At 39.7% G+C, this 72,089-nt stretch overlaps 1 protein-coding gene across 1 annotated transcript; it reads left to right on the plus strand.

The window, feature by feature from the left end:
• Positions 1–30,570: 30,570 nt before the first annotated feature.
• PAQR9 (progestin and adipoQ receptor family member 9) lies at positions 30,571–39,686 on the plus strand. The gene is made up of 2 exons (XM_043595216.1): positions 30,571–30,781; positions 31,097–39,686. Exon 2 carries the CDS (start codon positions 31,251–31,253, stop codon positions 32,382–32,384), a length of 1,134 nt encoding a protein of 377 aa, XP_043451151.1. The 5' UTR covers positions 30,571–30,781; positions 31,097–31,250; the 3' UTR covers positions 32,385–39,686.
• Positions 39,687–72,089: the final 32,403 nt, after the last annotated feature.

Here is a 72,089-nt window from a genome sequence, read left to right on the forward strand (position 1 = left end):
TCGAACTCACGGACCGCGAGATCGTGACCTGGCTGAAGTCGGACGCTTAACCGACTGCGCCACCCAGGCGCCCCTTGTCCCAATTCTATATAATTTGAATGTCTTTTCTTTTTAAATTTATTTATTTATTTATTTATTTATTTATTTATTTATTTTTGAGAGAGAGAGAGCATGCGCGCACAAATGAGAGAGGGGCAGAGAGAGGGGGAGACATAGAATCCAAAGCAGGCTCCAGGTGAGCTGACAGCAGAGAACCTGACACAGGGCTCAAACCGGTTTGTGAAAACCGTGAATCATGACCTGAGCCCAAGCCCAATGCTCAACCAACTGACCACCCAGGCACCGCTTAAATGTGTATTTTAAAAGAATATCAAATGGGGCGCCTGGGTGGCGTAGTCGGTTAAGCGTCCGACTTCAGCCAGGTCACGATCTCGCGGTCCGTGAGTTCGAGCCCCGCGTCAGGCTCTGGGCTGATGGCTCCGAGCCTGGAGCCTGTTTCCGATTCTGTGTCTCCCTCTCTCTCTGCCCCTCGCCCGTTCATGCTCTGTCTCTCTCTGTCCCAAAAATAAATAAACGTTGAAAAAAAAATTTAAAAAAAAAAAATAAAATAAAAGAATATCAAAGAATAAGAGAAAGGATAAGAGAACTTTGATTTTTCAATGTAAATGATTTTTTAAAAACCTCCATTCACTAAATAATAAATGACTAAGTATGAAGACAGGGACAAAATAGAGGGGAAAAAAATCAAAATCCTTAAAACCTAAAAAGTGATAAATCCAGATACTGTAATTGACTATCAAATGAATAAATACACAAATCGTTCTCTTCAGCTCTCAAGTGAAAAGTGGATAACTCTGGCTCTTTAGGGAGACAAAGAGAGAGTTGCAGCACGAGAGAAGAGCTATGGTATGAAGTGTACACAAAAGATGCCCTATGGGTTGTGAAGACAGGAAATTCTGTACTTCAACAGAAGTTATCAGATGTTATATTTAGTATTATTGAATAGGCAATATATGTATATCATTAAAAAATGTAAAGGTACAGAATATGTAGAGTGAAAGGAAAAGTCTCCCTTCCCACAATACACAGTTGCCCTCCTTGGAGGCCACCATTACTACTGGCTTTTATATATCCTTCAAAAACAAATGTATACATTTACAAGCATACAACCGAGCAAATATATTGAGTTTTTACCTGCATAGAAATGGCAGTGTGGTACATACACTGTTCTCACTTTGCTTCATTTTTTTTTAATTTTACATTTTTTGAGGCATAATTGATGTATCAGTTTCAGGCATACAACATTACAACATAAGGATTTGATTTTGTATATATTGCAAAATGGCCACCAAAATAAGTTTGGTTAACATCCACCACATACATAGTTACAGGGTTTTTTCCTGTGATAAGAACTGTGAGAGAAGAAAGAAAGAAAGAAAGAAAGAAAGAAAGAAAGAAAGAAAGAAATTAAAAAAAAAAAAAAGAGGAGCACCTGGGTGGCTTATTTGGTTAAGCGTCCAACTCCTGATTTTGGCTCAGGTCATAATCTCACAGTGAGTGAGTTTGAGCCCTCAATCAGGCTCTGCACTGGCAGTGCAGAGCCTGCTTGGGATTCTCTCTCTCTCCATCTCTCTGTCCCTGCCCTGCTCGTGATCTCTCTCTCTCTCTCAAAATAAATAACAAACAAACAAACAAACAAGAACTGGGGCACCTGGGTTAAGCATCTGACTTGGGCTCAGGTCGTCATCTCGCAGTTTGTGGGATCAAACTCCAGATCGCCTTCTGTGGTGACAGCTCAGAGCCTGGATCCTGCTTCGGATTCTGTGTTTCCCTCTCTCTCTTCCCCTTCCCTGCTCACACTCTGTCTCTCTCTCTCAAAAATAAATAAACGTTAAGAAAGTTAAAGGAAAAAGAACTGTCAAGATCCTAGCTACTTTCAATTTTGCAATACAGTATTATTAACCATAGTCACTGTTCATTACATCATGATTTTGTTTCCTTTTTTTTTTTAAATTATCTCAGGGATACATCTCTGTACATATAGATCTGCCTTATTTCTGTCTTATTTTTAGTGGCTGCCTGCTATTGAAGTTACATTATTACTTTATAATTTTGTTTAAATTATACCCATCATTTATTTAATCACTCTCTGTTAATAGACATTTAGGTTCTTTCCTAAATGAACACTAACTACTGCAAAGAATTTTTTAAAATTAACACTACTGCAAGGAATACCCTTTTATGTATGCCATTTTTCATAGTGTATATCTGTTGAATAAATACTAGGATTGAGTCAGAGGATGTGCATAATTAAAGTTTTGGTAGTCACTGTCGTGTGTCTTCTACGAAGGCAGGCTAGCCAAATTCCCACCACCATCCTGTTTTCCCCTACCTTGCCCACAGAATTTGTATTTATTTATTTTTTCCTTTCGGCCAATCTGTTAGGTGAAAGACAGTATCTCCTTGTGTTTGGCTTTGTGTTTCTCTTAATATAAGTGAGTTGAGCATCTTTTTGCATATTTAAGAGAAAGGCTGGTCTTAAACAGGGCACTATCTACTATATAAAGGAGTAGCATGTTGGAGTATTATCAGGCAAGTTAAGACCAGAGGGGAGTACATTTTCATAGGGAAAAGAGAATCTGGGAAAGTCCTGAACTGGCCCTAAAAAGAAAACCCTCAGCATCACCCTGCAACCCCCTCTACTCAGGCCTATACTATGCAGGGACCCTAGCCCTTCTGCATATCTCATAGGAGCCCTCCCCATCAAACCGAGATCAGATCAGACACCACTTGGGACCAAAATGTACCAAATGCCTTTCATCTTCATAATCCTCAGTACTGCTCTGGCCTATTCCCCTGCTCAACCTTTTCCCTTGCACTTTTTAGACTAACTGTCCAATTGAAATATAATTCAAACTTCATATATAACTCAAAATTTTTCTAGGAGCTACATTTTAAAAATGTAGAAATAGGGGCGCCTGGGTGGCGCAGTCGGTTAAGCGTCCGACTTCAGCCAGGTCACGATCTCGCGGTCCGGGAGTTCGAGCCCCGCGTCAGGCTCTGGGCTGATGGCTCAGAGCCTGGAGCCTGTTTCCGATTCTGTGTCTCCCTCTCTCTCTGCCCCTCCCCCATTCATGCTCTGTCTCTCTCTGTCCCAAAAAAAATAAACGTTGAAAAAAAAATTAAAAAAAAAATGTAGAAATAGTTGTAATGGCTTGCACTAATATTTTTATTTAATATAATATATCCAAAGCATTATCATTTCAACATGTATAATCAATATGGAAAACTATCAATATTTTACATTCTTCTTTTTGTACTAAGTCTTTGTAATCCAGCATGTATTTACACTCACACCACATCTCATTTGGGACTAGCCACATTTCAAGGGCTCAATAGCAGCATGTGGCTTGACCAGCATTGCCGAATAGAACTTTATGCAATAATAGAAATGTTAGATCCTTGTTCGCATAAATACCCTTTACCCTCCTACATAGTCCATTCATTCCCCAGAGCACTTTTTTCCTTGTCCAGACTCTCCAAGGTCACTGCACCACCTTGGGCATTTCTAGTGGAGGCCACTTACTCTTCTGTCTCCCAAACCACCAGAACCAGCTCCTCATTCAAGCTTCACTCCAGATCTCTGCTGTCCAATATGATAAACATAAATAAACACGTGGCTATGTAAATTTAAATTAATTTAAATAATTTCAATTTCTCAGTTGTACTAACAACATTTCAAGTGCTCAGTAGCCACATGTGGCCATTGGTCATTGTGTTGCACATAAGAGGCCTAGACTATTTCTCTTCCATCATTGGATAAAGCCCCCTCTCCTTGGAGACTTTTGCCATGCAGCTCTAACCTCCAGCCATGCCCTCGGCGAAGTCACGGAACTGCCTCTCTTGATTAAGACATTTTGAGGGTTCTCATTCTTCATAGCCTTTAGAATGCCCCATGGTGCTCTACCTCAGCTCCCAGTATTACGTGGGCTTCGTAGCATCTGTGTACCTCTAGGTAATAGCTTTGTTGAACAGTTCTTGTACCTTCTTAACTCCAACCTCACCTTCACTCCATTGCAGTCACCTACTCCCAGGAACTGCTTCACCTAGCACTACTCTACCCCAGAAAGATATTTTGTTCCTTTATTTATAATTAATGAACAAGTGATACATACTACACTTTTCCTGGAAAACAACAACAACTGAACCATACAGCTAAAGGGAAAGTCCCCATTGGTCAGCCCACTCCTGATTTCTGGTTCCTTCTTGAGCCTTTCTCCCAACCTCCTCTCTCTTGTATTTCTAAACTTGGTAAGTGTGTGCATACTGTTCTGCAACTTGCTTGTTTTTCTTAATAATATGTCTTGTGGACCTTTTCATGTCAGAACACATAGATCCATATCTTCCTTGTTATGTGCATATGAGGGCAGAGAAGAGGTACTATATTCACATAGTTAAGGCCCAAGAAGTACAAAAAAGAGGTACAATGAAGTTTCCCTCCCCATTCTTGTCCTTCATCTATACCATTCCTATACCAGTTTAATAAATAACTATGAAACCATCTACTTCATAGATAACTACTTCTGTTAATTTCTTATTACAACTAGCTATTGTTCATGCATAGAAATATGTATATGGAATCTTATTTCCCTCCCACTTTACTCCCATTTGATGCATATTTTATACACTGCTCTGTACCATGAAGTGCCTTTCCATATCAGTACACAGAGAGCACCTTCATTCATTTGTCCATGCTGTGGTATTATTCTATTATATGGCTATACAATAATTAAGCAGGTCCCTGTTGATGGGGCCTTGGATTGTCTTCAATGCTTACTATTACAACCAGTGCTACAATAAAGAACTTTGTACTTATGTCACTTTCCATGTGTGGAAATATATCTGTAGGATGAACTGAATTTCCAAAAGGGAAATTGCACAAATGGTATTTGAATTGCTAATTTTGATAAATATTGCCAAATTGCCTTCCACAGACACTATGCCAACTCGTACTCCCATCAGTGCACAGCTCAGAGTTTTTAACTGCTGCATAATATTTCAAAGGCTATATATCATAGTGTTAGGTCCTGCCTACTAATGCAGGACATCAGGTTGTTTTCAATGGTTGTATTACAAAAATGCTGCAATAAACATCCTTGCATGTGCTTCTTTGAACATATATATATCTAGGATAATTAAAGAAAAAACAGACCAAAAGAAGCAGTTGTGTCAAGGCTCCAACGTAGAAGGGAGCTCAGAGTGTAAGAAATAGGGAGAGAGCCTGTGTGGCTGGAGCACAAGGGCCATGGCGGAGACCTCAGGGCAGATGCGGGCAGCAGCTGTAATAGGGCCATGGAAGCCATTGGTAAGGCTTTGGATTCTATTCTGAGATCAAGATGATATGATGAACATTTTAAAAGCTCATTCTGGCTGCTGCTTGGAAATGGTTTTGAGGGAAAGAGTAGAAGCTAGAGACCAGGCAATGATGAATGTAAGAATGGGCACCAGAGTCCTGGCCAAGTGAATGGAATAAATCCTTAGCAAGTTGCAACAAACGGGAAGTATATGGAATAGGAAGTGTCCTGCTCACAATAGTGCAATCTCTAAAGTGTGATGAGGGACACAGGGAGCCACAAGGTAGCCACAGCTTCTGCTCTCAAGGAGCTTATTCTTACGGAGATGAAGCAAATAATTTCATGTGTGGACAACAGTCCGATAGAAAATAGAGCAGTGGCTTTGAATGTCAGTTGGCTCTGTATTCAATGGAAATTCTGCTTTCCCACTTATTAGCTGTTACTTTGTTGAAGTCTCTCTCTCTCTCTTATCTGATTTCTTCATCTCTAAGGCTTAGTGCGAGGATTGAATGAGATCAGTTTTGAAAAGCACCTAACACTGGAAAAGGAGGTACTTAATTATATTTGGTGAATGAATGGAAAAAAACATTCCCCTTTCTCTGCCATCTGTCTTCCTGTGCCCCTGTCGGCCTTTCCAGGCAATCATCTTGGTTCTAAATTCCTGCCGTCCCTTCCAACTACAGAATGTGCTTACCAGTGGAGTCAATTCAGCTCATTAACTCTTTGCACATGGATTTGTCAGAATCATAAACTGCTAAGTAATGCAAATGAATTGTTTGCACTGCTTTGGGTTTATTCTTTTTCCAAAGTTATCCTGTTTAAAAATAAATAAAATATTTTTCCCTCTACCCCCTTTTATTATCAGGGAGTTTAAAATATACTAGAAACAATAGATGGAGGAATTAATTTATTTGGTTAATGGATACCAAATTATTATAGTTAAGTTTATTGTTTTAAACCACAGTTCCATGGGGACATTAATAAATGTGATTGCTTTTACTAGAATATTCGTTAATCCTGTGGTTTAGTGCACTGATAATGGAACATGCTGTTCCAGTGACTTTTAATGAGCATACTCCACTGTCTAGCAGAAAGGCAAAGAAAATAATTTTACAAATGCATACATGTTAAAAAGACTAAGGCAGTTTTTAAATCTCCTTATGCTCTCAGAACATATCACAGAGTTGCTCTTAAATATAATTTCCTGTTCCTATAAGTTTTTCTCTATAGATTTTTTTCAAATTTAAAATAGAAATCTAATGGATATTGCTCTTAAATTCTGAAACAATATGAGTTATTCCTGGCTATTTATTTGGCTTGGAGGCCTTACTTAAGATGAATTGTTTTGGCAGTTACTGGGTATTCCTTCTTTATGAGTAAATAATTCTAAACCCACGAAGTAACACAATGATAATAGATATAGTACGTTGTTAATCCAGGTCATAGTCACAGTTTCAAAATGAAATGACATTATTTACAAAATCAATGGAGCTTTCCACTCAAGGAAAATAGATTGCCAAGGTTTCAAACCAAATGTTAACTCTTGTGTGTACGTTCTCATGCTTTCCACTGCCCTCATACCAATCTTTACAAATCAACGCATACATATGCAAGGCAGTTCTCCCCCACCCCCATTTCTTGTTTGAAAACATGAAATTAAAGGCCTCTGATTCAAGAGAGTGGACCACACATACACATTTGCCTCCTCTTGTTCCAGAGACCATCACTGTATACAAAACTTTTAATGGGGTTGGGGAGGGAAGTAAAATTAAATGGGAGAACAGGTGAGGAAGTCACAAATAGATGATCATCTCTGGAAGACAAATCAGATGAAACAAAGCAGAAAAAGACAAAACCCAACATACAAAATACAACAGGAAGGAGAATGCAGATGAATCCTGAGCGATCCCCTTAGCAATGATGTTTAATGTTTTATCCCATGTAAATGGCTTAGCACATTGTAAGTGATCAATAAATGTTAACTATTATATCATTACTCCAGAACTTGCTTTTGTTAGTCCAGATCAATACATCTACATGTAACTTATTATTTTGTAGAAGTAAATAATATTCTATAACTTATTCATCTGTTTTCTTATTTGAGACACAGGCCTATCTCAAGAAGCAAGAAAGGTCTCAAATATACAACCTAAAGGAGCTAGAAAAGGAATAGCAAATAAAGCCTAAAACCAGAATAAGAAGGGAAATAATAAAGATTAGAGCAGAAATAAATGATATAGAAACAAACAAACAAAAAAAAAACAGAACAGATAAATGATACTAAGAGTTGGTTCCTTGAAGAATTAAAAAAAAAATTGATAACCCCCTAGCCAAACTTATCAAAAACAAAAGACAAAGGACCCAAATAGATAAAATTGCAAATGAAAGAGGAGAGATCACAGAAATACAAGGAATATTATGAAAAATTATATGTCAACAAAGGGCAATCTGGAAGAAATGAACAAATTCCTAGAAACTTATAAACTACCAAAACTGAAACAGGAAGAAATAGAAAATTTTAACAGATCCATACAGCAAGGAAATTGAATCAGTAATCAAAAATCTCCCAAGAAACAAGAGTCCTGGGCCAGATAACTTGCCACGGGAATTCTAGTAGACATTTAAAAAAGAGTTAATACCTCTTCTTCTCAAACTGTTCCAAAAAATAGAAATGGAAGGAAAGCTTCCAAACTCATTCTATGAAGCCAGCTTACCTTGATTCCAGCACCAAAGACCGCACCAAAAAGGAGAATTACAGGCCAATATCCCTGATGAACATGGATGCAAAAATTCTCAATAAAATACTAGCAAATCAAATTTAACTGTACATTAAAAGTGTTATTCACCATGATCAAGTGGAATTCATTCCTGGGCTTGCAGGGCTGGTTCAATATTCGCAAATCAATCAATGTGATACACCACGTTAATAAAAGAAAGGATAAGAACCATATGATCCTGTCAGTGGATGCAGAAAAAGCATTTGCAAAATATAGCATCCATTCTTGATAAAAATCCTCAACAAAGTAGGGATAGATACAACACACCTCAACATTGTAAAGGCCATATATGAAAGCCCCACAGCTAAAATCCTGCTCAATGGGGAAAAACTGAGAGTCTTTCCCCTACAATTAGGAACAAGACAAGGATGTCCACTCTCACCATTGCTATTTAACGTAGTCCTGGAAGTCTTAGGCTCAGCAATTAGGCAACAAAAAGAAATAAAAGGCATCAAAACCAGGAAGGAAGAAGCCAAACTTTCATTATTGCAGACGACATGATACTCCATGCATAAAACCTGAAAGACTCCACCAAAAAATTGTTAGAACTACTACATGAATTCAGCAAAGTTGCAGGATATAAAATCAACATGCAGAAATCTGTGACATTTCTATACACCAATAATGAAGCAGCAGAAAGAGAAATCAAGGAATTGATCCCATTTACAATTGCACCAAAAACCATAAAATACCTAGAACAAACCTAACCAAAGAGGTGGAAATATATATATATTTATATATATTATATATATATTATATATATGATATATATTATACATATTATATATTATATATATTATATTATATATTATAATTATATATATAATAATATATAAGTATATATATACTATAGTATAATATATATATTTATATATTATTATATATACTATAGTATATATAGTATATAAACATAGTATATATACTATATATTATATTATATTATATATATTATATATATTATATAATATATAATATATAGTATATTATATATATACTATATATTATATATTATATTATATATATTTATATATATTATATATTAAAAATATATATTTTATATATATTATTATATATGTTATATATAATAAATAAATATAATTATTTATTATCGAGTTAGCTAACATACAGTGTATACAGTGTGCTCTTGGCTTTGGGAATAGCCAAAGAATAGAGCTTTCCCATGATTCATTGCTTACATACACACCTAGTGCCCATCCCAAAAGTGCCCTCCTGTTGCTGTGGCTGAGGTCAAAGAAGTTGTTGCCTTTTTTCTCCTCTAGGGTTTTGATGGTTTTCTGTCTCACATTTAGGTCTTTCATCCATTTTGAGTTTATTTTTGCATATGGTGTAAGCAAGTAGTCCAGTTTCATTCTTCTGCATGCCAGTTCTCCCGGCATCATTTGCTAAAAAGACTGTCTTTTTTCTATTGGATACTCTTTCTTGCTTTGTCAAAGATTAGTTGGCCATACATTTGTGGGTCCAGTTCTGCATTCTCTATTCTATTCTATTGGTCTGTGTGCCTGTTTTTGTGAAAACTGGACTACTTTCTTACATCCTACACAAAAATAAATTCAAAATGGATTAAAGACCTAAATGTGAGATGTGAAACCATGAAAATCCTAGAGGAGAACACGGGCAGCAACCTCTCTGACCTCAGCCATAGCAACTTCTTACTAGACACATCACCAGAGGCAAGGGAAATAAAAGCAAAAATAAACTATAGGGACTTAATCAAAATAAAACTCTTCTGCACAGTGAAGGAAACAATCAATAAAACTAAAAGGCTGCCTACAGGATGGGAGAAGACATTTGCAAATGACATATCTGATAAAGAGTATCCAACATCTATAAAGAACTTACCAAACTCAACACCCAAAAAACAAATACCTGGTTAGGAAATAGGCAGAAGACATGAATGGACACTTTTCCAAAGAAGACATCCAGATATCTAACAGACACATGAAAAGATGCTCAACATCACTCATCCTCAAGGAAATACAAATCAGAACCACAATGGGATACCATTTCACACCTGTCAGAATGGCTAAAATTAACAACAGAAGAAACAGCAGGTATTGGCAAGATGTGGAGAAAGGGGAACCCTCTTGCACTGTTGGGGGAAATGCAAACTGGTGCAGCCACTCTGGAAAACCGTGTGGAGTTTCCTCCAAAAACTAAAAATAGAACTACCTTACAATCTAGCAATTGCACTACAGGTATTGACCCAAAGGTCATTTGCACCAAAGTACAAATTTGAAGGGGTACACACACCCCAATATTTATAGCAGCATTATCAACATAGGCAAACTATGGAGACAGCCCAAATGTCCATTGACTGATGAATGAATAAAAATGTTAGAGATATATATACATATATACACAGTGGAATATTACTCAGCCACCAAAAAGAATGAAATCTTGCCATTTGCAATGATGTGGATAGTGCTAGAATGTATTATACTAAAAAAAAAATTCCAATCAGAGAATGACAAATACCATATGATTTCACTCATATGTGGAATTTAAGAAACAAAACAGATGAACATATGGGAGTTGGGGGAAGAGGAGAGAGGGAAACAAATCACAAGAGACTTTTAACAATAGAGGACAAACTGAGTGGTGATGGAGGGAGGTGGGTGGGGGATGAGCTAGATGGATGATGGGTATTAAGGAGGGCACTTGTGATGAGCACTGGCTGTTGTATGTAAGTGATGAATCACTGAATTCTACTCCTGAATCTAAGATTGCACTGTATGTTAACTAAAATTTACATGAAAATTTAAAAAAAGAAAACAAAAGAAACCTTCAGATTATTTTCAGGTTTTTGTGGGGTTTTTTGATTGAGTGGTCTACCAAAAAAATGATGCAAGAAATTTCTTTATACACTTATCCTTTAATTATTGAAGTTTCTATTTCTATATGTTAAATTTTAAAAAATGACTTTGCTGGATGAAAAGGTAAGTGCAAGTTTAATTTTAATTGATTCACCAACTGATTGAAATTTTTAAGGACTGTAGCCGATGAACTCTGACCAGCAATGCTAAGGATCTGCCTATTTCTTTATTCTTCAGCCAAAATTGGATATTATCACTCTTATAAATCAATAAATTTATAAATTGTTGTCAGTCTGATGAATTAAGAAAAGGATAGTTCACTAATATTGTAATTTGCTTTTCCCTGGCCTAGTATAGTTGAACATCTTGTTATACATCTTTAAGCTATTTGAAGTTCTTCACTTGTAAGATAATTATTCATATTCTCTGCCCATTTTTCTTTTTCTGTCTTATCAGATTGTAAGAGTTCTTTGTATTTTAAAGACATTAATTTCTTGTCTGTTGTATACTGACTGTGATTACCATTGTTTGCTAGGCAGAAGTTTCTAATTTTTATGTTGCTGAACTCACCAGATTTTTCTTTTATGGTTGCTGGGTTTCTTTTCTTGCTATAGGCTAGGTCTCCCTCAAACTGAGATTATACAAATAGTCTACTATATTTCCTTATGTTATTTTTACCATTTTAGGTTTCAAATTTAGTTCTTTAATCCATCTGGGAATTATTTTTATTCATTTATTTTTATTTTTTTATGACATTCTCATTTTTTTAATTAAAAATTTTTTTAAGTTTTTATTTTAATCCCAGTTAGTTAACATACAGACTTATATTAGTTTCAGGCGTACAATATTCAACACTTCCATATGTCACCTTGTGCTTATCACAACAAGTGCACTCCTTAATCCCCATCACCTATTTCCCCATTCCCCCATCCACCTCCCCTCTGGTAACCATCAGTTTGCTCTGTTTCTTGATTTCTCTCTCTCTCTCTCATTTTTTCTCTTTGCTTGTTTTGTTTCTTAAATTCCACATATGAGTGAAATCGTATGCTATTTGTCTTTCTCTGACTGACCTATTTTGCTTAGCATTATACTCTTTAGCTCCATCCATGTAGTTGCAAACAGCAAGATTTTATTGATTTTTATGGCTGAATTATATTTATATGTATATATATACACACACACACACACACACACACACACACATACACACACATACACACACACTATCACATCTTTTTAATCCATTCATCTATTGATGAACACTTAGGCTGCTGCCATATCTTGGCTATTGTAAATAATGCTACTATGAACATGGGAGTGAATGTATCTCTTTGAATTAGTGTTCTTGTATTCTTTTGGTAAATATCCAGTAGTGCAATTGCTGGATCATAGGGTAGTTCTATTTTTAACATTTTGAGGAACCTTCATACTGCTTTCCACAGTGGCTGCACAAGTTTCATTCCCACCAACAGTGCACAAGGGTTCCTTTTTCTCCACATCCTTGCCAACATCTGCTGTTTCTTGTGTTGTTGAGTTAGCCACTCTGACAGGTGTGAAGTGATATCTCATTATAGTTTTGATTTGCATTTCCATGATGATCAGTGATATTGAGCATCTTTTCATGTGTTTGCTGGCCATCTATATGTCTTCCTTGGAGAAATGCCTGTTCATGTCTTCTGTCCAGTTGTTTTTTTAATGTTTATTTATTTTTGAGAGAGACAGACAGACAGACAGAGCACAAGCAGGGGAGGAGCAGAGAGAGAGGGAGACACAGAATCTGAAACTGGCTCCAGGTTCTGAGCTGTCAGCACAGAGCCCAATGCGGGGCTCGAACTCACAAACCGTGAGATCATGACCTGAGCTGAATCTGGACGCTCAACCAACTGAGCCACCCAGGCACCCCTTCTGCCCAGTTTTTAATTGGACTTTTGTTTTCTGCGTGTTGAGTTGCCTAAGTTCTTTACATATTTTGGATATTAACCCTTTATCAGACATGTGGTTTGCAAATATCTTCTCCCATTCCATCGGTTGCTTTTTAGTTTTGTGGATTGTTTCCTTGTTGTGCAGAAGCTTTTTATTTTGATGTAGTCTCAATAGTTTATTTTTGCTTTTGTTACCCTTTCCTCAGGAGATATCTATAAAAATGTTGCTATGGCTGATGTCAAAGGAGTTGCTGTGTTCTCTTCTAGAATTTTTATGGTTTCAAATCTCACATTTAGGTCTTTAATCCATTTTCAATTTATTTTTGTGTATGGTGTAAGAAAGTGGTCCAGTTTTATTCTTCTGCATGTTGCTGTCCATTTTTCCCAACACCATTTGTTGAAGAGACTGTCCTTTTTCCATTTGATATTCTTTTCTGCTTTGTCACAGGTTAATTGACCAAATACTTGTGGGTTTATTTCTGGGTTTTCATTTCTATTCCATTGATCTATGTGTCTATTTTTGTGCCAGTCCCATACTGTTTTGATTATTACAGCTTTGTAATATGACTTGAAGTGCAGAATTGTGATGCCTCCAGCTTTACTTTTCTTTTCAAGATAGCTCTGGCTATTTGGGGTCTTTTGTAGTTCCAGACAAATTTTAGGATTCTTTGTTCTAGTTCTGTGAAAAGCGCTGTTGGTATTTTGGTAGGAACTGCAATAAATATGTAGAATGCTTTGGGTAGTATAGACATTTTAACAATATTTGTTATTCCAGTCTATGGGCATGGACTGTCTTTCCATTTCTCTGTGTTGTCTTCAATTACTTTCATCAATGTTTTATAGTCTTTAGCATATAAGTCTTTCACCTCTTTAGTTAGTTTTATTGCTAGGTATCTTATTATTTTTGGGTGCAATTATAAATGAGGTTGTTTTCTTAATTTCTTTTTCTGCTGCTTCCTTATTAGTGTATAGATATGTATCAGATTTTTGTACGTTGATTTTATATCCTGCAATTTTATTGATTTTGTTTACCAGTTCCAGCAGTTTTTTGGTGAACTCTTTCAGGTTTTCTATATATAGTAACATGTCGTCTGCAAATAGTGAAAGTTTTACTCCTTCCTTACTGATTTGGATTAATTTTATTTCCTTTTGTTGTCTAATTGCTTGGGATTTATTTTTATATAGTGCGAAAAAAATAATAAGGGTAACAATAACAGAATTTAATGAACAATTTCTATATGCCAGATGCTCTGTAAGCATTGGCAAGATAAGAAAATTGAGGAGTAGAAAAGTTAAGGAATCAGTCAAGTTTATATGGCTACTAAGACATAAAGCTGGGGCTAGAACTCAAGCAATCTCACTCAGGACCTTATATGCTAAATATCCATATGAACAGCTAATTATGCCAACCCTATTTAATAAACATACTTTCCCACTTAATAGAAAAAAATTTCATGATACAAGTTTTCAAATATAGTAGATCTATGTCTGGATTCTATTGTAGTTTTATCACAACTATATTGTTTTGAGTTTAGTAGTTTATAGTAAGTTTTTAACTTAACTATTAAGTTCTCCCTCTCTGATATAGAGGCAAGTGCTCCCTCACTATTCTTCCAAATTTATCCATAAACTTTAAAATATTTTTATTCAATACAAACATTTAAATCATTTGTCCAATTTCAAAGCAAATATATCTTCACATTTGATTTGGATTGCATTAAATGTGCCTATTAATTTAGGAATTGATATTTATATATTGAATCTCTCTATCCATGAATATGCTATAATGCTCTGTTTATTTAGGTACTTCTATAAAATGTTAGACTTTTTAAAAATATAATTCTTGTACCTTTATTATTGAATCTGTTCTAAGTTATTTTATAATTTTGGTCACTGATGTGAATAGAATATTTTTTTCCCATATCTAACAGGCAGTTGTTAGTATGTAAGAAACCAATGATTTGGGCATATTCATCGGGTACTGAGCAATTGAGCTATACTCTCTAATTGTTCTAATTCTTTTTTAATTGAATTCTTTCACTTTCTAGATATAAAGTCACGCCACTGTAAAATAATGTATTCCTCTTTTCCAATATTTATACCACTTGCTAAATTTATGGAAGAAGAGTCTTATTGCATTACTTAAAATTAAAAAAAAAAAAGGGACTCCTGGGTGACTCAGTCGGTTGAGCACCCAACTCTCAATTTCGGCTCAGGTCGTGATCCCAGGGTCATGGGATTGAGCCCTGAGTCTGGCCCCATGCTGAGTATAGCACCTGATTAAGATTTTCTCTCTCTCTCTCCCTCTGCCCCTCTCCCGACTCATGCTCTCTTTCTCTCTCTAAAACAAAAACAAAAACAAAAACAAACAAACAAACAAACAAAAACCATATTGAATAGTGGTAAGAGTGGATATCCCAGCTTTGTCCCTGATTTTAATGGCTGTAGCTTTAATTTTTCACTCAATAATATGATGTTACTGATTGCAATCCTTAGTCTTTAGCAGGTTTAAGTAGTTTCCTTCTGTTCCTATGACATTTGTAATTTTTATTAGAAAACTTAGTTAACGGGGCGCCTGGGTGGCCCCGTTGGTTGAGTCTCCCACTTCAGCTCAGGTCATGATCTCACAGTCAGTGACTTCGAGCTCTGTGCTGACAGGTCAGAGCCTGGAACCTACCTCACATTCTGTGTCTCCCTCTCTCTCTGCTCCTCCCCCATTCATGCTCTGTCTCTCTCTGAATCAAAAATAAATAAACATTAAAAAAAATTTTTTTTAAAAAGAAAGAAAACCTACTTAACTTTATCAAATTTTAAAAATGTTTTGCTATATCACATAATTTTTAACCTTCGATGTGCTAACATTATAGACAATATTGATATATTTCCTAATGTTATAAAACATAACAATTCTGGTATAAGCACTACATGATCATTCCCATACTTCTTGGACTATTCCAGACCATGGAAAAAACCAGGAAACACATTAGTTCACTTTAGTATGATTTTACCATACCCTTAATACCAAAACCCACTACAAAATATATAACACAAAGCTTACAGAATACTTTCACTTAAAAGATAGAGATAAATAATTCTAAATAACACATTAGCAAATTAAATCTAGTAGTGCGTTAAAAGAATGATAGCAAATGATATGAGGGTATAGTTAGAAGTCCCAAGAGATTCAACAACAACAAAAATACTAAAGGAATTTGAAAAAATGGCTGCACATCACAAACCAATAATATCAAACATGAATAATAGTTTTCCTATACACTCACAACAACCAGTTAGAACTGAAAATGAAAGAAAAATATCCTACTCATACCATAGTTCTATTTTTTAACAGAATTTTGGGAAAAAATTTCCTTTTTTTAATGTTTATTTATTTTTGAGAGAGAGAGAGTGCACATGAGCAGGGAAGGGGCAGAGAGAGAGAGGGACAGAAGATCCAAAGCAGGCTCTGCACTGACAGCAGTGAGCCTGATGCAGGGCTCAAACTCACAAACTGCCAGATCATGACCTGCGCTTAAGTCAGAGGCTCAACTGACTGAGCTGCCCAGAGGCCCCGAAAAAAATTATTTTCCATGTTATTTGGGGATTTGTGAAACATAATCTTGAACATGGAAAGTAAACATGGGTGGAACCCTGCATGGTTTCTAATGATTAATTCATGCCAGACCATTTGGAGATAAAGCACCAAAGGCTTGTCTGACTCATCAGATCTTCATTCCCTCAAAGAGAACAAGTGCACCGACCAAATTCAAAATAATCTTGGAGTTTCCCTGAAAATTACTGTGAGAATTTCTAAAATTAATTTCCTTTTGTTTGGGTTGGTCTTTATATCAAGGGCATGGCTGATGTTCACTTTAAGTCAGCTAAGCATTGTTTTGTCAGTGTTAACTATTAATAAAACGCAAAACTGTCACGTGTAGTGTGGACAGAAAGTCCCTGGAGAGAAAGCACTGGGTTGTCCATTTTATTGGAAGTTTCCTATTTCTAGGAATACATGCACTCATTAACGGCTATCCCAAATATTTACTACATGCCAGGTGCTGTACCAGGTGCTGGGGGTAGAGTGGCAGGCAGCACAACCAGACAGGTCCCTTCCCTCAAGGACCTGACCGATCAGTGGGCTGAGGATGGTGCTCCACAGAAGTTGTGCCTGACCCACCGCTTTCCTCTAGAACAGGAAAATGGAGAGCAATGGGTGAATTAAGAATTGGTTATCTCCACTTCTAACTGAACAAATTGTGTCTTTCATTATGAAAAGACCTGACATCAGTACACCACAGTGACTCTGAATGCCACACATAGGAAAGCCCTTTGCCAGTGCAGTTCTCTACCCTGCTCCCCTCTCCTGCCTCTCCTGCCCCTCCCCCCCCCCCATGTGCTCTCTCTAAGCAGAAGGGGCAACAGCATCTCCTTTCCAGGGCTGAAGTCAGCCTGGGGCAGAGGCCAGCAAAAGTCAGCTTGGACAGCACAGACTTGCACCTCTGCCTCTAGGATGGCCTTGCTAAAACCTTGATACACACATGCAGTGTGTGTATCCAAGGTCCAGGACAAAGGTGGGGCACCTCCCTGCGGAATATGGGGTGTGAGACCCAGGTGGGATTTGGGTTGACGAGGTAGTGAGTGGAAACATCTCTCTTTTTTTTTAAGTAAGAAATTTGTTGATCATAACAGGAGCCCCCAAACTGTCCATATATTTTGATCTCATAATTTTATTTTGGGGAATTTACGGCAAGGAAATGATCTAAGAAAAAAAGTCCCAAGATATTCTCATAATTGCAATTGGTAATCATGATAAATTCTTAGCATACCGAATACTGCCATCAGAGAACTATAATATAATCTGGATGAAACATTACAGAGGCATTAAAAACAGAAAGGATGTATACTAAGTTAATTCATGGAAATATCTACATTTAGAACAGAACATAAGATGGAATTCACACATAGATTATAATTATATGAAACATCTGTATATATATCAGAGAAGATTAGAAGAGAATTTTGAATATTGCCAATGGCTTAGAATTTAATTAGTTTTTTCCCTAGAATTCTCTATTTAAAAAACAACAACAACCATTCTTTTATGCAAATTAGAACGAATGGCAACTGAGATATCAATAGACACAAGCTATTCAGGCCTGGCTTAAAGGGGAAGAGCAGATGCAGTTGTCTGCATGTTAGGATTTGCTCATTTGTCCCACCTCCAACCTCTCCAGATCCTGAACAGAAGACCAGGTTCTGAGACCCCACCACCTCCTAACAGATCACCCTGATGTCAGCTACTCAGACCTAGAGCATGCATCTCAACTCCTCTGGGTTTCTGGTTGCTGTACTCTGTCCCTCATCAGTCTAATTAGGTAGCATTACCTGCATTTGGCTACCTCCCCTGAGGCTGCCTTCCTGGAACACCATCACGTCTGTCTCCACACCTCTTGTGTCCTCCTCACATGGGCTGCTTCCCAGCATCTTCAGTGGAGCTGTTCCTGTATCACTTATCCAACACACTGCATGTAGCTGCATTGTGCCCAAATGTCCTATTACTGAAGTTCATTGCTATGTATCTCAATGGCTTTTCATTTTCAAGGATCTCTACTAAAAGATAAATATCCTTGAAAGTTGTACTATCTTAAGCCAGTTTTGTGTAATATCGTGGCTGGGTTTGATTTTCTTTTGAGTAAGGCGGGGGGGGATAGGAATAACACTAACAACTACCTTCTATTGGCACATCTGTTTGTATCTAGCACTTTTTACACATCAATCTTCACAACAACCTTGCAGGAAAGCATTATGGTTTCCGTTTGCAAATCAGAGAGGTTAAACAGCTTGTCCAAGCTCACACTGCTGATCCATGATAAAGTCGGACTTCAAGCTCTTAGGCCCATCTGACTCGAAAGCCAGGGGTCTTTCAACCACCTCACGGTGTGTACCCGAAATAGTGTCAGAGAAAGCACAGACAGGGCCGAGAGTCCAAAACCTAGCTGTGTGGACTTGCGCAAGACTCCATTTCTCTAGGCTCTGGTTTCCTCATCTGTAAAATGAGGGAGCTGGACTTAAAAAGCTGCCCAGTAGGAAGGAAAAGAAGGGGCTAGGAAAATGGCCAAAAGGGTCTCCAAAGGCCCGTCTTTCCCATTTCACCCCTGAGACCACTGTAGATTGTCGTAGATTCACGATTCCAAGCAGCTATCCAAGCACTGGGGAGAAGAGGAGAAAGGGCCCAGGGTGGTCACCACAGTCGAATTTTCCTCAGCTGTCACATGAAGAAACAAACACAGGACTCCTTACACATTTCGAAAGAGAATCCTTTCTGACAGGGCGCTCTTAGCTGGCAATTTTAAGCCCTGGAATATAAATAGTTTCCCATATAAGTGGGGGAAAGTCCTGGTGGAAATGTTATTGGCACCACCCGGGTGCAGGATTAGCAGTGAGGAAGTCCTCTTGGGACAGACTCTTAAATTGCAGAAAGGGGTTTTGGAAGGAAAAAGTACAGGCAGCTGTATTATTTGCACTCAGGGCTAGGTAATAGCATCATCACAGGCTCTGTCATTAAAGAAAACATACAGAATACAAACAAGAAGAAGCATTACAATAGGAATCCCCCTCCCCCTGAAAATGTCAGGCAATAGGGTACAAAACTGTTCTTTTCCCAGGAGCGATCACCAGGTGCAACCTTCCTGGGCCAGCGTATACAAATATATAATCACCCCTCTTGAAAATACAAGGCTATACTTTCCTAAGTTTCCTCAGTGTCTTATTAAGCACATCAGATGAAATGAAAGCCAACCTCAGTCAAGCTGGAAGGCATTTCAAGTTCAGCTTCAACCCATCAGGGATTAATGTTGAACTCCAATCCTCATCCACCTCTCATGCACTGATGTCCCAGAGTTGTTTTCCTTCTGCAGCCAGCGCTGGGCTGTTAGCCTCAATCTCGGAAGGAGGCTGTCAGGGCACTTGGCCCCTGCAGGAGCTGCCATGTCCAGAAGAGGGCACATGGAGAAGGCGCTCAACAAACCAGACGGCAGGCAGCGAAGCTTGACTGCTGCCCCTGTTCTTCCGAAAGGGAGCTGGCTGTGGGGCCATGTGTGTGCCAGTGAGACAGGTCACCTGGGTGCCAGTGCCGGGGCTGGGGATGGGGCTTCGGTGTAAACCTGTTCCTCTCTGCATCTGCCTGCTTGGGCGTGCTCTCAGTGGTGGGTCAGAAATTCGTGTGCGGCAGTCTCAAAGGCTCTTATGACATTTGCAAAACTCCAAGTATTTTTAAACCAGACTTTCAGGAGGAGGATCCGTTAGGTTCTAAAAGCTTAAGCCGTAGCCAAAGAGGGTGTAAATTTTTTATACCTCTGCGGCACTATATCCACACTGACATTTGCTTCGCTCTCAGTTAAGGTGAAACCATGGTGAGACAGAGTCCCAAGCAGTCTCTGCTGAGCTGCAGGGGTGCTAAATGATGCTATTAATAGAAGAGATTTGAGGAATTCTCTTTGATAGAAACTACTTTGTTAGAATTGACCTTTAAAATTCAAAGCATTGTAAATCTTTCCTATCATAATAGCCCATGTTATATGTTGTTTCTTTCCCAATAAATTACTCGTCCACCAAGTCAAACTTCTAGAAGCTCAGCCGAGTGGGGGCGGGGGGGGGTGGGGCGCTATGTGTCACTTTTTTGGTGTTGTTTTGTTGTTTAAGATCCCTGGGTGATTGATTCTGAAGTGCAGAAACCACTGCCCTGGTCACTGAAGTTCACAGCCAACAGCTTTTGTGTTTTCTATTTTTGGTTTAGCTTTTCTAGGTTGTGGAGGCCAGTTAATTGGAGAAGATTCTGCCTGAGCAGGGTCAATACAAATATTCGGAGTTGAGCCTAACGCTGGGCTTAGAAAGCCGTGGGGATGGGTATTTTTTAAACATTCCACAAATGTTTATTAAGTGCCTACTGTGTGCCAGGCACTCTGATAGGACTGGGGATAGAGCAGTGACCAAAGCCCCTGCCCTCACAGAGCTCATATTTCAGTAGGGAAATAAAAAATGAAGAAGTATATATTATGCCATATATTATATAATGTCCAATAATAAAATATGAAGAAAATAAAGCACGGTGAGGAGGCAGAGAGTGATGGGGAGGGTGTCATTTTAGATACGATGGGTGACAGTTTTCTGAGAAGTGGTGATGTTGAACAGAGAACTAACTAAATGGAGAGTGTCAGGGTGGGAAGCATTTGAGGCAGAGGCAGGCAGAAAGAAACAAGTGCAAGGGCCCAGGGGCAGGTGTCAGCCCACCAGTGAATCAGGAAAAGACACCTCTTCTTCTGAGCAAACAGTCCATGCCCAGGCTTAGAACATGGGAGCCAGATCATGGGCTGCTTCTCAGACCTCCCTGCCGGCCCCCCCCCCCCCCCCCCCCCCCCCCCCCCGAGCCAGGTCATTGTTGTGCAGAGAAGCCACACGGAGCCTCTCCCACTGGTGCATGCTTGAGACTTAGAGGAACAGCAGGAAGGCTGGTCAAGTTGGAGAGGAGAAAGGGTATCATAAGGGAGAATGATAACTAGCAACCTCAGTCTTAAAAGATTAATGATTTAGAATAAAAATCCCTTGGTTATGTGAACTAACCACAACTACATGGGATAGGATTTGGGAGCAGCTCTTTCACTGGGCACTTCTTCATCTCCTGTCGCGGTGATGATTTTCTGCCATCAACAATGAGGCTGATGCAGAATTTAAGAACCACATCAGACCTAAAGAAAATACCATTCCAATTTGGAAATTAAAGCTGGCTCTTTCCATGCCCATCTCAGACAGAGAAATTCTCTCCTCCCTCCCCTCTTTTTATTCCTGTCTTTACAGCATTTGTATCATTCTTGTCTTCCTTGAGGCAAGACATTTTGCACAGCAAAGTCAAAAGAGCCTTGGCATAAGTGTAAGTCACGAATATTCTTTAAATTACATAAAAAACAAACAAGTAAAGTAGACTTTCTTCACCTCTTCTTCCATCTCTAACTCCCTTATGGGAGACGTTCATTTTCTACTTTATTTCTAAATTGTTTATAAAATGTTTTACAAATCTATTGTTTGACAAGCCCATATCTGATTATACTCGATGTTGTTTTAATTTTTCTTAACTATTTGAGAAAAAAAAAGTGTTGTGTTGTATTGTGTTGACATCTGCTAGACCCGGATAAGCCTGTCTCCCCTAAGTGGCTATTACAGTGAAGTTTGAGGACAAGAGATAAAATGTTTATACATTGCTGAAGGACCTATTAGAAATGTTAATTTGAGACTTTCCAATGCAGTCTGGAGCTGGGAATATGAGATAGAATTGTAGCCCGCAGAGCCATTCCATTCCCACTCCACTTCCTTCCCAACATAGACCCAATTAAACAAGGTCAGTATAATCAGAAAGCCTTCAAAATACATGAGTAGCCATTCATATGATTTAAAATGGAAAACAAAAGAAGTTCCATTCAATCCAGCACTCAAACCTTTTTGTTAATTAAAAGTAAAAGATCACGGGCATTGTTATGGTAAAGAAGAAACCAGGAAAGTGTGATGCAAGCCAAGGGACAGACAACAAATAATGCAGGATCGACAGTTCTCTTTGAGATGAACAAGTGTGGTTGACCCAAGACTCTTAGTTTTACATGGTTTGCTTGCCAGATGGTGCCTAACCCTCCCTCCAGCCCTGACCTCTGTGGGATGGGGATCAAGGCTGGGGTGCATGTGTCTGTCTAACACATTACTCAGAAGTAAAAACACTGAAAGCTTAATGGTGTTTGAAACAGCTTTGAAATGTTCCTTGTTTCAAAATGGCTACATTAAATAAGCAATCACAAAATGGTTGCATTAAAACATTGTAGACATACTTCCCAAGTAACTGAAAGCAGGGATGATTCTGATTTCCCTTTGTTGTGCTCCAACTTGCTCCTCTGCTCTTCCATGCCCTGTGCACCTAGTACCAGCTTTGTACATAGGTGATGTTTATTACTGCTGGTTAAATATATATTCAGGAGTGTCTCCAGAATGCTCACTGTAGATGTATTCAATAATCCTTATGCAGTACTGGGAAGTCTCTCTAGACAGTGAGCTAAGTGTGTGTGAAAATACAGAATTGGGACTCTTGGGAGGAAGGATGGAGGTTGGAGGAGCCAGGCAGGGATCAAGAATAAAACAAAACTAATGCATTTTGACCATGGAACTCTCAGAACACAAGGCTCAAAGGAAACGTGCCAACGGGTGACCATGAGAATAACCATGTTCCTAGAAAATGCTCCTTGTTCACTTTTTAGAAATAAATTAAGTGTGCTGAAAAGAATCTATTGATAACTCCATATTATATATTGTATTCTTACAATAAAGTAAGCTAAAGAAAAGAAAATGTTATTAAGAAAATCGTAAGAGAAATGCATTCACAGTTCTGAACTGTATCCAAAAAAAACCCACCTATAAGTGGACCCACATAGTTTAATTCTTGTGGTTTTCACATGACTGAGGTACAAGAATGGACATAAGATCACTGAAATTATCTCTCTCTCTCTCTCTCTCTCTGTATATATATGATATATATCTGATATATATCATATATATGATCTCCCTTTCTCCTTCTCTCTCTCTCTCTCTAGATATATATATCATATATATATATATGATATATATATATATGATATCCTTCAATCAGTTTAGTGTTTGGCACCTGGAAAATTATGCTGATAAATATTTTCAACAAAAAGAAATTATACCTCAAAGAAAATAAAAATCATTACATTAAAAAACTAAATGTACATGTATATGAAAAGATATCAACATCACTCATCATCAGGGAAATGCAAATCAAAACCACAATGAGATATTATCTCACACCTGTTATCAAAAAGATAAGAAATAACAAATAATGGTGACGTTGGGAGAAAAAGCAACACTTACGTTCTGTTGGTGGGAATGTAAATTGGTGCAACCACTATGGAAAACTATATGGAAGTTCCTCAAAAAATTAAAAATAGATGGGAATGCAAGCTGATGCAGCCACTGTGGAAAACAGTATGGAGGTTCCTCAAAAAACTAAAAATAGAACTACGCTATGACCCAGCAATTGCACTACTAGGTATTTATTCAAGGGATACAGGTATGCTGTTTCGAAGGGACACATGCACCCCAATGTTTATAGCAGCACTATCCACAATAGCCAAAGTATGGAAAGAGCCCAAATGTCCATCAATGGATGAATGGATAAAGAAGATATGGTATATATACACACACACACACACACACACACACACACACACAATGGAATACTACTCAGCAATCAAAAAGAATTAAATCTTGCCATTTGCAACTATGTGGATGGAACTAGAGGGTATTATGCTAAGCAAAATTAGTCAGAGAAAGACAAACATCATATAACTTCACTCATATGAGGACTTTAAGACACAGAACAGATGAACATAAGGGAAAGGAAGCAAAAATAATATAAAAACAGGGAGGGGGACAAAATAGAAGAGACTCGTAAACAGGGAGAACAAACAGAGGGTTACAGGTGGGGGTGTAGGAGGGGGAATGGGCTAAATGGGTAAGGGGCATTAAAGAATCTACCCCTGCAATCAGTGTTGCACTATATGCTAACTAATTTGGATGTAAATTAAAATAAATAAATAAACAAATAAAAAAACAAACACATAAATAAATAAATAAAATTAAAAAAATTAAAAATAGAAATGCCATATGTTTCAGCAATTCCATTTCTGCATATTTATCTGAAGAAAACAAAAACACTAACTTGAAAAGTTACCCGCACTCCTATATTCATTGCAGCATTATGGACAATAACCAAGACATGTGAATAACCTAAGTGTCCACTGACAGATGAATGGATAAATAAAATGTGGTATATATATATATATATATATATATATATATATATATGAAATACTACTCAGTCATAAAAAAGAATGAAATCTTGCCATTTACAACAAGATGGATAGAACTTAAGGGCATGATGCTGAGTGAAATAAGTCAGACAGAGGAAGGCAAATAGGATAAGCCCTCACTTATATGTGGAATTTGACACCAAAACAAACCAAACAAAAACCAAGCTCACAGATACAAAGAACGAATTGGTGGTTGACAGAGGCAGGAGGTAGAGGGTGGGCAAAATGGGTAAAGAGGGTCCAAGGTACAAACTTTCAGTTATAAAATAAATAAGTCATGGGGATGTAATATGCAGTATGGTAACTATAGTTAATACTGTATTGCATATCTGCAAGTTTCTAAGAGAGTCAATCTTAAAAGTCCTCATCACAAGAAAAAAAATTTTATAACTATATATGATGACAAATGTTAAGAAGATTTATTTCCCAATATGTACAAATAACAAATCATTATATTTTACACCTGAAACTAATGTCAGTTATACCTCAATAAAAATTTTGTTTTAGTTTTTAAGAGGACCAAAACCAAAATGGAACTAATGGCAGGTGAGCTCAAGGCCCAGAGTCCAATGATTGAGATGCATTCTCTTTGGTGTTAAATATGCAGTAATATAGCAGAATATTTTCCTTTCCATATTAATATATTGCTGTAATCAATAATATTGTGCTAAATGCAGGGATCATCTATGAATCATGGAACTGACTATTTGCCTCTTTGCAGAGATCTAGGGTATGGCAAGCCCCCTGGTAACATCAGATGTTATTTGTTTACAGGAAAATGCTCTTTATATGAAAAGTACCTTCCAGCCATGCCTGATCAATATCCAGCTGTCACACAGTGCATGCACACATGCTTTATTTGGCATCATTCTTTTCAGGGACTTTCTAACCAGATCCAATTGGTAACCACATTCAATAATAATTATGGTTGAGCTTTGAGCCACGATACAACTGTGCTTTATTCTCATCAGTTGTGCTCATTTAATTATTTGCAAAGTTTTCAAACAAGTTAAAAAACTTAAAGTAGAAGGAGAGACTATATGAAATAATAAGTCACCTTTACTGGAGACGTTCAAGCCTAGCTATATAATAACCACTCAGGAAGAGGTGCCCTGTAAAGGAAAGAGTGGGGAGTTTGGAATTAGTAAAGTTTGACTCTGGCTTTGCTACCCAGCTGCTGAACATCTCTGAGCCTCTCGGTTCTTGTCTGAAAATGGAAGTAGTTCATATTCACCTTGCAAAGTGTATTCTGAAAATTTTAAAGATAATCTGAATACTGTATTCAGACTATTATAAATGGGAAGACAGTTGGACTAGATGACTCACAAGGATATGTGACATCCCTATTCTAAGATTCTAGGATTCTAAATTCTAACCTTTTAAAGGCTTACAGTACTGACAATAATTTCTCCACCTACAAATATGTGGTGTGTGCTTAGCATGTGCAAAGCACTGTGTTTCAAAGAAAACTGTTCATAAATTATTAGGAGCAGGAACTCAACGATCTATCTTACACACTTGTATAACTGCTTCTAAGGTTAAATTAATGAATGCTACCTAAAAGGCCCTATCAAAAGCAAGCCAACAGCCTATGTTAGTCTCCTACCCAAAGGATAACTCTGAATTTGGATGAATAGAACGTGTAAATATAATGCCTTTATAGAAAGACAAGGAAACAGGAAGGGCAGAATTGGGAGAAATAACCCTCAAATGGAGACTGCCATCCTAGCTTAGGGAAGCTGTGGGAGGGCTGAATGAAGGCTTGGGTAGGTCTGTTCACAGCTTAAGGGCTACTGGGTGACAGATGAGGACCTCCAAACACCTTTTCCAGTGACCTGAGAGGCAAGAAAAGGGAGTCCATCCTAGACCTGGGAGAATGGATGGAAGCAAGTTAGACAAACAAGAGGCATGGACTCTACAGTGTGGGGTCAATAGCATGGATGGCGTACCCTTATCGGCCAAAGTGTCTTGACTTGTCCACCTGCCCCAATATGTTATTTACAAATCACTTCCATGTACGACATAGTAAGTATATAATAAACCTTCACAGAGTAGAGACATTGAAAAGGATTTTGAAACAGAAGTTGTAATATTTTATTCTTCACCTTAGTCAGTCTTCTTGGGCATCCCACTTTGGAGACCAGTAATACAGAACAGGTGAACTTGTGGGAGAAAGGGGAATATGGAGTAGTCATTCCCTGCATAGAAGCTCAAAGGGGAAACACACCCTCTACAAGTCTCCCACCGCTTTTCTTCAAAAGAGAACTTTGTCACCATGTCAGTGAATAGGCAGGAATAGCGCCAGATAAGAACTCAGTGTCCCCACCACTCTCACTCTAGCTTCCAGACTTCTGCCTGGCCTCCAGATTGCACTTTTCTTCCAAGGTTGCCATAGTTACATCTGATGCCACTGCCAGAAGGTTTTCCACCATTAGGAAGTTCAAACTCTATAATCTGGTAGTGACTGTATCTGACCTGGATGAGTTTGGATGACAACACTATGACTATTTTCAATTTGAGGGAAGGGAAGCACTTTGTTTAGACTGTATATTATGAGGAGAGGGACTGAACTTTACAGAGTTCTTTTTATACAGAATCCTGGGTACTGGGTCCACAGTGGGTTTTGTTTGGTCAGTTGATTAGTTTGGGTTAAAAATTAGACTAGGAAAAAAATTATTTCCTGCAAAAACAGATATAGAATTAGCAAATATCATAGCATATGGTTGTTGTTGTTGTTGTTGTTGTTGTTTCTGCAGGCTTTACAAAAAGCTCACTGTCCCTACTAGGGAACATCAAATTTGCTGTGGATTTTTTATATATGCTTCATCTTATGACTGTAGAGAGAAACACAAATAAGCCTATAAATTGGTCTCTAAAAACATCACCAAAGCAACCAAATGGGGAAAAAAACATTTGTCCAGTTTGCTACAGTTCCCGTATATGATTGCATTCTGCAGTGGGGACCACTCAGCACCCAAATGTACAGAGCCTCTACAGAACTACAAAAAAACATTTGTGGTCTTGGTTTGACAAGCTTTCAGTTGGGAGAACTGGCTGGGTTCTGCCTCTAAACGCTGGCACTGGCACTCCAATGTAATACTTGGTGATTCCACTCATCAAGAACTTGGTAGTCAGTTCTGGTTACCTTAGAGATGCCTTATCTCCCAGTGAAACTTTAGGGAATGGCAGTCAGCCGGCTGCTTCTATCTGTTTAGCCAAGCCCATGGGGTGTGAGAGTGGTTTTCACTGACAAGAGGCAGTTAGCTGACTGGAGTTAAACCACAAAACCTAGCCTGGGTAGGGTTTGGGGTACACATTTTGATATCTCAAAAAAAACTTATGGAAAATTATTTCTAAAGATTGGTAGTAATTACGGAAAAGTCATTATACTGGGTTTGGTTCGGTTTGTTTTTTTAGTAAGTTAGGTCAGTTTTGCTGACTCCTTATTTCTTTTTTACTTGACTTTGTCAAGGTATAGCAAAGACAGATGTCTGGGTTGGCACCAAAGAGCTTTGATGACACCAGTCCATGGCATCAGTTGATCTTGTGCCTCATGTGGAGTGGAAGACGGAAGAGAAAAGAGAAAAGCAGAAATCATAAAGGCTTTCTGAAAGTTAGGTTTCAGACATTTTGACTTTGTAAAACTGAGTGTTTTAGTGAATATCATAGTTTATTATAGCCAGTCTCACCACTCTCAGTCATAAAATAAATATGATTTTCTCTAACTAGAGTTTTCACACATTCATTTATAGTCAATTCCATTATTTCACTCAGTGTGAACTATTATATTTTCCCCAACTAAGTGAGCTGATTATGCAACTAAAAGATTGGTAACAGCTTAGGTTGTTTGTGGAGTACAAAGAAAGTATGAAATTATTTTTCCTACTCTGCCCCAGATTCAAGTTATTCATTCCCAGGATTGAATTATAATCCCAGGATTGATTTATAAATGTCTAAATCTTAATCCCTTTTACAAATTAGCATGGGTCTTCAGTCCAGATGTTAAGGGAAATTTGCTTTAAATTGTTTTAAATTTAAATTTGCTTTAAAACAATAAGACTACAGACAGTGGAAAAATAAAAAATACTAAAACAAAACACTAGTTGAGTAACTACAGCAAAATCTCATTTATTTGAAATTCATTAATCAGGAATTGGTGATTGTTCAATAAAGGTACAAGACCAAAATGTACCTTTAGCCTAGTTGTGTAAGAGTTTGCTAAGTCAGTTACTAGCAGAAAACATTTTTTAAAAAGAGAGAAGGCTGAAACTTCTATAGAGAATGTTCTAATACCTTTAAGTAATTTTAGAAATTTAAAGCATTGAATGATACCTCAGTTATAAATAATTCTTATCAATAATTTAAGTTCTTCTTGAGCCACTAAGTAAATCTTCTTTGACCTACTTAAAGGATTTGCTGTAACCATGAAGGTAGCCTTTCATTTATAAAATGAAAATGAAAGCCTTTTCCTAAATCAAACTGTCCTTCCCTCCTAGTTTTCTTTGTGCAAAGGAAGTCGTTGGATGTTCTGGTTTAAGTGCATGAGATCTAGAAGCAGATTGCCTGGGTTCAAATCTCCCTTTTACCAATTGGGCATGTTATTTACGGTCGTGGTGCCTCCATTTCCCAGGCTGCAAAGGGGGGAAAAATAACACCTAAAAGATTTGAAAACCGTAAAGCACTTAGAACAGTGGGTGGTCCCTTTAAAATTAGCTCTTGTTGCCATAACACTATATTGCAGGTCAGTGATTCAAGTTAGACTCAGTCACACCCCCAGGGGATCACTAAGAGAAACTTCTGTGAAATGGTAAACATTTTACAGCAGACAGGCTTTAAAGCCCCTTTTTACAAAACTCAAGGGCAAATTTTCTTTCACACCGCAGTGCATCACAACCGTCTTTCGATTCTTCAGACTTCCTTTCTTCTGGCCTCCATCCACCCAACCTAGCCTGCCAGGTACTTCTGGTTAATTATGCATCAGCTTTTTCCAAGCCACCCCCTGCCAGTCTCTACGAATTCGTCTTAGTTCTCTTTCCATTTCGTGCTAGAACGCACCTCCTCTCTTAAGTCCTGCCTCATCAACACCCTCCGCTATGCTATGATCAGCCCTTGACTCGGGCACAGCTCTGCTTGGGAACCCTGGTTCAATAAATGCTTCAGATGGTTAGAGGCTTTCTGAATCGGCCGGTCTTCATCTGAAATTTTTCAATAAAACGTGGAGTTTGAGCAGCCCGCCCTGAGTTGTTGGACTTTGGCTCCAAACCAGACTCCCAGTTAAAGACACAAGAACACGAGGTTGGGTGAGCCACGGCCCTGGAGGGTTGGTGAGCGCGACCGGAGGCCGGTTTAGGAACGGTTCGTTTGGACAGGATGCGGACGAAGGAAAGGAGGTTAGTGACGCACCTGAATAAGTCCGCTAGACGAAAAGGAATAAACTAAGGCTTTTATCGTGTAGATTAAGGGACCCGCGCGCCCGCGCGCAAGGGCGCGCGCACACACACCACATACAAGAAAAGAGAGGGGCAGTCTCAGGTATCTGACAATGACACTGCTCTGATCGAGACACGGTCTCAAAGGCCCCCGATTTCCGGAGCTCCCTACCCCCGCCACCTCCGAAGATTACTGTTAGCGCATCTCTCCGCCTACCCCAGGCTCTGGAACGCCAGGCACCCTTCCCCCAACCCGGTGGCCCCAGCTCCCCGCCCCCCCTCCCCCCGAGAACACTGCTCCCCAGTGTCCTCTGGAACGCCGGAGTGCCTGTCGGGTTTCGAACCCGGGCGTCGACCCTGGCCCTTGGTGCGCTCAGCCGAGTCGCTGGCGCTGCCTTTGCCCCCACATCAATCATTTAGGGGCTAGCTCGGGCTACTGCGGCCCGAGGAAGGGGGATGGTACGGAACTCGAGACAGGGGACAACTCTATCCCCCGAGGCGGCTGCGAAACACTAGCCGGGGAGGCCCCCGCCCTCCCTCGGTGCGCCTGTCCCTCCCTCCTTCCAGCGCCTCGGCTCCCACATCCCCGCCTCCCGCTCCGGGGGCGGCGGCGGCGGCAGCGGCGGCTGCGCCCGCACCGCGCGATGCCCAGTCACCGCAGCAGCGCCGCCGCTGCCGCAGCAGTCCGCCGCCGCCGCCGCCGCCGCCGCTGCCGCCGCCGCCGCTGCCGCTGCCGCAGCGCCGGCGACCGCGAGCCCGTAGCAGGGAGCCTGGCGAAGGCGCCGCCGAGCCCGCGGGCTCCTGCCAGTCGCTGCGCTGCTTATAACCTGATTATTGTTTCTATTTATTTTTTTAGGAAGGGCTGCTCAGAATAAGGTCTTCTCTTGAATCGGCAGCGACGCCCCCGGCGCGTGCACAAAGGCTCCGACGGCGGCCGGCGGGGACTGCCGAGCGCGCGGGAGCCGGCGCCAGAGGTCGCCTGTGCGCGACCTAGCCAAGCCCCAGGCACCATGCCGCGGCGCCTGCAGCCCCGGGGAGCAGGCACAAAGGGCCCGCCTGCCACAACCTTGGCGGCTTCGGAGGCCGCCTCGCGTCCCCATCCCTCCGCCTCCGGGGACCCCCCAGCATCGGCCAAGCCGCTGCTGCGCTGGGACGAGGTGCCCGACGACTTCGTGGAGTGCTTCATCCTGTCGGGCTACCGGCGGCTGCCATGTACGGCGCAGGAGTGCCTAGCCTCAGTACTGAAGCCTACCAACGAGACGCTCAACTTCTGGACGCACTTCATCCCGCTACTGCTGTTCCTGAGCAAGTTCTGCCGCCTGTTTTTCCTGAGCGGCCAGGACGTGCCCTTCCATCACCCATGGCTGCTGCCGCTGTGGTGCTACGCGTCGGGCGTGCTGCTGACCTTCGCCATGAGCTGCACGGCGCACGTGTTCAGCTGCCTGTCGCTGCGCCTGCGCGCTGCCTTCTTCTACCTGGACTACGCGTCCATCAGCTACTACGGTTTTGGCAGCACGGTGGCCTACTACTACTACCTGCTGCCGGGCCTGAGCTTGTTGGACGCCAGAGTGATGACACCGTATGTGCAGCAGCGCCTGGGCTGGCACGTGGACTGCACACGCCTCATTGCTGCCTACCGCGCGCTCGTGCTGCCCGTGGCCTTCGTGCTGGCTGTGGCCTGCACGGTGGCCTGCTGCAAGAGCCGCACAGACTGGTGCTCTTACCCGTTCGCGCTTCGCACTTTTGTCTTCGTCATGCCGCTCAGCATGGCCTGCCCCATCATGCTCGAGAGCTGGCTCTTTGACCTGCGCGGTGAGAACCCCACGCTCTTCGTGCACTTCTATCGTCGCTACTTCTGGCTAGTGGTGGCCGCCTTCTTCAATGTGAGCAAGATCCCCGAGCGCATCCAGCCAGGCCTCTTTGACATCATTGGCCACAGCCACCAGCTCTTCCACATATTCACTTTTCTCAGCATCTATGACCAGGTGTACTATGTGGAGGAGGGCCTGCGCCAATTCCTCAAGGCGCCGCCTGCTGCACCCACCTTTTCTGGCACAGTGGGTTACATGCTGCTGCTGGTGGTCTGTCTGGGGCTGGTCATCAAGAAGTTCCTAAACAACTCGGAATTCTGCAGTAAAAAGTGAACCTTCGCCTTGGAGGAGGCCGCTGGTTTGCTCACCTATTTGTTTGGAGTTTCTGTTGTTGCTACTGTTGGTTTGTTTTCAAGTTTTGTTGTGTTTCCTTCTTTGCTCGAGGAAGGTGCTGCAAAACCACAGGGAAAAAATCCAATGCAACAAGGGGGTCTCAGTGCACTTGGGGCTTTTGAAGAGGGAGGTGGTTCCAGCAGGAGGGAGCGGGTCACTGGTTCTTGCCCCTGGAAAAATTCTGGTGGTGTCTCTGACATCCAGAGGCAGTGAGGAAAATCCCAAATAAAACCCCAAACAGTTTGGTTTTCTGGTCACTTTCTGTGCCAGTGGTAATGACAAGTAGCCCTTGTGAGGTCAAGTATGCAGTAAAGAGGGTAAGTAGACAAAATCGTTGGGTACTTCCATTTCAGTCTGAGGAATGCTTGGATTTGTCAAAAGAATGGAGCTTTGTAGGAAACGGGCACAAAGACACAAACCCAGGGCTTAACCTACTAGAAAATGCATGGAATGTGAACACAAGTTAATTATCTCAAAATGTTTCTCAGATGTTATTTAAATAGTAATATATACAATGATTTTTCATGATTTATCAAAGCCTGTGATATGCACTGAATTGTCTGTTACATAGTTTTGAATTTTGCAGCCTTTCTGCATTGCATACACTTGAACTGGACATCAGGGCAAGCTGCTTGAGAATTCTCAACTACTTTTTTAAACAGTGTTTTCTGAAGGTGTATGTGTGTCATGATACAACTGTGAATTATTCTACCTTAGGGACTCTGGTTAAACTATTGTTGAGGAGCTCAGTGGTTTGTATACATCCCAGATTCCAATTTACTTTAATGTATTCCACAAAACCTTTCTTATTTTTTGTTTTGCTTTTGATTTTATTGTTTCCTTCTCTAATTATTTAAATTGCCACTAGAATAATGTGCCTTTTGAAGGAATGCCCAAAGGACCGGTCCTCAAACATAGTTTCATGCATGGGGAGAGCAGTAAGAATAAGCTTTTCTTACTTTACTGCAAATCAGGGTCTAACATTCCACCCAGAAGAGAAGGAAGATGATGTTGATTTTAAGTTTTTGGTAGGACTGGAAGTAGCTTACCGGGACCTGCAGAGCATTTGACTTCTCTAAGAGAAGGAGTCAACCCGCTAAAGTGGCTGTGGTTCTTAATGCAGCCATTGGGGGAAGGTGAGAGGAAACTGTTCTACACCGATGCCATTTATCCTTGCTTAAAATTCAAAATATAATATGCAGGAATAACTGAGGCAGTTAAATTATGGAAGTCGGGAGCATATTACTTGAGTTGTAATTGAAAATGTTGAGTTAAATAACATTAACTTTGCATAGTTAAAACCCTGAAGTCTCATTTGGATCCCCACTATGGAAATGAATGGCAGTGGCCCTAAGTCGTTGAAAAATTAGTGAATGTGCTCCTGCGATCCTTCCTAACAACCACATTGGCCAATGTTATTTAAGACATTTCTCATAAATAACCTGTACTTGAGATAACAACTCTAGGTTAACACAAAACCACTGAGGTGGCTTATTGAAATACTTATCACACTTCCTGATAAGTTCTTTTGGTTAAGAGCCAAATAAGTCATTGAATGGGGAGTCTTGACTTCATAGTATAATTTAGATCAAGCACATAAGGTAGATGAACACTTACCTCAGCACTGGTAGGCTGGATCTCCTTAAAAGATCTGTTTTTGTTTATGCTTTTAATCTCTACTGTATTTGTAAACAGAGAGGCTTGGCACAATTCCCTGGAGTAACCAGTATTCTTGTGTGTTAATCTGCACACAGAAGTTAACTTTACATATGTCTATATTTAATTTAGAACCTCTTAATGGGATTGTAAATACACTTTGCACATTTGCTGATGGGTGTCTGTCCAATCTTACGCAAAGTGCAAGGAGGTTCCCCTTAGGTGATAGAGGCTGAGAATTTGTGCCTAGCACAGATGTTTTTCCTCAGCTATAACTTAACTCAGTGCATGTATTCAAGGACAGTTGTGGAAATCAGGATATTTCCACATGCAAACTTATTTGCATGTCATTGCTGTCTCTTCTAGAGCTCCAAAGAATGTTAGTGTGGAAGCTAGAGAAACAGGTTGAAGAGTGGTAGCTTCCTTGTAAAATGGGACCTCCCCTTTCAGATGGAACTTTCAAGGGACAGATTCTAAAAAGGGTCCATGAGTTTGAGAACAAGAAATAAACCCCATATTTGTCATTTTAAACTTTTGTAGATGTTCTGGGTCTACAAATAGAATTATCTTCTTGCCCTGTGTCTTTGTCCTTAAACAGAGGCCACTTAAGGATAAATTTATACCCATATCATTTTCAAGTGATTATGATGCATGAACCCAGTAAGGTGACACAGTTTTCCCCTGAAAGTTTTCAGCACCCCGTATGTCCCAGAGTGAATGAGGACTCACTTTCCTTCCCTTTGCCTTTTCCTTCCTCCACTTTGCTTTCCCTCATTCCATCTCAGTTTTTATGTACCACATATAACATTGATAAAAGGACATTCTGGTGGAAAACAATGGTTTGACTTCACTTCATATTTGCAAATAGATACCATATATGCTATAAAGGACCAGGGATGATTTGTGAAACTATGTATGTTATTTGCTAAATTATATCAGATTTCTGTCCAGATGAATGATGATATTTTAGAAGCAGCAAATATTTACTGAGTTTCCATTTGCATGAAACTAGCCAGGTATATTATTACATATTTCAGGGGTAACACGGCAGTCAGAATAAAATATCTTTAAAAAATATCTTTGACATTCTCCATTTTGCCATACCCATTAGAATTCAGTTTTGCTTTATTGTGTTCAGCTGTTTGAAATGTAGAACAAATGATAAATAAGAATGTACTCCATTATCTCTGCAAAACCTATTTTGCCAGTGGAATTTTGAAGCAGATTATGTAATACATTTTATTTTTACTTGTTAGTCATGATCTCGATGACATCTCAAGGAGCAGCGTCATAAAGTCATGCCTGGGAAATGAGGGGGTCTGACTTCAGAGCCTGTCACCTTGGGGGCTGGTCTCAGGCTGACTCAGCTGAGTGGGTTGGCTAAAGGGGGTTCCTTTCTTCCATGTCCTTGCAGCTACACCCTCAGGTGAAAGGGATGACCTTCCCAGAGAGAAGTGAGTTTTTTGGTCATGTCATGACTGGCTTGTAAAAATAAATGTGATCTTTTCCACTGGCCATACACTTTCTATAAATAGCCCGGGAAGAAAGTATGGGGCTTCAGAGCTGGCCAGAGTGGCCTTCACATGTTTCCATTCATAAATCCTACCCTTAAGTGCTTGCAGTTAAAAACCATTTAGCCTAATTCATCATGCCACTTCAGGGGAATCATTTCTAAGAATGCAGAATTGGGGGGATGGAGGTGATTTTTATTTTTTCTGATTTGGTGCTGAATCTGAGGGCTCCCAGCAATAAAGAACAGGGATTGTTACCTTCAAATCTCTTCTCAGTTTTATTTGGTTAATCTGCTCAAAGCTATAGTAGGAGACAGGTGCAGTAGGAATTATCTCCATTTCGAGGTTCTACCAAGGCACAGAATGAAGTTTTCAAACTGGCATTAGAATGTGGGGATGGCTGTGTGCTCAGCTGAGTGTTTTTTGCTAGTTTGCATGGCTATGATGCCTGGCCAAGCACACAGACACTAATTGGAGATGTATGTGGATACAGGTATATAATTTATAATTGTAAAACAGTGAAGTGAGATGTGGTTATCCTTGAATTTAGATTATAAAAATCTTAAACAGAATGTTACCAGGTAAATAGTTTTTATCATCTTGGATTGTTCTTCATCTATTAACATCTACCACGCTGACTTTACCCTGTCAGTATCTTTTGAGTTGATTTCCACATTTGTTCATGTAATCCTTTTAATAATCATTGAGCATCTACTGCATAGAAGACATTGGTCAAGGATCCATCCATATTATTACAGTTTGGTTCTTTTCTCCTTTCGGTTAGCATAAGAGCAATGCATAGAATCTTATTTCAATTAACATGCTAACTTACCCAGAATCAATTTCTTTCCTTTCTCTCTCTCTTTTTTTTTCTGTCTGCTCCTAGGCCTATGTGAATTTTATTATTAAAAATAATTTAAAAATTTAATTACATTGAGGGTGAAGGGATAGCAGGCATATGTACATAGAAAGGGTTGGAAATTTTATCATCACTACTAATAGAGATATTAATCACAACCACTTTTGGGGTGGTTAATAGTATTCATGTCATTATGAAGCAAGTTTCATCCAAAGTGCCTAGAGTGTGATGTCATTAAGTGTCTGAATTTCATAGATAACATATTTAAGTTTTAAAAGTATGAGCTTAAATCTCCAAAGATTAACTGACGTTCTTTAACCTTTTCTTCTTTTAAGGTCATTGTGTTGTAATCTATAAAACAAGTCTTAGAAAAAAAAATTGATCTAGAGTAAATTATAAAGAAAAAGTATCAGATGTGGAAAAGACAGGAAGAAGGCATGAGATGGGGAGAACAAGGAGGATTAGACTCAAAGAGTTACAATGGGACAGCAAGTTCAACTATGGACAATTTCTCCTGAGTTTTAAGTTTTGTCCCTAGAAAAGCATGTGAACTCGCATGGGGTTAGCACTCAAATGGACAGGCAAGGAATTCTATTTGGCAGCCTAATCACATCCTGTAGCTTTTGACCTGAGCACCAGTGCCAAGGTACATTTCGAGTAGTACACTTACCCCTAGCTTAATGTCCTTAATTTGTTTCCATAAAAATTAGGACGTAAGGCAAAAAGGCATTAGGGGATAGCACCAGCCAATTGTAAATCACCTTTCAAATCATCTCTTTAAAGGATTGCCAATATCCTCTGACATAAATTGCCTGACGAAAAGCAAACAAGCCTAGACAAACTGAAAAAAGAAGGCTTTCACTGGTTTAAGCTGAGCACTACTATATTCCAATGTGATAGGCCACACACCTTCCTGGTGAAGATTTTATTCCTTCTTCAATACTATGAATAGTTCTCTCTTAATTGTGAAAATGGATGTCAGTTCTTCTTAGTTACTATTCTAAAAATTGAATGCAAATTTTTGTTGTTGTTTTAAAAGGACAAATGTATTGTGTTTCTGGTTTGCAGATTTCTAACCAGTTTGTGGGCTTTTTTCTTTTAGAAGAGCTTCTTAAAAGTCTGTGAGCAAGTTGCAGAATTAGAGTATTTATTTATAGGTCAGAGGCCAAGAATGCTCATTTGGCTGTTAACTCTGGCAGGATGTGAAAGCTTTGAATACATATGCAACAAAATGATCACTTATTTACTATTTAACTCAATGGAAAATAGCCTTTCATTTGAACTTTGGAAAACGTTCCCCAATGTATTGTGCATCTAAATGTTATACATGATCCTTAATATTTTTTGTTCTTAACCTATCTCTGAAAGCTATTCCAAACATGGCATTCCTCAAGGATTATTTCTTGAATGTGCAAAATTATTCTTGAATGTGTAAAAGGGGCAGGCCACCTTTCTCATGCCTTACAGCTCCACCTAAAATATGCAATAAGCACTCAAGGAGGAGTGGAGGGGTCTGCAGATGGTTATTTAACCATGCTGGAGAAATGGCCCTACTCCTCCTCACAGCTCACCACAACATTGAGAAAGGACACCATGTAAATAAACCTTTGTTTCTAGATGAGGGGAGTACAGGGACACATTAATTTCATTTTTTCTTTTAGTTCCACATCCAGTTAGAAAGCATAATCTGTTTTTAATACGCTGGATGCAAAAAAAAAAAGAAAAAGAAAATTAATAGGAAACCATTTTAAAGAAGTATTCTAATTTTATATTTTAAAAGTTTATAATAGCAATTTGTTTGTAAAAACAGGCCTTAGCACATAGATGAGAACCAGCGCTTTTTGGAAAGCCTCATTTTTGTCTTGGGAGTTTAATCACCTTGAGCTCTTACCCAAATGATAAAGACCTAGTAGGTCTTTAAAAATGTAAATAATGTATAGTTTAAAGAAAGGTAAAAAAAAAAAAAACTTTTTAAAAAAGAAGGAAACAGGTCAGATATGTTATAGGTGTGTAACAAGTCTAAATTAAAAGTCTTTTAAAAATTCTAGTTAGAAACTTCATTAAATTCACTCTCCCAGCAAGGCTTAACACAGAACGTCTACTCTTCTACCAGGTTGATTTTCTTTTATGGAGGCTATGAGCAAAATTATTGCAAGCCACTGAATACCCAGGCAGTAAAGGAATGAAGCACAGTTCACTTTGATGAGGGTATAACCACAGCTAATGATGCAGCCAGGAAAACGTACAGCCCTGACACGCTCCTCGTTTCTTTGGAGTGGAAAAGGAGCCCCCTGCCATCGTTACACACATCAGGCAAGGGCTGTCTGCATTGCAGGGCTGGGGACGACCCCGTGGCTGCTCTTTTATCTGCATAAAGCATGTGGTAGCTCTGAACTCATTTCAGCCCTCTCCCAGGCCATTCCCACCACCCTGGAAGCCTTTGCGTTCCACAACCTCAACCTTGAAGACAAAAGGTTTCTAAAAGGATTCCGTGTGTATTTAGGCCTTGTCAAACCATCTGCCTTACTAGGTTCATCCATTTCCAAACCAAGGATTTAAATAGGATTACTGTGCTCGGATTTACAAGAATGTACAACCAACAGGTTCCCTTTGGCAGTAAAGGGCATTAACTGAAGGCCATACTCCTTTTTTCCCTCAGGTCAGAGGTAGAGGGTAGATTTCACAGTGACCAAATAGAGACATTCTTATGTCAGTATTTTTTTTTTTTAAGTTCATTTAATGGTGATAATGGAGGGAGAAAGGAGTAAAAGATAATGCAGGTATGAAGAAACTGAAAGATCCCACTGCTTGCTAAATTAATTCTTCTTAAGCTACCTGACTCCAGCCATCACCTACATCCTAAACAGCTGTATTTAGCCAGGTAGAGAGGCTTCTCAGGATGTGTGAACTTCCACACAGGGACTGCAGTGTGGTTTGAAATCATTAGTGTACTCTACCAGAGAAGCATTATTTAATCATAATTCCACATTACCTGATAAAATAATCTATAAAAGTAGATATCACTTTGGTCAATTCTGTGCATGTAGCTAACAAAATTGTGATTCATTTCTCTTGTATAGTTTGCTATGATTTGGGTTTTCTGAGACAATTGTTCCTTTATGATCTTGAACATGGGATTCTGTAAAATAATATAACTATGTATTTTTTGCTGAAAAACAAATGTATGAAATAAGAATAAATTATTTGTAAGCATAATGTTGAGGACTGTATTTATATGCCTTCAGCAAACAAATAATTCTTAAATTAATAGTAAGTGTGTATAATATTAATACACATAATAGGAAAAAACATCCTTTTTATAAAAATCAGCAGGTAGAGGGAAAGAATTTAAGTTTCTAATGTAAGCCCTGAAGAAGCACCCTTAGCATATTGTTACAATTTTAGTTAAATGAAAAGAGAAAATTCATGAGTTACTTTGAAACTGTATAGTCTAAGAAAATGCTTATACAACACAGATAATGAAGCTTTTCCTTTCTTCCCTATATTTCAAGGCACACGTGGTCCATGGACTTCTGGGCAATGCGGCCTGTCCCAGAACCCTGGTGATGTGTGTGAATTTCTGGTGTCTCTGTCCCAAATAACCCTAGCAAAGGAGATCTACCTTCAGTTATTAAGGTCTGTGATATAACCTCAGGGAAGCCCAAATGTAACCCTGAGTGGACAGATGGAGTGGAGCTGAATAGAGTAAATCACAAAGGGAGGATTGGTCAATCTGTGCCTGAAGCCTACCTGCTTTGGGTTTTTTCCTCATGTGAGCCAGTAAATTTCCTTCATTTTACAATCTAGTTTAAGTATTTATTGCTTATAGTCAGAAATATCTTAACTGATCTACAAGTTATGGCTGGTAACTCTCAGCCATCTATAACAGGATTTGCATAGCCCCTATCCCACCTTCACTCAGCCAGTCCCACATTTTAGGATCTGCATACTAGAAATTTGAAATACCTCATTTTTTTAAAAAGTTATTTATTTATTATGAGAGAGAGAGAGAGAGAGAATGCACAAGCAGGGCAGTGGGGAGGGGAGAGAGAGAGAGAATCCCAAGCAGATTCCACACTATCACTGCAGAGCCCATTGTGGGGCTTGAACTCATGAACCATGAAATCATGACCTGAGCCAAAACCAAGAGTCAGATGCTTAACCAACAGAGCCACCCAGGCACTCCTGAAATACCTGATTTTTAAAGTACAGGTTTCTGTATCAGGACTTCATGCTGCCCAGGGGCCCTCCTGTGTTGCCTAAACTGCTTTCTCTCCTGTTCTCCACTCCAAGTATCTCATATCTCTGACCTTCTCACTCCCTCCCATTCCTCAAATTTCTTCCTACCCCTTCCCTTCAGGAACCACACTATTATTACACATTGTTCTCCTGCATGTTCAGCTGCTTCTACTCAATAGGGTTCTTCCTACGAACATTTAAAAATGGACCACTAGTATCTCCCATCTTCTAAATAAAGAAGTCACCCTCTCTCCGCTATGTCACACTCTTAACAACCACCACCCTCTCTTCTCCTTCACAGCCAGGCTTTTTGCAAGAGTGGTATACACTCTCTTTGTTTTCATACCTCCCACTCACTCCTCACCCACTGCATTCTGGCTTCATTAATCTCATGAGAATGGTTCTTATATGATTTCCGGCAACCTCCTTCTTACTGATGGACATTTTTTAGACCCTATTTTTCATTCCCTTCCCCTGAAACTCTTCCCAGGTCTCTGTGCCCCCATATTCCCTGGATTCCTTCCTACCTCTTGGGCTACTCTTTCACAATTTCCTTTGCTGAATTCTCTTCCCCTGTTCACGCCTGAAGTCAATTTTCTCAAAGTGTGAGCCAGACCATGTATGTACTTTAATGATTTGGTCAGCAGCTTGATTCTTCCACTTCCTGTCAGCTCTGACTCATAGCAGAGGTATTGTAATTCATGTTCTAGGAAGCTCAACCTTGAGCCTACTCCTCCAATCCCTCCAGTGAATTTGTAAGCCAACCAATGCCTGTTAATAAATCTCCTTCAGCCGAACCAGGTTGAGTGGTTCTGTTGTCTGCAGCTGAACCTTAGCTGATGCAGCAGGTAAGCAGAAAAAGATGGTGATCAAAAGTGCTGGCAATGGGAAGTCATAGTTCTTTCGGCAGATAGTCTGTTGGGCTTCTGGGGTTTTTTTACCTTTGATTTTCCTTGGAAGACAAAGCAGGTTCTGGATCAGGCAACTTCTTCAGAGGGTTTGGTTCTATTTAAAAGCAAAAGAGAAACATTAGGAAGAGAATTACCTTGAATTTTTTTTTTGTCCTTAATGTTGACTTAAAATAGACTTAAATTGACTTAAAAGAGAAACACAACATGAACATTTAGAATTTATGTCAGGTGAAAGAAATCTAAAATAAATCTCAATAATAAGTGGCATTCCCGTATCAGTGATGTTTAATTTTCATATAGAGATTAAGCCCCTAATAACTAAAAAACCACCAATATAAACATTATACAGAATTGTAACATTGGATAGGAATTCTAGGCGACTGAGCCAGAACTTCAGGAGCTTGGTTTCCTCTTTCCCTAGACAAAGGTGCTTATTCTTATAATGCATCCCTCTGTTTCTTCTAGCAGTAACCTAAACTTCCTTTTAGGAAGGACCTCTCCCACTAAACCTTGGTGGGACTGCTCTCCCTGCTGGGGGTGGGTATATGACCCACAGTAGGCTTGCAAGCCCGGAGCTTCTCTAGGTTCTGAACTTTCCATATCTTGCCTGTATATGTCTTCATGCAATTTTGAGAACTATCCCATAGCCTTCAATAAAGGGTTTTTTTATTATTTTTTCCGTTTAAGTTAACCAGAAGGTTTCTATTTCCTGAAGGAAATCCTCAAAAGAGTATTGTCTAAGGACTTCCACCTTCTGGTCTGGCATATAAGGAGCTTAGAAGTTATCACTCTATTTTAACAACAATTAAAAAGCTGAATAAGCTGAAAAATCAACAATTCTCCTTAGATCCGTCAGAGAAGTGAGGTCATAGTGCTGTCCTCAAAATTGGAGAGACACACAGGTGGAAACACAGAGTTATAACTTACCACATTAGGAACCCACAATCAGAAACCTCTGCAGGAACCAGTACTGGGTTCCTGAAACCTCATGTCTGCCTTTTAATAATAATAAAAAAAAAGTTACAAGGCTCCAAAAAACAAACAAACAAAAAAACCACATGGTTTAAAGAGACACAGCAAACATCAAAACTAGACTCGGTTAAAGCAGGGATGTTGGAATTATCAGACTGGAAATTTTAAACAATGATGCTAACAGCTCTAATGGAAAAAGGAGACAACATGTGAGACCAGATGGGTAATTGTAGGCAAAGAGATGGAAATTCTAAGAATAAAACATAAATGCTAGAAATCAAAACCATTGTGACAGAAATGAAAAATGCCTTTGATGGGCTTATTAGGAGACTAGACACAGCTGAGGAATCAATGAGCTTGAGGATACATCAATAGATGCTTCCAAAACTGAAAGACAAAGAGAAAGAAGACTGGAAAAGAAAAAAAAAAAAAACATACTATCCAAGAGCTGTGGGACAACTACAAAAGGTGTAAAATATGCATAATAGGAACAACAAGGAAAAGAAAAAGGTACAGAGTATATTGACAGACACAACACCCACTCAAAATTTATAACTTCAAAGGAAAGTAATTCTGCATACAGATAGGACATGACTTTTGAATCATTTGTAAATAATTTCTTTCCTCCTGTCTCAGAAGACCCCCATCAGCTTCTGACTGTCAAAATTTATTTTCTCAAGAGCAGAAGGAATTCCTTAAGAAAGGTGGGAATTTAAGATATCTGATTAGCTTTGCAATTTATAAGTAGTTTTTAAAATGATAGGTTTAACAGGGGCACCTGGGTGGCTCAGTTGGTTAATCATCCAACTCCTGATTTAGGCTCAGGTCATGATCTCACAGTTCATGAGTTCAAGCCCTGCATTGGACTCTGCACTGATAGCGTGGAGCCTGCTTGGGATTCCCCCTCTCTCTCTCTCTCTGCCCCTCCCCTGCTCTTTCTTTCAAAATATATTTAAAAAATTTAAAAATCATAGGCTTAACAAAAGAGATCCCATATCCTGCCTGCTTGCATAATTTCTATCCTTCTCATTTTGCTTGAACCTATGTAACTGTAAAAATATATGTGGAAAACTGAGAAGGTAAGGAGAAAGCATGTGAACATTTATCATACAAAATGTAATTTTCTAAGAGCTGCCTTATTAATTCAAGATGACTCTAGTGGATTTTTACTCCAGCTCTTAATTTAATGGTTCACTGTATTAGCTCATCCTTACTCACTATGAATCTGTTTTGATGGTAATCTGTAAATATCAATTTAGGGTTCTCTCATATTCTAACTTTAGTTACATAGAAATGTCATCAAGTACAAAAAGAAATGAGTTTAAGGAAAATTTTTTCTATAGATATACACATATAATACACCAAGTGTAAGTAAATGATGCTTATAGCTTACATATAAGGCAAGAAAAGGATGGATGTCCTCATTTTCGTTGTTTTGGTTTGATTTTTTGGCTTTCATTTGTGTTTTTTTGTTTGTTTTTTTATTTTATTTTATTTTTATTTGTTTTCATGTTTATTTTTGAGAGACAGAGAGATAGAGTCGAGCAGGGAAGAGGCAGAGAGGTGGAGACACAGAGTCTGAAGCAGGCTCTAGGTTCTGAGCTGTCAGCACAGAGCCCAACGTGTGGGCTCAAACCCACGAACCTTGATATCATGACCTGAGCCTAAGTTGGACACTTAACCAACTGAGCCACCCAGGTGCTTCATTTTTTTGTTTGTTTTGATTTTGGTGTTTACTTTTTGTCCTTTTTAGCTCCTAGAGGAAGGGTCAAATATAAAAGATGGCCGGTGTGAAATCCTGACAGAAGTCCCTCATTTTGATTACTATTTCTTGCCAAATGTAAAATTTGTTAATTTATAGGTGCCAATTTATCACAGAAACACATGAAGTGATCCACAACAAGTTGTATCCATGGTGCCTCCCTTCAATTTTATTAGATGTTATCTGGCTAACACAAATTTAAAAATAATAGTTAAAAGAACAAGTTAGGGGCTTTTCTTAGCAATAGGTGGCAATTCTACATTGTCTCCCCATCCTACTGCTTCATAGAATCATTTTAGTCCTGGGGCTATCATTTGCTTGGTTGTGGCAGAGGGGGCTGTCCCCACAGGATGAGTCACAGTTGTTCTGTAAGTCAGATTCAAGTCTTCCTGAGCACAACAAAACTGGGCTTAGTATATGAATACCAGTGTACCTTTAAAAAAAATAAACCTTTTACTCCCTGTCCTTGCTGTCCAGTCCCATAAATAGTTCTAACAAGACATATGTCAAGCCACAGTGCCACTTAGCTCCCTCCACAAGGGCTGATGACTACTCACAACCCCTCCTAAAAAATCCCAAAGAGGAAACAAGTGCCATCCTGAAAACTAGGGGCCACATCAGGAATCGCTGCCTAAGAATTTAGGACATTTTAGCTTCCAGCCTGGTTCTTGGGTCTGGCCCTCTGTCCCCACTGTCCACGCAGTGGCCATGGATCTGCATGACTGCAGTCAGGCAACCTCCCGGAGGCACAGCCTGAAGATCCTGAAGTTCCTTACAACTGGGAAGAAAATGCTGGACCCTCCATTTCCGGGGTGAGGGCAGTGGGGATTCTGCCCACCACCTCCAGAGAGTGGTAATCTTAAGATGGGCACACAATACTCCCTCCTTCTCCCCCCCCCCCTCACACACACACACAGACATGCACACACACACACACACATACACACGCCCAAACTCAAACTCCCTGGTCACTGCGAGATGGTGAGATGACCCCCATGCCTTAAAGGTCCCCAGAAAGGCCTCTTCCAGAACCCTGGAAGACAGATGGGAAAGGATTTTTGCAGGGCTCTGGAATACACTGAGCAGCCAGAGGGATTCGGCTGTTTTCCGGGCGCGCCCCGCCCCCAGCTCGAAAGGAGAGGGGCCTGGGTGGCACGTGGGAAAAGGTGGCAGTGGCGCCAAAGGGCAGCGCAGGGGCTCCTGGGACGCGCGGGGCTGGAGGATGTCAACGCTGGGGTTGGCAGTGCGCTCGGCCTGCGGGAGCGCTTTGTGCTCTATCCTCAGGGCATGGCACGGGTGGCAAGGCTGCGGGCCCCAGGGTGGGACCCAGGGAACTGGAGTACTGAAGGCGGAGGCAGGAGATACCACAACGTGGTCCTATCGTGGGCCTATCGGTGCTCCAACTCTGGCCTCCTTCCGTGATTGCAGCTACTTGCCTCTTGCATCATCAGACTTCTGCTGGGTTTGACTTCTCCCTCCAGTATTCCGCAGCCTTGTCATGTTAGGATGTGACTTGGCCCCTCTGGACCTCCATTTAGTCATCTGTAAAATGGGGTTGGAAATATCTTTTACTTACAGTAGCATGAGAAGTCAGTGAGTGAATGAAAGTGCCTGGCACAGGGTAACTGTTCAGTACATTTTAGCTAGTGTTACATTAGCTAAACATTTAAGTACCTGTAACATACTCAATCCACGAGAACCCTGGGGGCATGTGTGCACTCTGGAAAAAAGTGGAATTGAATTAACTTTCTAGATCAGTGAGATCCAATAGAAATATAATGCAAACCTCACATGTAGGCGCGCCTGGGTAGCTCAGTCAGTTAAGTCTCTGACTTCAGCTCAGGTCCTGATCTCACGGTTGGTGAGTTCCGTTGGTGAGTTCCAGCCTGCATTGGGTTCCGTGCTGACAGGTCAGAGCCTACAGACTGCTTCAGATTCTGTGTCTCCCTCTCTGTCTGTGTCCCTCCCCCACTGGTGTCTGTCTCTCTCTTGCAAGAATAAAGAAAACAAAAAGAATTTTTTTTTCTAGTAGCCACGTTAAAATGGTTAAAAAAAAATCAGGTGAAATTAATTTTAGTAGTACATTTTAGTTAGCCCAATATATCCTAAATATTATCACTTTACCAGCCATATTTCAAAACCTTCAATTTTTTAGATGCTGGATAGCATGGCTTGTCGCCACATGGATCTCAGCTCAAATGTCACCACCACCTTTGAGTATCTAAGTAGCCCGCTTGGCCTCCCCTTCCCCTGCCCACACACATTCACCACAGCTTCACCCTGTTTTATTTCACACACATCATTTATCACCATGTGAAATTACCTTGTGCATTGTTTCTTTCTCTCCACTAAAGTCTAAGCTCTAAGACTGCAGAGATAGAACCTCAGCACCTGGCATGGTGCCTTGCATATTGCCGGCACCCATTTAATACTTGTTGAATGTACGAATCAATGAATTAACAAATTAATAAATGACTGGATGTGGTAGTACCTACCTACTCTACAGACAGAACTACCCAATTTTGAGTAAGATGATCTCCCTGCAATGCTAAAATAATATTATATTTGAGGGATTCAAAGGATGCACAATACTCACAGGGATATAAAACCAGAATTCTACCATTTTGACAATTACTGTTTATTGTGGCAATGGCAAGTGACTCAGCTACTACCTTTATACTTAGGTTTATAAACTGTCTCTCTCAAGTATCAGATGTTCTTCAATAGCCATGTTTAGTTTATGGATTATCTAAAATGTATGTTAACATACGTTTAAGATATTTAAAAAGTTTTAAAAATAAACATTAATATATAAGAATATTAAACAGTCCAAATAGTGAAGAGCCCGTCAACCATGGATAGGTTAACCTTCACTAAAAAGAGAGGAGATGGCCTAGCATAAGAGTATGTATATATCTCTGTTGAAACAATTCTACAATAGAGCTTTCCTGATAAAACTAAGCATTTGGGCAATGGGTCAATAACAACAGTTAAAATTTATTGACAGACAGGCTACTCAATTAAGGCAACAAATGTGTTGGTGGTCACAGTCCTAATGGACTCATTTGCTATTATAAAATGGTTAGTGAAATAGTGTTTTCCAAACCTGGCTGCATAGTAGAATTACCTAGAGAGCTTTACAAGACAGCTGATTCCTAGGCTCTATCCTCAGAGATTCTAATTCAAACAATCTGTTGGGGCTTTGGAAACTGTCTTTAGAAAAGCTCTCTTGGTGTCTCCAATAATGAGCTGGTTTGGGAACCTTTGCAGCAGAATTGTCCAATTATCACCAGAGGCAGATTAACCAGGACAGCAAAGAGGCTCAATTTTCAAAGACAAGTCATCTGCGCGAGTCCCTCCCAAAGCCCTGTATCTAATTCTGTGTTTGTAATTTTGCACTCTTTTTCTTAAAGAAGGCCCCCAAATTATAAAATGTTCATGCCCCACAAAACCTGGATCTCCTCCTGACCATAAACTATACTGTACTCGGAAAACTACAGCCACAGAGCAAATCTAGCTGTCTATTTTTGTAGAGCTCATAGCTAGGAATGGTTTTTACATTTTTTAATGGTTGGAAAAAATGAAAAAAAAATCCCTCATGATATGTGAAAGTTATATGAAATTCAAATTTTTATTTCTATAGATAAACTTACATTGGCTCATAGCCTTACATGCTCATTCATTTACAAATTTCCTGTGACAGTTGCAGTGGCAGAGTTGAGCAGTTGCCACAGAGATTGCATGGCCTGCAAAACTTAAAATATTTAGTATTTGGCCTTCTACAGAAAAAGTTGGCCAGTGCTAACCTATACCATCAAATGATAACATCATAGACACAACAGAAAATTTATTTAAAAGTGTTACTTTATTCAATATGAAAAGCATCATGGGGGAATTGTTTAATATAAACAATTTATAAACACTCCCAGTTGTAGAAGTGAGAGGTCTGTTTTATGAAAATCTGTAAGTGACTAAATTCAGATGTGAATATCAAGGAACCATAGCATCTTATTCATCACTTAGAGTAAGCTATGTTTGGTCTACGGGTTTGGAGCAACGATTGGTGAGACCAAAGGATTTGTGAGGTGATTAAGGAAAGAATGATTATAAGTAAAAACCTCCCCAGGTAGAAAATACAGGAAAAATCTTGCAGGATAGTTGCAAAGATGTATGCAGTTAGATTAAACACTAAATATAAAAATAGTATGTGTTCTGAGTTGTGGGAAAGTATAGTAAAATGTTGTTAACGTTACACTTCAAAGTTTAACTCTGAGGTGGGTCATTAGCCCAGTTAACCCAATACTTGAAACAGAGATAAAAACATTTGAACAGTAACGATTAGGTGAATTGGGCAAGAGCTGTGACAGATTATTGAATTCTGACAGCAAAGCAGATAAAAACTATTGATTTAACTGTTCACCTTCATAGAAGTATGACAAGAAACTTAGGGAGAGCTTTGAAAGTCACTCTGAAGATATGAGATGGAAGAGGAAAGTCTGTCAAAGGACAGCCAGTGTAGAACCTCAGTTGTTGTGAATGCTGACTGTCGGGGAACCATGGATGGAACAGATTTCTCAATCAGGCAAACACCAAGTAGAAAATTAGACCAAAGGGCAAATCAATTGGGAAGATTAGTCAATGAGGATGTTATCAGGTTGGGGGGTCAATGATGAAGGCACAGTTTTTTATTAGTCAGTTGACTTTAGAGATCTCATGATTGGGATTATACAAAAAAGAACAAGAGATCTCCCTTAACTGACTCAGAGGCCCAGGACTTTGAAGATCCAAGGGATCTGTCACTCCAGGTTCTGATGGAATCTTAGCTGTTTGAAGGCAATTGGTTCTGTGTCTTTTGGAGACATCACAGACCTCTGTTCCAAAGATCCCAACCATAGTCCAACATTTCCATTTTCGTAAGAGAAGAGTCTTGAGAGCTGGAAGGTAAGAGAATTGTTGAGTCAATCTGAAGGATGAGTGATTTACCAGGCACAGACATAGGGAAAAAGAAGTTAAGGAACATCTTGGAGCATCTGCTATGTGCTGGCTGCTTTGCATACATTACTTAGTTAACTCCACATCCCCTCAGTTAAATATCATTGATTCCACTTAACATCTGAGCAAACAGAGATGGTAAGTTTTGTAACAGGGAAAAACTTGGCATGTCTGACTCTATGTTGCTTCTCTTTCCCTCACTGCTGTGACCTATAGCTTAGAATCTTCTGCTTACAGCTCAGATTTGCATAAACTGCTTTTAACTCCAAATCTACCTCAACCAAGGAGATAAGGAAGCATGTACAGAAATGACTATCAGGGGCTCCTGGGTGCCTCAGTTGGTTGAGCCGACTTCAGCTCAGGTCATGATCTCATGGTTCGTGGGTTTGACCCCCCATGTCGGGCTCTGTGCTGACAGCTCAGAGCCTGGAGTCTGCTTCGGATTCTGTGTCTCCCTCTCTTTCTGCCCCTTCCCTGCTCGTGCTCTTCCTTTCTCTCTCTCAAAAATAAATAAACATTAAAAAAAATGAAATAAGAAAGAAATGACTATGATATGTTTAAGATTTACAGGACCAATATGACCTGTATTCCTGTATGCAAAGATCACCTGACCAAGGACAAAGAAGTTACCTGACCTTCCTGGGACAGTTACAGGTATCAGTCACCTTTTGACTCCAACCCCATTCTGCTTCCCCCTTTTGCTAACATAAAAGAAGCCTGAATTTCTTGCCAAGGGAAATGGTTCTTTAGGACAATAGTCCACCATCTCCTTGGTTTGCTGGCTTTCTGAATAAAGTCACTTTCCTTACCCCAACAACTTGTCTCTTGATTTGTTGGCCTGTGATGCGGCTAGCAGAATGAGCTTGGACCCAATGACAGTTTTCATGCTTACAATCATCCAGCCAGTAACAGTAGACTTGAAATTCGAACACAAGTCTGACTGTCTGCCTGGCCCTGAGTCCATATTCTTTCCCACTCACCATCCTGCTCCTGGCAGGCTCTCCAAGCAGAAAAGAAGCAACAGGCAGAAAAGCAGAACATCATAAATATGTTTTTCCACTTTCAGTGACCACCAAGACATTTCTTTAAGTTTACCAGAGTTATAAAAATAAAACTAAACTAATACCCTTAATCAATGAATAATACTGTCTCTAAGGTGGAAGGTCACATTACCCAGTGACCTTTCTTAAAACAATGTCAAATTTTAAATCTAGGAAATGTCCTCTCTTAGGTCCCTTTGAGACTTTACAGTATTTAAACATGCAAGTGGGCTCTAAAAATGGCCTCATATGCTAATGCAAAGTCTTGCTGACTACAGATCGCCCCAGACAGCAGGCAGTTCTTTTGACTCCTTGCTCCATCTGTGACTAGTTTCTTTGTCACCATATTCCAATTAGAAATGAGGTTGTAATTCTAAGTCTTCCCTCCCTAAGGGGTTTCTTTACATACGCCATTATAGTAATGAGTTATCTGGTCTTCCCTTAGGTGATGGTCAGTGGTGAAAACACGTTCAGTAGATCGTTGGAGCAATTATTACAAGCTTCTTTAAAATTCGGTTAAAGAACATATGCTACCATTTAGAAGTCCTTTAGTAAATCATTGCATCAATTTGTAGATATTTCTATTCCTTCCAAAACTGCATCCTCAAATTTGTTAGAGCTTCAAGTATTTACATACCCCTCACCCCCCAAATTACAAACCACTCAAAAGAGGCTATAGGAGGAAACTACTATCATGTACGTAATGCTATCTAAAGAATCCTGGCCAGTCTAAATTTAGTAGATTTCTTTTGTAAACCTAGGCCTAATCTCAGATTAAACAGAACAAATGGTAGCTAAATAGACGGCCTCTTTAAATCTGTTTGCTTTACCACAGATGAACAAGCCAAGGCTTGCTTAATTTGTAGTTGAGAGATCTCTTCCCAACTTAGAAGCAGAAGGAAAAGAAAGACCAACCACCAACCTAAACAGAAATTCTGTAATTATAGGATTTTAGGTTTGGAGTCACTTCACTTAATCTTTGCATGACCCAGAATTCAACCCGGAAGATTAAAAGAACAGCATTTTCAATTCTATTCATGAAAATGAAGGACTTGGCTAGAGTTAATAAAGCTGAGAAAAAAAAATGCGTATAAGTTGTGAGCCAAAGCAACATAATCCTTACTCCAATGCAAAGTGAAAAAAAAAATTTAGTCACCCATGATTTCCGTTTCAAGAGGTAATACTTTTGCACATAGACTTGGAAAAAAGGACATAATATCCTGAAGGTGAACTGCTCCTGTGTGAGAGAACCATATTAAGATACCACTGTTAGAGCAACCCCTGAAGCTTATCAGATCTAAATAAAAGATTGATGGTGATTCTGAGTTTAAAATTTAATGCCCAGCCTAGCTACTAAATTTTACATTATAAGAATGTTGGTGCAGCAGTACTGTAAATCAATAAAATCAATTATGCCCTCTTAGGGGATGGACTTTATAACATAAAAATTATTTACATATTGTGCTTCTTCAGAGAGCATTGTTTACTTATTTCACTCACTGTCACTTGTCATCATTTTCATTTTGATGTATTTTTAATGGGTAATATTTCATACATGCTACATTAGAAATCCTATTCTTCCAACAATGCCCTTTTTTCCCCTATAAATTCCTGATGGACATCATTTCGACCTATAAACATGATATACTGGATTTGCAGATACAATCTAATAACCTGATATACCCAAATTCAAGAAAACACTTCCTAGCTTTTAATTGTGTTTAATCAGATCCTCTTTCTGGAAAAAGGATATGAGACTGCTTTGTAAATAAATGGTGTCTGTTTATCCAACACCTTAGTTACTATGTAAGTCTTTTCCCAAACCCAGGTTACCAATTCACAGGAGCTTTATCTTTGGCTAAGACCATCTCTCAAGTGAGTTAAAGGCTTGTGAGAGAAGGTAAATGACCTTTCATGGGTTTAAAATGGGCTGTGAGAGTAGGACCTGTGTGTGAATGTCACTCAGAGGCAAGCGTTGCAGTGTTTTCCTTCGCAAGATGTCATTAATGTTCCCACCAATCTCCCTTCCCCAACCTCCAGGAGGGAAAAAGGCATGTTACTAAATAATGCAAATGTAAGCATTGTAACAACATATGCCTCCAAATCATGTTTTTGTAAAATAATGACGTCAAGATTTTGATCATTTAGGCTGATCAGATACTTGGTGATATTATCAAGAAATAAGAGATAACAGTGTGGAAAAGCATCACACTGTCTTAAGTAATTTAAAACACATTTCAAAATAAATGGTGATAAGAACTTCTGGTTTATTAACCCAGAATTACAATTTGAGAAATACAAATTTCTAGGTCAACAGTGAAATAATTTATCATTTTGTTTACTTGACATGGAGAGTGGGATATATTTTAATCATTAGGAAGAAATTCTAATGATTTCCTGTTCCTAAATATATTGGATTAATGTCATAAATGCATTAGATTAGTTAGGAAGAAGGCCATTTGAAAGAATGTTAATCATTTTTATTCAAGATAAAGATATAAAGAGCACCAAGCAATTTTATTTAAGTTCTGAAATCAAGAATTTACTCAAAAAAGCTTTTCTGGGTTTTCATCAGCTAATATGATTATTCAATGTTTCTAGTATCAAGGTTAAGTTGTTTTTCTTTTCTCAGGCCATTTGTATCATTATCCCCTGTATAAAATCCCATATTTGCAAAATACATGACATATATGACATCTTTTTTTTTTAATTTATAGGGTTTTTAAACATTACAAAAGAGGTCAAAAGGAGCCCGAGGGGGGATCAACAGCAATACCCCGAATTCCAACTGACCTTATACAGAGAAGTTTTTGACTACCAAGTTGTCTTCCCAGCCATTGGTAATAGAAGCACACATTTATTCTAGTATACGATTATTATCTTTTAATTAGTTAATATAATATAATATATTGAGTTACACCGATGTATTTCCTAAGATTGAATCATCTTTGCATGTGGTCACAGGTCATTATTATCCAAATCCACTTTTAGATTCAGTTTCCAATTATTTTATTTTGGATCTTTCTCTATGGAGAGGGATATATTGTTTTCCTTTGTTTATATAGTTTATTCTTTTTTTTTTTAATTTTTTTTTCAACTTTTTTTTATTTTTGGGACAGAGAGAGACAGAGCATGAACGGGGGAGGGGCAGAGAGAGAGGGAGACACAGAATCGGAAACAGGCTCCAGGCTCCGAGCCATCAGCCCAGAGCCCGATGCGGGGCTCGAACTCACGGACCGCGAGATCGTGACCTGGCTGAAGTCGGACGCTTAACCGACTGCGCCACCCAGGCGCCCCAATATATAGTTTATTCTTAAGCTTTCTTTCTACACATAAACATTTGTCAAAATCCTGAAATGTAATCATAAAGTTTTGCATCTTTTGGTCCCCTTCTTGCTTTGCTATTTTCCACCTTCTTTATCCTCATTACCCACATCAACCTTCCCTTTACCTCCATGCCTACATGACCATGTTAAAAATATATTGCACATCCTTCCATATTTTTTCTTCAAGTTGATCTAATCTTGTAAATATAGATGTGTGTATATGTATGTTTTCAGTTTGTCCTCCTAGGCATTTTTCTTTTTTGAGGGGGGAGTAGTGGGAGTGGGGTAGGATTCTCTTTAAATCTATGGGGTTTTTTTCATCACGTTTGGAAATTCACACACATACAAGTTCCAAGGAATAAAGAGCCCTCTGGCAAAAACTTTAAGCATACTAGGAAATAAGGCACCATGAATAAGACTCAGCAAAACAGGCACATATCAATAAAGGACTCCAAAGACCTCAGATATGAACATATCAGACACCAAATATAACTAATTTTGACAATTTTAAAGAAATACAAGACAAGCTGGATATATTTATATATATAGACAGGCAATAAGAAATCCTTTTAAACTAACAAAGAGATTTAAGGACCATTTAAAACTTATAAGAATGAAAAGTGTAATGACGAAATTAAAAACTCAATGGAAGGTTTCCATTTCTTTGTTTTTTTAATGTTTATTTATTTAGTTTTGAGAGAGAGAGAGAGAGAGAGAGAGAGAGAGAGAGAGAGAGAGAGAATGCACACAAGCAGGGGAGGGGCAGACAGAGAGAGACAGAATCTTAAACAGAGAATCTGAAGCAGGCTCCAAGCTCCAGGTCTGAGCTGTCAGCGCAGAGCCTGATGCAGGGCTCAAACCTATGAACCTTGAGATCATGACCTGAGCCAAAGTCGGACACTTAACCAACCAAGCCACCTAGGTGCCCCAAGATTTCCATTTCTGACAATAGTGGTTACCGACATATTTTAACCACTCTCCCACTGAAAATAACTAAAACTCCTGGTTAGATTAGGAAAAATATCTGAAAGGGCCTCAAGGAGCTAACAAAACAGTAAGATACAGCCAAGCCAAAATCTAAGTGTAAGTGGAAATACGAAAAATAAGCATAGTTATGAAGTCAGTATTTATTTATTCAAAATAATTTCTAAACGTACTTTAACTTTGTGCAGGAACATTGCCTCATAACCTCATGTCTTGGTTACCCTACAAACAAGGCCTCAACACTGAATGGCCGTTACCTATGCCATGGGGATACTCAACAAGTGGGCTGGTCTGGACAGGCGTCAATTGGGAGGCACTTTCCTGCACATCGCAGAATGAGATCTGTCCCTCAAAAGTCTAGACCACAGACAGCCAACTCTGCTGGACCAGCACAATGATGGGCTTGCAAACCCTTGGCTAATAATATCAAAGTAGGATTGGGTTGGGACGAGGACAGCAAATAATAATTGGAAAGGATAAGCTTAGCCTGTCATTCTTCCTATATGCCTTACCTACAACAAAGAGGGTGGGGGAGAGGGCATGATGCTCACCCTTAATTCCAGGGGGGAGCCAGGCTGCTGAAGTGAATTCAGACCTGTTGTCCTCCCTGTACTGCAGTTACCGTTTGACTGTTCTCTGTGCAACCTCCTTGTCTGAAGTTGATCGATGCACTGGGCTAAGTTCAATTACACACACATGGCCTAGTCTAACAATCTCTTATTGCTCAGGGCTCTGATAACACTTATTGATGGTACTCCGGCATCAGTTAGGACGCTTCTAGCTTCAAGGAACAGGAAGTCCAGCTCAGAAGGACTTAACAATAAGAGAGGATGTTTGGCTAAAAGTTCTAGAGAGGGTTCTCAGCTTAGGCACTAAAAATTGATTCTGACTTATGTAGGAAATAACACATTTGTTGAAAGGGTATTGGGTAAGTCAAAGGCTAGGTGGAACCACGGCCAAAATTACGCCACCGAACCAGTTTGATAAAGACAGTGCACTACCCTCTGACCCTGCATTCAGGACACTAAGTCCCCCTTCTGAAACTGTTGCCATAGGACACTGGATGTTACTACTGTCACCACAATTGCTGCTGACAGGATGAATTATCCAGCTTCTTCATATTGCTACCTTGTGATTCACAGCACCACACAGCACACTCTGATGGCCAAACAGAGAACAGAAGCCTGTGCCTCAGCCATGAAGTTGCCTGGAACTATGAATATCTGGCCATGAGTGTTCTTACACTGGGAAGCACCTCTGTCCACCTCTGTTCGGGGGAGAGAGATGCATGTGGTGGGAATATCCCCAAACATGGCTATTTGTTGAGAAGAAGGTCCAGGCCTCACAACTAGATACCATATTCATTCAGAAGGAGGGAGAGCATGTGAACCCTACACATCCCACAAAAGTCCTGAGCTTCCAGCTAACTGAGTTCCCTTGTCCAGTCCCTATGGCCATAAGAATTCCATGAATTGCCAGAACCCACCATTTGGCTCCAGAGGTTGGGATTACTTTGACTGATTTAGGCCAGTTGGGGATCATCCTTGGAGCTGGGGGTGAGGGTAATCCCACATAAATAACATGATTTTTTCCAAAATAGGTTGCAGCTTAATGTATGTTGGGAAGAAAACACTACTCCCTCTCAAATTCCCCTCACTGGCCTTGCAGAACTTATATTTTATGCCTTCTCTTATTAATTAAAAAAATTTATGTGTTAATTACCTCCCCAAATAGACAACAGGATCATGTAAACAACAATTAGTTCTATAATGTTAGAATTCCCTCAGTGCCTACATCTTATAGGCACTCAGTAAATGATAATAAATTAAAGTTTGGTTCTTCATTGATCCATTGTTGTTGATCAATTTATCAGGACCATTAAAGTAAAGTTGGATTGAATCAAATAATTAAATAACTAGACACTTCACCAGTTGTTTTAGTTTTTCACAGCTGGTCATTAAAATGTTACAAAAAATGAGAATAAAATATTTATCTTTCACTAACAGAGGCTATAGGGATTCCTTTTAAAGAGTTTTGAACTAGTTGGGAGAAAAGCATCATCTAAATATTAGCATTGTTCTTATTTCTCTTACAGACCTAAAATTGTCATAAAGGATATCATTTATGAGGTAGGTATTTATTGTGTTGCTTCTCAGTTTATGTTTTTGATTAATTTCTTTACCCCTTTCTTCATCCCTACCCCAGGCTACAAGACAGTTAATACGGTTGATTATTAGAAGAAATGTGTTTCTTCAAAAGTGTGCCTTGCCCTGTTTAGTGACAAAATGAATCCCCTTTGGGTGAACTGATATAGTAATATACTTTATAATTACTATTCTTACTCTATTAACTATTCAGTAAATCTAAGTGCAAGAAAATCTTTCAAGACCAACCTTGTCTAACTCCCTCATCATTTTCAAATGAGCACTTTAAAGAAATTGTTTTTGGAGTTTTTTGAACATCCATTGGGAGTTAAATAAGTAACTGACTTAACATAACTAACTTGGAAATTTGGCAAAAGCAAAGTTTTATGGATTGAGTGTCCATTTACATAAGGAGTTTATGGTGAATTAAAAAAAAATAGTGTCTCAGAGACTTCTTCCTAAGTTTCCAGGGATCTGAGTAAGGACAACAGTTCCATGCCTCTAATGTTAAGCAACAGTAACTAGAAAGTTGGACCCGCCATCTTAATTTTACACGATTGGTGAGGTGGAGTGCCTTGACACCCCCATCCTTCACTCCTCCTTGTACCTGATGTCTTGACAATAGGACAGATAAAGTCCTTGCTCACAATACAATGACAGTCCTACAGTTAGGGTAACAGACAATGAACAGGTAAACAAATAAACAAAGATGCTAATTTAAGGTTTCAGTTAGAGTTCTGAAGAATATGAGGCTCCCCACAAAATTCAAACCTGATGTTGCCTCAGAAGCAAGAGGGAAGCAAGAGGCCAGGATATGAATCTCCAAATGTGTATAAATCTAGGCAAGACCCATGAGGAACCCTGGGCAGAGAGAAGGGATGGCTGTGACCCACTATGGGCAGACAAAAGGTAAAGCAGAAGAGGTCACTGTTGGGGCACAGGGGGGACAGAGCTGGGGGCTGTTTTCTCTCCCCTTCCACTGTTCTTGGCAAAGCATTGCCTGGCATGGTGCCACCTTGAGGCAAGTATCAGCTAGACACGGGTGGCAGGATGACATGAGGACAGTGCCAGAGCCTGGCCAGGGTGAGGAAGAGAACAATGGGCCATCCATCGTTACCGCAGCATGAGGGCTAGGGGATTACCAGCCAATCTAGGTAAAGGGCAGGATGGTGGTGGTGGTTCTCTGAGGGGCATTTGTGTAAAGCATATGGGAATGGGATAAGGGGTAGGAAAGCCCAGCCTGTGTCACTGGGGGCTCTTCTTAAACTCACCTGGAGGGAGTCACCTCCAAGTTTAAAGCTCAGCTTTGTTACTAAACACCTTGAGCAGGTCATTAACCACTTAGTTTCTTTACTGGTAAAATGGGGATAATAATAACACTTACCTCCAAGGTTATTATGAGGATTGAATGATTTAATATATGTAAAGCATTTAGAATTTATATGTATATAAGTATGTACATATACATGGCCCTGCAATCCCATTCCAGATAGATATCCAAATCAGTTCTCACCCAGGTCCATAAAGGGGCAAAAATGAAGATATTCACTGTAAAGTTTTCATGGAAATTGGGAGCTGGGTGCATTCTGAGGGAGAATAAATGCACACTACAGAATGCTAGGAATCACTTGGAAGCAATGAACCAGAGGTATATATAGCAAATACATATGGATCTTTAAAACCCACTGTTGGTTGCAAAACATAAATAGAACAAGGTCTATTGCACAATACTATCGATACAAATTTAAAACATATACCAAACAACACCTGACATTTTACAATATTGCATTAAGATGGATGCCTATGTGGAAGGGAAGGGAATGAAAATGGAAACCAGGGCTGAATGGGAGACATACCCATGAAAGAAAGGTAATAGTAGTGTACCATGAACTAAGGTATATGACTGACTCACTATTTTTTACCTGACACATAAACAAATGAAGAAAGAACAGAAGGGAGGGAGGGAGAGAGAGCAGAGGGAAAGAATAAGATAATTAGATAATGTCTGGGCTGCAAATGAGGTGGTTGCCACTAAATAGGGTGGTCAGGGAAGGCCTCTCTGAACAGGTGACATTTAGGCCAAAGCCTGAAAAGTGTGAAGCCTGTCACATGATGGCCTGAGAATATGAATTACAAGCAGAGAACATGTGCTAAGACCCTGAAACAGAAATATAACATATTTGAAATATAGGGGGAAAAAGACAAGCGTTGTTGGAGCATAGTGAGCAAATAAAGATGAGTTTTAATTTTAAAAGATGGTCTGGTAAAGACTTTTCTTCATACACTTGTCTATATATAGAGATAGTTTAGGACTATTAGTTTCACAGAATTGGTAATTCCCAAGGAGAAGGGAAGTCCTCTGTGGTCTTATGGTGATCTGGCTTGTGACAGGGAGGTAAGAGGTGAGCATCAGGCAACCAGAGAGGAGCAGAACCAAACTTTGCTACGACAGGTGTAGAGGAGTCAAATCCCACCCCTGGGAAGGCAGAAATTTTAGTGGGGCCTAAAACCGAAGTCCTCCCCACCAAAGGCTGGACTGCTAAGTAAATATCTGGCTAAGCAGGACTTTTGCCATGGCATTATCCCTGGTGTGGTCTTGTGTCTGCCAATGCCCTCAACACTTCCTGGCAACAGTGCCTCCTTGGGATCACTGTGGACATCTGTCCCCTCTGGGATTTGAATAGTGGTCTCCTTATGCTCTCCTTCCACACCTTCCCAGAGAGCATCCATTTCTTGGTTTCCTTCAAAAGAGCATCTGGTGTATCAGAAATACAAACCTCAGGTTTTCATTCTGTCTTGGGGTGTTAATCTCTCATCACCCTGCCAAATGCTGAACATATCCTGAAACAGCAAATAAGCAAAAAACAAACAAACAAACAAACAAACAAACAAAAAACACTAAGAAGCTGTTTTTCACGAACAAGGAATCCTTGAGAACAGAGACCTAGCCTATCTTGATTTCCATCTATCCTCATGCTTAGAAAAATGCCAGGCCTGCAGTAGGTGCTCAATAAAATGGGTTGAATGTATTCATACACACACACACACACACACACACACACACACACACACACTTAAAATGATGATACTGTTCCCACGGGAAAACCTCCAACCAAGATATCTCAAAATATCTTATTATCTGAAGATAACAAACAAAAATGCAGCTTCATTCAACACCAATTTTAGCTCATAAAGAATTGGTTTTCCTCCTTGGGGTTATAATGGGTAATGATAATGTTTATTGAGTACTATGTGCCAGACACTGAATTATCTCATTTAAAACCCAAGACAACCTTAGGAATTAAGAACTATCTTATTCTTACCCAAATGAAAAGGAAGCTTGGAGTTATATAGTAACCTTTAAGTGATGGCTAGATCTGGGTTTTTAATCCCAGGTCACCTGACCCCAGAATTGTTGGATAACTTCTGAAACTCTGATTAATTTTACAAACATAAAATGTATTAAAGTTGTACGTGAAACAACAACTACTCTTCTGAGTATTGTTTTTCTTTTCTAGACTAATCATTGGCATCCATAAATTTAAGCATGTTTTAAGGAACTGAAAGCTTTTCACAACATTGCAATGATTTAAAAAATAAGGTTACAGGACAGCTTGCAAATGAGCAGCAAAGAAAGAATAGAAGTGAAATCTTCTAAGTCATAGGCTGTTCTTTGCACTGTGAGTCCATGTTTGCTTTAATTTTAGTTTCCAGCTTTGAAATTTCTTCCCCCTTCCCCCCGCCATTTTTCCTTCTTTTTCTTTGTTCTAATGGTTTAATTAATTTTAGGGATCATAAAACAATGTCTGAGCATTGTGACAATTTTGCTGCAGTAAACATTCTTTGTCTGAGCGTGAGTTCCGTAGAAATTATAGCCTGAAGCAAAATTTACATTCTAAAGCTTTGCTGGAAGAATGCAAACTCCTTTAAAGAAGCAAGAGTGAAGGGCAACAGGGCCAAGAGGCAAGAAGGAGGTGAAGGAAAGTTGCTAAACTGGCTTCCACTTCACTACAAACACAACTGGTTGCTCAGTCGTGTGGGAAGTTTCCAGAGAAGCCACATGGAAACATTTCTCAGAAGAGTCCTTTGGGGGAGAGGAAGGAGAAGAATTTATCTATGGCTCTCTCTCTCATCCTTTACCTCTCAGTGGTTAAAATTTGCATCACTGGGTATGAAAGTCCAGAACGTCTGGCATTGTTTTCTGGCTCCCCCTGCAGTCACAAAGAAGGGGCAGTGGCATCCACCATCCTATTAGCAGACACAGCCAGGGGCATTCCTTTTCTGCAGCCTCCTGGGCCCTATCAAGCCAGTGTGTTCCTGGCAGTTCTGTTGTATCTTGGACTTCAGTGGTGACAGGGGGACTAGGGGTAGAAGAAGAGAGGCCTATAGTGTGAGGCACAAGGTAGGTGATAATTGGGGTGTGCCATGGGTGACCTGGGAGAACTGGAGCCCAATTGGCTGAGCAGAAACTTAAAACAGTATGGCTTCCACAGCAATGGCCCAGAAGGTGATCCTCCTGGAGAATCATTAGTAGCACTGAGTAGCCCAAAATGCTCAGTCTGTCAGAACATTCTCACACATGTCTACTTATGCACATACAGAGATTTCCCCTGGGTTTACATCTACAAGTGAACTGGCTGGATCACTGGGAATCTTCAACTGTACCAGATATTATCATATTATACTGCTAAACAATAGCCTTAAATAATTACTTGTTATTGATTTGGTCTGATTTTTTTTCCTTTCCTATAGATGCGTCTAAAACTCATCTATTTCCAGGCTGTCTGGGTGGCTCAGTTGGTTAAGTGTCTGACTCTTGATTGACTCAGGTCATGATCTCAGGGGTTTGTGAGATTGAGCCCTGCATCAGGCTCTGGGATGACAGCGTGGAGCCTACTTGGGATTTTCTCTCTCTCTCTCTCTCTTTCTCTCTCTCTCTCTCTCTTTCTGCCCCTCCCTTGCTCATGCCCATGCATGCACTCTTTTTCTCAAAATAAGTAAATGAACATTTAAAAAAAATATAAAACCCATCTATTGTTTCATAAATACACTCAGGGGGGAGGAGGAGGAGAACACTGAAGATCCCTATCACAATTTCCTCCTTATTATACTACTAATAGGCATCTCTTGCCAAATTTACAGGGAAATAGAAAATATGAATTACATGGTATCTGTGAGGTATTTTGAACTTTTTGAAGAGAGAGGCTACTTAAACCCACATTCATTTTAAAACCAAAATTTCCCATTGTTTCCAGGAGAGGGCACAAATTCATCTTATGTGTATTCTGACTGCTCTTCACCAGCCTCCCTAACTTCACCCGGCATGCGCACACACATGCACATTCACATGCATACACACCCTAACTCCTATTTTGCAATCACCCAATAGATAAACCACTTATGTTATCATTTCAAGACCTATGAAAGGCAACCTTTGGCAGGCTCCTTACCCTGCTGCAAGATCCAGAATGTTCACTGGAGCTTCCTAATGTCGCTGTGTAGGGCTGTGTCCACTGGGGACAGGAGGGGAATGAGGAAGGAGGGTCTTACAAATTAAACACATCTGGCTTTAAGTTATATTATTTTATTTTATTATTTATTTTTTACTATATTATATTTCCTCATTTCCTATGGCATAGGTGTCCCAAGAGTAGTGATAGGAGTGGTCTCAAGCAATAAGGGCATACATTGTAGAGAATTAAAAAACATTTTTTTTTAGTGTTTGTTTATTTTTGAGAGAGAGAGAAAGGGGGGTGGAGGGGCAGAGAGAGAAGGAGATACAGAATCCAAAGCAGGCTTCAGGCTCTGAGCTGTCAGCACAGAGATCGACATGGGGCTCGAACTCATGAACCGCGAGAACGTGACCTGAACCAAAGTTGGACACTTAACCAAATAACCACCCAGGCACCCCGAGAATTTTAAAACAACAATAAAAGAGACTAAAAGTTGGTCTGCTTTTTAAAAAACAAACATACTAAAAAAGCACACTGGCAATTCTACACAAAGTCAGATACAATGTAAAATACTCTTCCCTCCCTCCCCAAAATCTTTTGTTGGTCTAAGTTCTAAACAATTTCTGCAGTTACTATTCATTTTATAATAAATAAAATTAGCATATTTTATCCTTTAATTAGCATTGTCTTCTACATAGAAGTTAACTCACAGGAGCCCTGGCATAAATGGACTCATCTACAGGTGTGTGTTTGAGAGTTAAGTTCCTTATGGTTCAGAATCATTCATGCTTGCTTTAGGCACACTGTATGTCTTCAACTCAGATGGAACTATCTGCTTCTGCATTTATTTATTTTTTTAAATTTTTTTTAATGTTTATTTATTTTTTAGAGAGAGAGAGACAGAACGTGAGCAGGGGAGGAGCAGAGAGAGAGAGGGAGACACAGAGTCCACATAATCCCAAGTAGGCTCGAGGCTCTGATGTCAGCACAGAGCCTGATGTGGAACTCAAACCCACAAATTGTGGAATCACGACCTGAGCTGAAATCAGACGCTTAAATGACTAAGCCACCCAGGTGCCCCTATCTGCTTCTGCATTTTTTTAAACTTTTTATTTAAAAAAAAAATTTTTAACGTTTTTATTTATTTTGGGGACAGAGAGAGACAGAGCATGAACAGGGGAGGGGCAGAGAGAGAGAGGGAGACACAGAATCGGAAGCAGGCTCCAGGCTCTGAGCCATCAGCCCAGAGCCTGAGGCGGGGCTCGAACCCACGGACCGGGAGATCATGACCTGAGCTGAAGTCGGACACTTAACCTACTGAGCCACCCAGGCGCCCCTGCTTCTGCATTTAAACGCTAGATCTGAAAGAAGTCATGGCAGTAGTAATTATAACAGAACTTTTGCTACTTCAATTCTCTCTCTTCAGTCCTCTCCTCCTATGTGGCCACTTGGAGCTTTTATTTGTGATTAAAATTTAAAACAATGCTAACTGCAAGCTATAATATTTTTTTTTTTTTTTGGTGAGTGCAAGTTTTCATATAAGAAATATTTTTACTGTATTTGAATAGCATCTTTAAGATTTAAAATTGATTCCTTTTCATCATTTTTTTATTTGTTAACAAATTACTCTTAACATGTAATGTTATTACTCATTTCCGTGGCAGACTAATATGTAGGAATATGCTTTTTCCCTTTCATTTGAAAAAAGTAATGTTAATTTGAAAATATGAATCCATTACCTTTCCCTCTTTTTTGCTCCTGTACTAAGTCATTTTATTACTTATTTATTTTTATTGGCATGATTATATAGTCAAAGTCCAATAAAAGAAAAATCTCACTGTTTTTTTCTGTCCGTTATTATGATTATTCATTTCATTTCAGTATTATTATTGGAAATAATGTTGTATGGAGAAGGGTCAGTTGCACAATGATCTGCCCTGTATGTCAGATATGGGAGGTGCACTGCTGCTTCCCAGAGTGCTAAGACTACTTTGTAGATCCACAGAGCCAGACCTGGAGAGTTGGCCAACCCAGAGAGACTGCCCCCTGCTGCTCGGGTAGGAATCTGCCACTAGGCTAATGCAGGGAGATTAACCCTCACTTTACCTTGCCTTTTCTTTTATTCAAAGATGTATATTTAACTAAAATGTCATCTCGATGAGGACTAGAACTTTGTCTGGTTCAGCACTGGTACCAGGAGCAGAGCAGGCAGTCAATACATTTTTGTTGAATGAAAGTACCACATGTGGTATTACTTTGCACACGTTGGAATGTGCACACCTTTGTATTTCTGAGTGTTTCTGGCACAAGATAGGAACTCCATCAAGAGCAGATATCATGTATTCCACTTCTTTGCATCCTCCAGCCCCCATCCCTAACTCCCAGCAGTGCCAGAGACTCTATAATTGCAGACTGACTAATCAATTGACTATAGGGCCAGGACTCAAAACACTATTCTGAAGAAATTAAGAATGGCCAAGGAGTTCAAGTTCAATAAAATAAAGTAGCATTTTATTCTTTTCTTATCATCTCATCTTATCACAGTGATTACCTTATCACTTTCTTTGGGGGGCAAGGTTACTCATTAGAAATAAAATTCTCAACTTATTAAAAGACACTATAATTGCACTGATGTCTGCCAAATTTTTTTGTAAGTTTATTCACTTATTTTGAGAGAGACAGAGACGGTGCAGGCTGGGGAGGGCAGAGACAGACAGAGAGACAGAGAGAGACAGAGAGAGAGAGAGACAGAGAGAGAGAGTATCCCAAGCAGGCTCTGCACTGCCAGGCAGAATCCAGCACAGGTCGTGACCCATGAAGTCATGAGATCATGACCTGAGCCAAAACCAAGAGTCACATGCTTATCCGACTAAGCCACCCAAGCACCCTGGTCTCTGCCAAATTTTAATAATTTACTTCTCATTCATGTAACAGATGCCCAGGTATACACCTAACTATGTGTCAGAGTTTCTAAAAGTTATACTCAAAGTAGTAAATGAGGGACAATGTAATTTTTAAACAATCTGAGCAGATCAAATAAGATGTTCTTTCAAAGATAAGTAATATAGAATGTTAGCCTTGGATACCCTAAAGCTTACATAGCCCAGCCTCAGTATGCGAATGAAGCCAACAAGAATGTAAGACTTTTGTCTGGACTCACAGTACAGGGGTAGAGCCAGGGTCAGCGCAAGCAACCCTTATTTTTACCCCAGGTCCTCCTCCCCAATGACAGAGCTTCTAAAGTCCAAGAAAATGGCTCTATACTTGTTTATTATATCAATTTGCTTGAAGTATTTAAGAGTTACGACTGTTTATAGTGGTCATTGACTAAACAATGAAAAAGACCATTATAAAGAAACTTTACATTGGTAGATAACAATATACTGATTAATGAAGATTTGAAGTTACCTTTAAGAACCTCTTATTATAGCACATATATTTATGGAGTAGAATTAATAGATAACTCTTGATCTTGGGGTCATGAGTTCAAGCCCCACATTGGGCATGGAGAGTACTTTTAAAAACTGGTAATAAATATTTATGAAGCGTCTATATGTACATAACACATAGTTATTTTCTAGAGACTACTGAATGAATAAATAATAGCACACACTTACATAAAACTCACTGTATGCCAGTATCTGTTCTAAATGCTTTGCATTCATTAACGCATTGAATTTCACAACCACCTGCTATTACCACCATCCCCATTTTACAGATGAGGAAATTGAGGTGTAAAGAACTTCATCAAGATCGGACAGCTAATAAGTAGATCTCTCCTAATCTGATCATCTGGCTTCATAGGCTGTGCAAACTATGATCTACTTTTCATTTTAAGAAACATAAACATAGGAAAAAGTTAATGGTAGTGCAGGTTAAAAACAAAAAAAAAAAAACAGTTAAGGAAAACTATAATGTCCACAAGGCAGTTCATATGAGCTGAGTGAATGATAAGCCAGAGCTCTTTGGGTGCAAGTGGCACACACTAAATTGGAAGTAACTTAAGTTATTTCAAAATCTATTTACTTTCTGTCCATATTAGTTTTGCAGACTAAATTGTGTCCCCTTCCTCAAAATTCATATACTGAAGTCCTAACACCAAGTACTTCAGAATGTGACTCTATCTGGGGACAGGGCCTTCAAAGAGATAATTAAGGTAAGATGAAGCTGTATGGGTGGGCCCAATCCAATCTGATTGGTGTCCTTCTAAGAAGAGGAGAGTAGGACACAGACAACACAGAGGGAAGACCTGTGAAGACACAGGGAGAAGATGGCCAAAGAGAGAAGCCTCAGAAGACACTAACTTGGCCAACATTTTCATCTTGGACTTCTTAGCTTCCAGAACCATGAGAAAATAAATTTCTATTGTTTAAGCCACTGAATCTTTGTGGTGGCAGCCCTAGAAAACTGATATGGAAGGATACTGGGTAGTTTATAGAATTAGAGAAAGAGTTACAGGAACCAGTCAAAGCCAGTAACCTCAAAGATTAGAACAGGGCCTCAATGCATCCAGGACACTCACATGGACACACAATCAACCTCTGTCCCTTCCTTCCTCTGTCTCTCTCTCTCTGTCTGTCTTTCTCTCACACTCTCTCTTCCATTCATTCTTTCCTATTTCAATAGTCTTTCTCTATGTGAAGAAGCAACATGGCTTCCGACTCTGCTTTTCTCTCCCAGCCTCAGAATATAAAAATGCCAAGGATGGATTCAATTGGCCCAGTTTGTGTCACATGTCTAACCCTAAACCAATCAGTTAATTCTCCTTTCAGTATGGTGTTTCTACGACTCTGGCCTGGCCTCTGTTGCTGAGTCTGGAGCTGCTTCTGGTTCACTTTCTGAGCATAAGGCCAGCTTCTGCTGGGGTGGGAGAAAGGTAGTCATTTGGCTGCAAAGAGAAAGGGAAGGAATCTGTGATCTGACCGCTCCTGCAGAAGAGTTTGCACAAACTTCCTGTTTGTAGCCGTGCCTCTTACCCTCTCTTTCAGAAGAATCTGTGCCTCCAATTCCAGGACCTTTCCATGGTCCTGTGCCCCGGACTGGCTTCCTTCTTCACAGTTCCCCATCTTCAGATAATTATGTTTCAGTTTTTACAACTCTGATGGCTTAGTCTCCACTCATCTAGCCCCTGTCCATGTTCCAAAAAGAGTGGACATGGACTCCACCCATTCCCTCTGTTCTTGTGGACCTTGGCCTTTTCCACTTCTTTGCTGTCATTTTTGTGGCATTTTGGAAGGGATCAAAGAAAAGTGTGTGTTTTTAAACTTCAGTGTTTAAACAGAAGTCTGTGCTGGGGCTTTTCAAATATTCCTCCTCTCTGAACATGCCACAGAGACTGCCTTCACCCCTGGGAATAGAGGTGGTGGCACAGGGGCAGAGGAGAGAAGGGGAAGAGAAGCATGGACAGGCTCTGGCTCCCACCCCTGTATCAAGCACCCCTATATACCTCTGGTTTTTCTGTTTCATGTTTTGAGCCTCAAAGATTTTATTTGAACAAAAAGCCTGTAACTAAAAATGGAAAACCTTAAAAACCACTGCACAACACCAGGCTGCCGCCTACATATTTTATAGAATTATAATCGTAGTCTACATAAAGTTTTGTATTCTCATTTTGTTTATTTATTTATTTTACATCAGATTGTATTATAAACCTGTCTTATATTTCTGTGGCTTTTTCATAATTAGTTTCTCAACCCAATGCCTGGCACATAGTAGGTCCTCAGTAAATAATGATTGAATGAATGGATGAGTTGTAGTATTCAACAGCTGCTGTCTCTAAATATTTTTGTTATTATAGTCATAGCTTCTGTTGAGTTCATGCATTCATTCCCCCTACGCATATTTGTTGAATAGCTACTTAGTGCTGCACACTGGTGGAGGGTGCTGAGGATACAACAATAAATAGATAGACATAGTCCTTTCCATGCAGTCCAAAAGGGGAATCTGACAAGTGAGTTGACAGTCACAATGCAAAAGCATAAAACCTATGAGAAACAAAAAGGACTATTAGAGCACACAGTAGCGGCCTCTAACTTAGACATGAAAGTCTGAGAACTCTCTCTGGAGGAACAGACCACAGAAAATCATAAAATAAACAGGACATGTCAGTGCAGAGGGGAATATAAATACTCTATGCAGAGGATGGAGCAGGTGCACAGGCTGGGCACAGAGGAGACTGTGGCACATCCCAGGACCTGGAAAAGGCTCAGGAAGATAGGGGGACAGAGTACACATAGGTGTGAGTCCAGAGATGAGAGAGGCAGGCAGAAGCCAGGGAATGAAACATCTTATGGACCCCTACATTTGGCCTGTATTCTGATGGCAATGGGGAACAATTAAACAATCTTGAGATAAACCCATCTGAGTGTCGGATCTACAGATCCTATAGGGCATGTAAGCTGTGATGAGTCTGCAACTCATCCCTAAGAGTAATGAAGGCCATCAAAGGGTTTGACTAAGGTAACAATATTTGCAGTTCAAGAAAAAAAAATTACAATGTAAAGAATAGATGGACGGAAAAGGCAAGACTGTAAGGAAGGCCACTTAGGACTAGCAGAAAATATAAGACAATGATAGTGGGGATAAAGAGAGGCAAATGGGTTTAAGGCACATGTAGAAGCAATGAATAAACCTTGGTGGTTGGACGTGGGAAGTGAAGGAGACGAGAAAAGGTCTGATGACACCAGATTTCTGGTTTGGGCAATGTGTGGATTGTGGTACCATTTAAGACAGAGACTACAGGACAGAGGAAGCCAATGGGTTCAGTTGGACACATTGGGTTTAAGGTGCCCGAGGGACATACAGATGGAATTGTTTGGAAAATAAACAGAAACGTAATTCAGAAGCATGGGAGAGACAGTGGCGCTGTGGATGGGGATCTCACCATGGAAGTGGTAACTGACGTGGAACTGAAGAAGAACAGTGATATCCCTCAAGGAGAAATGCAGAGGAGAAGGAGGAGGCATGTAGTCAGACGCCCAAAGCATACTGATAGTTAAGGATGAGCATAGAAGGATGAGCCTGCTGAGGACATAAGAAAGAGCAGTCCAAGATGTTGGATGAAATCCAAGGACATGCTGGGTTACAGGACCCAAGAGAAGACAGTGAAGGAGGAGTAGTTAGTGTGTCAGCATGATATGGACAACCAAATGGCAAATTTGATAAGGCAGATCCAAGTAGAATGATGAGACAAGCCAGGTTGCAGAGGATAAGAATTTCAGACAAAGTATGCATGGCTTTCAAGAAGTATGGCTGAAAGGAGAAGAGAGAGGGCCTAGTTGGAAGGGAAAAAGAAGGCAAGAGACTCAAGTGAGTCTGAATGCCACCAGTGGCTCCCTAATAGCACCTATTAAAAAAATGGGTGAAATAGGTGATGGGGATTAAGGAGGGCACTTGTTGTGATGAGCATTGGCTGTTGATCAGAAGTGTCGAATCACTATACTGTACACCTAAAACTATTAAACTGCATGTTAACTAACTGGAATTTAAATTAACACTTAAAAAAAGAAAAACTTCCTGATCTACTTACTCTTCAGGGCTCTCCAAATTTGGCTCAACCAGCTTTATTTCTTATTATTCTCCTACCATAAATCACTCTGTGCTTCAGCCAAACAGGTTAGTCACTGTTCCCCCAAGTAAAATGCATGGTTCACCAGATCCATTTCTTGGTTTATATTATTTCCTCCACCCAAAATGGCACTGTCGTCTCTCCAGGTACAACCTTACCCCCCTGCCCTGCCCATCTCTGACTCTTGGAAACCCCACTACTCTCCAACCTGATTCTGCAGGGCTCAATGCTTGTCCCATTCTCATACCCCTCCTCATCTTCTGTACCTAAGTTATTTGGATGATTCTTTTATGCCCCTACTTGACTGTAGATTCCTTGAAAGCATGGCTTGTAGCTTACTTAGCATTTCGTAAGGTTGTTTTATGCAGTAGAGTTCAACAACCATGAATGAATGAAAGTTTTAATGAACTCCATAGAAGTGTTTCTTTATCATATCCAGTTGATGCCCTGGCAAGAGGCAACCCTACTGTAGTCCTGTTCTGAGTTCTTGCATTTTCATTAAATAGTAACTCTCTGGGCACATACTATGTGCCAGGCATATAATGTATTTAAGGTGCCTGAGGGACATTCCAGTGAAATTGTTTGCAAAATAAGCAGAAATGTAGTTCAGAAGCATAGGAGAGACGGCTGGGCTATAGGTGGGGGTGTGGGTATCCTCAGCACAGAAGTGGTAAGCAATGTGGAACCAAAGAGGAAAAGTGAGATCCCTCACTTAGGGAAAGATGTGGAGGAGAGAGAGGAGGCTAGTATCATCACTCCATTTTATAAGTGAGTAAACTCAGGCTAAGAGAGGTTAAGTAACCTGCCCAAGGTCACATAGCCAAAGAATGATTGAACCAAGACTCCAAATTAAGACACCACCCTGACCTTGCTGACTTCTCTCTGCTCTTGTTGCTGACTTAAAGAATGGAGAAAAATAATTTTAGGAAACGCCCTAACAGTGTTCTCAGTAACTGTCCTACAGAAGATTGTAAAACATGCTACTTTAGGAAGCCCTTTCAGACCAGTAGAAAAGTCAGTAGATTCTGTCATTTGTCCTTTAAAATTCAGTAATAAGTAACTAGCATAAATAATAACAACCTCCAAAAAATAGCCAGGTAGAATACAGTCAGTGAAAGATTAAGGTATTGGAAGATGAGAGAGGAGATAAGCAGCCAGATAGGAGAAATATTCACTTTTCTTGGCTTTTATTTGGCAACACTTAATATTTAATAAATTCTGAGTGTTCAACTCCCTGGAATGATTCTAAGAACGAATTTCTTGCAAAAATTACATGTGTCAGTGAGTTTCCTAGGAACATTCTTTCATGGTGATACAAAATTAGGTGGCCTTAGTTCTTTGACCTTGTAAAAATGACTCTTTGCTTACATGATTTTTCTAGCAGAGAAACATCAAGCATAACAACTTATCACTGCCTGGAATGAGAACCCTGCCCTCATTCCTAGGTAATGATCCAGGAGTTGGATTGTATTTTCTTATTTTCACAAACATGTTGCATTATGGCTTTTTCCATTCATCTAGTAACATTACTCATTATCTCTTGACAATGATCATTTAACAACTCATTTGTTTTTCTTTGGGATTCCATTTCTGATGAGATATTCATTATAATAAAATTAAAATGTAGCTTAATTTTTACTAATGGACTGTGGCATTCTTCATATTAGAAAAAAATTCTATCTGTATGGCATTATAAAGACAGTGAGTTCCAGGAATATTCTGAACAAAATCAGAAACATCCAGTAATAGTCTTTACTTTGGCCAGATTCCCAGTAATGTCATTGTGACTTTTCCCCAAATAGTCTCTTAGAATGCTGGTTTCTTGTATTTTAAAGATGAGCAGTCCATCCTTGTTTGATGTGAAAGATGTCTCTTTTGGCCTAACTCCCTTTCTCCTCTCTGACCACCTGTCTTCCATCAAAAAGTGCTCCATGAAACACTTCCTAAAATAAAAGTGAGGGGCGCCTGGCTGGCCCAGTTGGTAGAGCATGTGATGCTTGATCACAGGGTCACAAGTTTGAGCCCCACATCAGGCATAGAGATTACTTAGAAAATAATAAAAGTGAAATTGAGGGCAGCTGGTTGGCTCAGTTGGATAAGCGTCCGACTTTGGCTCAGGTCATGATCTCACAGTTCATGGGTTTGAGCCCTGCATCAGGCTCTGTGCTGACAGATCAGAGCCTGGAGCCTGCTTCAGATTCTGTCTCCCTCTCTCTGCCCCTCCCCCCA

Source organism: Prionailurus bengalensis, chromosome C2, assembly GCF_016509475.1.
Source record: "Prionailurus bengalensis isolate Pbe53 chromosome C2, Fcat_Pben_1.1_paternal_pri, whole genome shotgun sequence".
In the NCBI taxonomy this organism is placed as follows: domain Eukaryota; kingdom Metazoa; phylum Chordata; class Mammalia; order Carnivora; family Felidae; genus Prionailurus; species Prionailurus bengalensis.

Bases quoted from the DNA above. Each gene is read 5' to 3' on its own strand.
- PAQR9 (XM_043595216.1), top strand. From the start codon at position 31,251: ATGCCGCGGCGCCTGCAGCCCCGGGGAGCAGGCACAAAGGGCCCGCCT.